Raw genomic sequence first — 72,089 nt, forward strand, 5'->3', positions numbered from 1 at the left:
CTAATCTCTTCTTGTTCATTCGAGAAAGTTTCTAGGGACCTCTGAATTTGCTGGCACACACAAGTAATTAAGTTTAATGTACTCGATAGAGACATACTGACCTAAGTCCTATGTCAAATCTATAGTGTATATTATTCCAATGCGCAGAGCCTATCAGGGATATAGGAACTACACTACACTAAGATCCTACCTAATCACATAACTTCCTGGATCATTGATTGAGTTCACCTATTGCAACCTGGTTTCATCCACCGTCACTACACTACCACAACCATGCATACTAAGTTAGCAGTATCCATCTTTGATGTTGCTTTGGAGCAGAGACGTGATGCTGGAGTCCTCCTGTTTCATGCTGAAAAGGCATTCAACAGGCCTGGCCTTTCATCTGGCATGCTCTGAGTAATATTAGCTTTGACTCTAAAGTGGTCAGTTGGTTTCAAGCTCTATAAGCATATCTTACATCCAAAGTCACCTGTGTGGACACAATTTCACGAAGCTTTCCCACTGCGAGAGGTACCCATCAGTGGGGTCCTCTTCTATCTCAATTGCTTATATTATATATGGAGCCATATTTCTACCATTTATGTAGATGCTAGGAGAGTGCTCATCCGACCCTGAACAGTACGTACACCTCACGCTGATGAGGTAACTGTTAGGCATCAGGCTTCCTGCCTAGTCTCTTTGAATCACGGCGAGAGCTGAGTGCTTGCTTTATGGTAGATACGCTCTTTTGAGCAGGTCCCTTGCTGTTCTGGCGGAAGTGGAGTTTGTTGACACTCCCTTCCTTTAAATACTTTGAACTGCCGAGGAGTCGGCGCTTGGCTTCCTATTCCCTGAATCCACGCCCCTTCTTCCTGTTACCAGCGGTTTTGCCTTTCCCTGTTGTAGTAACGGAGATTCCTGCCCTTCCTGCCTCTCCTGCAAGTTCTCCTTCCTATTTCTTCCCTCCTAGTCTATTCAGGTCTTTGTTTTTGCCCGCTTCATTTCCGAGGCTGCTTTCCTGGTACCTTCCGTCGCAGCCGCGTAACGAACACCCGCGGTGTCATTTCTTCCCGCTACAGGGGTCGCGCCTTTTTTTTTATGTTAGACGCGGACGCGTTTAAGCCCCATGAGTTACACTGTTGCATTCCGTGTGTAGCCCTATTCGTGTAAATTCGGCTTTGTTATAGTATTACACGCGGATCGCGTTTCTCCTTCCTTTATTTATGACTAGTGCAGCGGTGCATTTTTTTAAACGCGCAGTGCGCAAAAGTTTGCCTTCTTGCTGCCTTCAAGCCTGAAAGGTCTGGCACCAGTCTTTTATTGTTGAGCGCATGAAACCCCTTCAATATTTCCCCTTCAAGTGTTGGAGTTAAGCACTTGATATTTATTTAACTCTGGTTAGGAGTTGGTTACAGAGTTTGACTTTCCTCATTTTTGCTGGTATTGTTATACCATTCAGGTATTCTTTTGGTGTAATTAACCCTTTCTGTCTACCTTGACTAAACAACATAATTTTGTTTCTGCACTGCTGATCATTCAGACGTTCCTTTTTTGCCGCCACCAGGAGATGTCCAGTGGGTAAGGGACCGTGTGTTTTCCATAAAGCTTGCACCAAACTGACTTATTACTTTTGTGGGTATCAGGAGGGGGAGGTTATGTCCTAATGTCATCTTTCTTGTTTCCCCTGTAGGTTCACCTCTCCTCTCCTCTGGTCATTCTAAGGGAATCCGCTGGGGGATTTGAGACATATTGTTCCTGTTTCTGGTCCCCACATCTCCGAGGGTCAGTCTGGGGGTGTGAGTATTCTGATTCCTCTCACCCATATGCAGGCTTTAGGAGTGTGGGGAAATTCTCGTCGCTCCTGTGGATTGGGCCTGGGGATATACCACAGGTTAGTGTCATCGGCAACAGTAGCTGTGTTCACTTCAAACCCATCTGTTCTACTTCCATCTATGGAGTGTAAAGGTATAAGGTTTGATGAAGTCAATGGATTTTCTCAAAATACAAACAAGCCCCACATTCTTTACAACTGGCAAAATCTAAATTTTTCTAATCAATATATTTATTCTTCTATGTACTTGGGGGGGTTAAAATTTTAACCAATAATAAGGATAGTGAATAGTTTAATTTACTATTCCAACTCCAGTCCCCGTGGATAGTAGGGAAGGTGTTGGATAGTAAATTAAACTATCCCCTATCCTAGAGCGCCCTCCAGCGAAAGTCGTTGTAACGACTTTCATCAAAATCCTGCGTTGTAACGGTACTGCGTTGTAACGGTTCCGTTGTAAAGGATGTTTCCCATTTGTAGAGCATCTTGAAGAGGCTCTTATAGGGGAACAGAACTATCAAAAAACAAAGTGGCCCCTTGTGATCTGTAGATGGGTCTAAGGTCCTTAAAAGGCCTTATTTGATTCCTCATACTTTAAGAAAACTATATTTAAGAAACCTAAGCCCTCATTTTGATGTTGAGCAGACCACCACCAACAGCCTGTCAATGGCGGTCCACCCGACATCCAGGCCATCGATCTGACCACCAGATTACAATATCGGCAGTCAGAGCGATAATGTTGGGGGGAAAGATCGCCTCATCCGACATTCTCAAGGAGCCCGTCAGGGCAGTGGTCGGACTCTAATCCCTACAATAGAGTAGGTGCTTGCCAGGCACCACTGCAGGGATTAGGATGCCCCTTTTCAATTGCCTTTTAATGGCAGTCCCACTGTTACAGAAAGGCAGCCGGAAACGTACTTTGGGGGGCCTAAGCTGGGCCCCCATCCCCCATGGCCACTGCTAAATGGCTGAGTGGGCACATTGGTACCCCCCATATGTCCATGCCCCGTGTGCCAGGATTGGGGCCTGGCACATGGGGCATGAATGTTTAGTATGTACCTTTCTCTACTGCAGCTTCTGCTGCACCCCTTTTCCGGCCGCAGCAGAAGCCACAGTAGAAAAAGAAATGTTATGACTGCCTGCACAGCGGTTGTATCATAATAGGACGGGCCTACCCGTGGCAATGGCAGTTGGATGCTTGTCCGACAGTTACTGCAATCAGGCCCTTAGTTTCTACTCTGAGAAACATGCATCCATTGAAGAAAAATGATACATCTCAAGGTATACTCGTTATGCCACTTTATGGCGCAAGTCATATATACCGGGCTTCTCGCATGATTTTCACAATAACCTGGCCATACATAAACTTGCAAACACTGAGGCAGCTGTTTGATGAATGCCCTTTTATTTCTTCCTGTACACTTTCCTCCGATTTTGGCACTCAAAATCTAGATTTTTAAAATATTCATAGATTTGGAACTATGCAATGATAATCCCTAGCTCCGACTTACAATTGCATGGATTTCAATAGAATTTTTGTTATACAGTAAATGGAAAGGGATAATAGGATTCAGCTTATCAATTATTGGGGGAAACACAGCCAAACTATTTACAACTAGTAGCCGATAGATTGAAATAGAAACTTAGGGAATCTATAACTACTATTAAAATAGAGAAGAATATTATCAAGAGTCATAAAATCTTGAATGTATCTTGCCTTAAAATTCATCATTATATATTAATATAGTCCATATATTTCACACCTGCAAAGCTGTAGAAATGCTCACATTTTCTTTTGCACTTTAATGCAGACTTAATACAAAAAGCTTTTTTAGAATTAAGTATGGTTCTGGGTGTAAACATACTTCCCTCTAAGAAGCTGCTATTGCTAGTTTTTTCTGATCGCTAAAGAATATACAGACATTGTATTTGCAGCAATTATAATGGCTCAACTTTTGATTGCTCAATTTTGGTTAAATACAAATCCACTTACAAGAAGAGAAAAGTGGAAGGCGTTCATGGATTTGTATGGTTTAGAGATGGCAGTGATACAAAATAGTCATAATCAATCATATCTAAGAACATTCTGGTACTCAATAACTTAATATGTAGAATCACTGTTGATATCAAATTTTTCTTCTTTATGCCAATGCTCTTTTTAATATGTTATCTATTACATTCTTTACTCATGTATGGATTTTCCGAGTTAATTATGGTATCTGTATTGGCCCTTAAACAAATTAATTAACTTACTGATCATATTTACATGGATTGTAATGTTTTTGATACATGTTTTGGAATTATTTTAAACATTTCTCCATTTTATTGTGTCATAATCTCTCCATTTAAACATTTTTTTACGAAAAAATAACATTTTAAAAATTATTACGTTTCATTTTTAGGGAACATTTTTCAAGTTTATAGTGATAATATATATATTTATTTCCATATATATTTTTGTTGATTCTTCCATCCGCCTTTATGTGCATTTACATATACATGCATATTGATGTTAACAATTTTATCCGAATGCTTATACATTTTACATTTTTTATTTGATTTTGTACACAATAAAATACTTAAAGTAAATTGTCTTTCCTTTATTTGAGAGCAATTTATATTACTTTTACATTTTTATAGGGCATTTTCTAAAACAGTTTTAAAATATATACATATATTTTGTACATTTTGCAGATTTTTTTAGAAAATATATTAATTATTTGCATTTATTTATAAAATTTCCATTATTCCACCATTTTTTAACGCTTGCTTTATTATGTTTTTGGGCCCTGGTGAATCTGAAGATTAGGTGTTCCTTGTTGCTGATCTACGTTAAAGGTTTCATTTTAATCTATTTTCTAGAAGTACAATGTTTGGGGGAAGGTGGTAGCAGTGGCAGTGGGTCCTTAAGGGCAGAGGGGCTATGTCTTAGCAACATTTGGACTAAAAGAGTGAGTGTCAGGCTGAGCAAAGGTCAGCCTGTCAGACACTCTTTATTTTCAGGTCAGTCAGCCATGAGCTAGACCAGTGCTAAATGTGCAGGATACTGGCTGCCTGAGCGAAAGTTTGCTGAGCTGAGGATGTCACAGCTCCTGTGGGCGTGACCTCTTCAGCTGAGCAAAGTACCTTAAAACCCCCCTATCATGATGAGTGGGAGCATCAGTGAAGTCTCATACTTGGGTACTTCAGGTTTAAGCCCTAAAGTGACCAGGGCTGAGTGTCTATCACTGAAAACTGTCACAGAGTGGTTGGGGTCAGCAGTCTCTTTGATCCCATCCTACTCTGTGTGGAGGTAGGGACTGCTGTCTTCCCTCATTGGTTGACCTAAGTCAATGAGGAGAGGCAGCAGTCCCAACCCTCCAGGCAGTTCCGAGGCTTTTCTTCCTGACAGCTGCTGCAGGTAAGTGTTGTGTTTTTATTGACCTTTCGATGTGTACCTGTATGTTTGAATGTATGTGTATTTGTGAGTGAGTGCTGTAAATGGGTGTGTGTGCTTGTCTGCACGTGAACGCAGAGGTGTAAGTGAGTGTGCAAATGTGTGTGTGGGTCCTCCACCTCTCTAAGTTGTACTTACTGGCTGCCACTGGGTGGTAGATTGCTATGAAGGATAGAATGTGTATGTTAATGTGTATTATAGGTTCGTCTGGTGCTTTGTAGTGGTTGCTTGAGCCACAAGCAGAAGACCTAATTCTGTTTATTGCGTAGGTATTTTTAGTGAAAGAAAGTACATTATATTTTTAGCTATTATAGGAATTCTGACTTATCTGTTGGTACTTACTTGGGGTATGTTTGGTTTCAGTATGAGTTTTCTGTGCTTTCTTTTACAGATGTTTTTCTTCAAGTTGAACTTCGATTGTTGGATATTGGATGTGTTCATGTTTTTTTGCAAGGAAAAATAGCTGGGATTTTTTTTATTTTCCTTGTGGCTTGTGGTGTATAATAGCTTCTTTTGTCTTTTTATGTGTAATTCAGGTTTGGATGGCCTCTATGGATTTTATTTGGTTGTACTGGATGAATTATTATTTTTATATGTTGTTTTGCTTTTTTTGGACTAAATTTTTTACCTTTACTGTATAGAGTATTTTGTTTGATGCCGTACTGCCTACAGAGTATGTCAGCTACAACATTGTGAGTATTGATATTTGTTCTATTACTTATTTGTTTGGTGAGAATTATTTTAGTTTATCGTGTTTGGAATTATTATGCTTTTTTTATTATGTGTAATCTTATTGTGTTACATAGTGTGCCTATTTTCATCTACATGTGTTTAATTGTATTGCATTTTGGTTGTTTTATTTAGAGAAAGTATTTTTTTAAATAATAATTTCAATTTTGTTTATAATTTTGAAATAATATTTCAGTTTATTTTTCATTCATTTTTTCTATATCATGCTTTCTCAAAAAAAGGTAAGATAAGCTTCTTTTAGTATTATAGTTATCTAACTATAATACTAAAAGAAGCTTATCTTACCTTTTTTTTCTTTCTAAAGCCACGCGTGTGGGGTTGAAATATTTGAAGCAGTCCGCCCCATTTTTTTTCTCCCAGTAACACCAGTGGGATTATAAGCGAGTAACACTATAACCAGCAGCAACAACGGACGTATATAAAGTCCAATAGCATTAGGTATGTGACAGAAAGAATGTGTGAACGCATGAGAAAGCATGATATAGAAGAAATGGGACAAGTAAAAGAACCATGTATTGGGTACGATTTCAGGGTTTTATAAGAAGTTTACACACACTACTGAATGTTTTAGAGCTATGATAAAATATGTTTGTCAATGTGCTTTCTTAGAATGTACCTTTGAATATTGGTGATGATATATTGTTCACATAGTATTTTTTATCATGTTAACAACAGACAGTAGTACAGGTCTAGATAGGATGTGATGTAACAGCACGCTTACGTTGGGTTTAGTTTGAGAATGTTATAGACATTAGAGAACCTGAACAGTTTTTTAAAAAGAAAAAAGTTTGCAGATGTAAAGTGTTGGTATTCTGATTTTTAAATTCATTGTTTTGTTTTGTTTAGATAATTTTGTTGAATATTATTGCAAGTACGAGAGAGACAAAAAATTGTGGTCTTGAAAAAGGCGTTTTTATGAAATTACACACCGAAACGTGTCGACGCACTTGTTACATATGTCAAATTCAAGGAACTAAGTCTCAGAATTGATCAATTGGATTGTAGACATTTTGTGATTCCCTTGAATCGATACACCAATGATTATTGACAAAAATCACGGAATTTGGTGTCTCTTTCTGTTTTTTTATTTTATTTTATTATATTTCTGTCATAATATTGTTTATGCATTGATGTGATTGTAATATTTTTAATGGTTTGTAATGAAATTTTGATACCAATAAACGTACAGACTGTAATATTGCACTGTTCAGGCGCCTTTATAAGTCCTAAGATAGGGGTATTTGGAACCAAGTACCACATATGTACTGAGACAATAGAGTAGCACTATCCAAGTGAGAGGTGAATGTATGGATGTATGAATGAAATGTAATTTTGAGTTTTGATCCCAAGGGATATTTTATTTTACTTAAGTATTGGATTGCTGGGCCATTCCCTTTTATTTTCCACACAGAATAAAGACTAGAGCAAACTTTGATTTAAGATACAGAGTGTAAGTGACTGTATAATGGTCTGTGAGAAATGTTAGGAACGTTTTGACAAGTGAGGGGATATAGATGATTGTAAAACATAAGTACATATAATTAAAGATATTGAAAGTGGTTATTAGGTCTGCTTGACAGCACAGCTGTTTCCAGACATTATGTGATTATCATATAAAAGGGCTTTAAGATGTGCTACGAGGGCCTGTAATATTCATAGTGTGCACTTTCCCTATTTGGGCAACATTGCACTTTTCAAAAAGTGTGTCTTATGCGCCCAATTACAATGAATGCGCTGCCCACAGTGCAGCCACAAACTCATGCTTCCCCCAGGGCAGCGCATTCAGTGAAATACAGAGTGGCTTCTTCCAAATCGTTCTGTGTTTCTCTGTGCAGGTGGCAACCCACTCGCATCTTAAAGAGGGTAGAAAGAGCCCCTGAAAGTAGGTAATGTAAGGGACTGCACCTGCCTGCATTGGGATGTCTGGTGGGCCCATTTTCTCCCCTTTCTCCCTCCAGGGGGCTGTCCTCACAGTGTGCTATTTTTGTGTTGTTCACTGTCAGTGTGCCTCTTTAGGTCATGTTTACCTCTATACCTGCATCAGTAATACAACGCAGAGGCAAAGTAATTCCCTCCTTTGCATGGAGCCACTCCCCATGCAAATTAGAGAGTGCCGTCTCACAACAGTTCTGACATTACATGTTTGCCAGTGGTATCAACATTACAGAAGGAGCCTCCAAGTGTCTGAGGTCCCTTAAGTAAAACCAAAGTGCCAGTGCGGGCAGAAAGCAGGTACACATGACCATTTCGCCCGCAGGACAGTTTGGGTAATATGGCCAAGTGAGAGGGGCTTTGGCTCAGCCCAGATGTTGGTACACAGGAGTACCAGTTTTGATTGGTCAGATATTGTGTTTTTCGACAAAAAGTTATTGCTGTCCACACAGCCGTGATCATTTTGTTTATTTATCCAGCTTCCTGAGCTTAAACGTTCAGGGGGCAAATGGATGACACTGTAATGCTATTAAAGTGTCTTAGATTACTAGATAACTTACGGTGTGTGTTTTGCTTTGGCAGCAGCACAGATTGGATGGCAGACATCAACTTTAGACTTCAGAGTGCAGTTTTGTGTTTAGCACCCAGGGCAACACTTATCTACGTAGTTTTTAAGGTCTAGCTGGCATGTGCATCTGTTGTGTGACCATATGTGATAAACAAAAAAGAGCTTTTAGAAATCTTACTAAGATAGAGTCTCTCTCACATGTTGCTTCCCCTGAGTAAAGGATTTGATTGGGCCAAATGTGTGTGCTTCCACTAAAAAAGCTACTTGTATTGCACTTTTAGGATTATGACCAAGTTTATACTCAACAAACCAAAACTAAGTTGATTATGGTGGCAAGCCAGTGATATTGGCTATAGGCCTGATCTGTTTACAATAAAATGTCATGATAAAGGCACTAGACCTCACATATTTATTGTGAAAAGAATTTGTTAAAGTAAATAGGCATTTGTGTGGGCTGGTATTACACTAGGTTAAAGCCTACAGATATGTATTTTGATGCACTGAATCTCTCATATAACCGTAGTAGACAATGGTTTTTAGGTCTCGCCTAGACGAAAGCAAAAGCGAAGCTTTTGCTGTCGTCTATGCGAGACAACTTATGTTGCCGCTTTTCTGGGAATATTGTGGACATCAGACTGTTACGAGCTTTTTCTGCTGTAGTCAGGCTGTCACGAGCTTCTCCTTTGGAGATTTGACCTCGTGAGCGCGCCTTGGCAGCCTGCACTTTCAAAGTGAAATGAAACAATGTGTCTGGTTTTTCAACGTGGCCCGGGCGCTTGCTTCAGTCAGTTTCGTTTAATTTGCAGGCTGAATGCGTTATACGGGGTCAATGCGTATACGTAGGCAGCCACAGTATGTTTATAGTGTTGGGGACGCGGTATATTTGTTTATTCACTCTTGCGGTCTGAATGCGTTTATTAGAAGTGGTGTGGAAGCCCCGCCTATATTTTCCATTGACTGGCGTCATCGTCCATGGTAAACGCTGGCTTCTGATTGACAAAGAGGTTTCTTAGTCCCGCCTTGTTATCGCCCTGTGTCCTTTTGAGACCGCCCATCAGGACTGGATCATTTACTTGCAGCGTTACACTATCAACGTAATTGTAGTCGGTGAGCTCTATATTCTTTCAGGCGCACACTGCACCGGGGAGCAGTAAAGGGTGACGCAGAGGATATGTGGCCACTTCACTGTGCAGCCAAAGCGGGTCTCCTCGACTTCCTCCTCCGGCTTCACCATGGACTCTCCTGTGACCCCCATGGAAGCTGGTAGGGAGCTGCTTGCAAGCTGTCCCCGCTCGGGCCCCTCTGCATCTGCAAGGGAGTGTGGCTGGCTGGAGAGGGCTTGTCTTAGGCTTCGAAGATCATTTGTGAGTGACAGCATTAGAGTTATATTAATACTGTTTCAAGAGGCTTTATGGTAAATTGGCAAGACATTAAGAATTTTTCTTTTTTTGTATTGGACTTTAGTGTTCTCTATCCTCATTTAAGCCGTTTCTTGATTTTTGTGGGCAGGGCTTGTTTTGCATTTTCTTTTGGTAGGGCGTGCACTTGTTTTGGTATGCGAGAGCGCGCCCCTTCTGGTCGCTGGACTTGCAGCACAGAGCTGCTCAGAGACGTGTCCTACCCGCGGCTCCTCTCTTTGTAACATCGTCAGAGATGACAGGTGAAGCCCCCCAGCGATGTCCTGTCACTTATAGTATTTTTCTGTACGTTAAGAAGGGAATCTCCGGTAACTTTACCCCCCTGAAGTTTATCACAATGCAAAATAGAACCACAATCCTTTGCAAACCGCACCCGTGGAATCACCGAACCCCATGTCCCTCCAGTGTTTACTAGTCCCTCATTAAGGCACACACATCTCCCCCCATCTCCTTGCATCTAGCCATTCTCCAGTACACGATGTAGTAGTTCATTTACCCTGTCGCTGCCGCACCAAAAATGTAGTCTCCCCCTAAGTGGGTGTGAATTGCACAAACTTAGCATCTGCCCCAAGGTCCAGCAGTTGTTGTACCGGAGAACAAGGTGTCCCAACAGGCACCGGGCACAAAGAGCAGTAGAAGTGTAGCTGTGCTTCCATCATATTGCACACCCCCCTTTCTAGACACCCTCGCAGTCTTTATGTGCACCCCTTTGAGTTTCAGGCTGTAAATGATACGCATTATTTCGCACGTTCTATGAAACTTTCTGTGCACGACCCGGGCGCCGGTACTCACGGGCGGCAAGCACTGTTCCATGTCCTCGGGCCCTGCCAGAGCGATGGGCACTTTCTCTGAACTCTCTGCCATGGCTGCAGCTCCGGGTCTGAACCTGGGCCTGCTCTGCCAGCAGGGCACAGAGCTGCGACCGCTCACTCAGTCCACCCCCTTAAGGCCCCCTCAGCGCCTGTCCGACAAAGACCTACTTCCTACCCCCTCCAATGCACCCCCTGCTAGCCGTACACCTCTTGTCTTCCATGATTCCAGACGACCCACTGCCAGGCTTGCCACCGTTTCGAGAGAAACAGGCATTTGCAATGCAATATGTCTCGCATTTATGCGAGTTTAAGCTATTGGCATTGTAAATGACAGTGCCTTTTATTTATGATTTAAAAACAAAAATGAAAGGCATAGTTATTTGCAAATGTCACTAGCTCAAACTTGCGTAAATGCGAGACCTATTGCATTGCAAATGCTTGTTTGGATTTGGTCAGCCAGTGTGACAAACTATGGATATCAAATCTTTGCTCTGTGAGTATACTTGCTAGGACATCTTAGGAGAGATAGTATTTTTAGATTGGTGTGGTAGGCAAGGATTTTGGTGTTGGTGGCCTAAGTGATACATGGGAATAGATGATTTGCACTAATGTAATCTTTATTAGGCTCTATTTATATGGATTGTACATTTTTTTGATAACTCTGTTTTGTACGTGTTTATAATTTTATTACAGTATTCCTGATGATGTCCTAGTGAGAAGGCTTATGATCCAACACAGTAGGTCTGAGTTGGTTATGGTAGTATGCAAATGATAACAGTTATAGGCCTGAATTTGTATAATGAAAAGTTATTATAAAGGCAGTAGCCCTAACATTCATTGTGAAAATAATATGTTAAAGTCAACAGGGTCAATAGGCATTTGGTGTTAGATTGTTATTACTCTGTATTAATGCCTACATATAGGTATTTTGTTACAGGACATCTCACAGATTACCATTGTTGGCAACCATGTTTGTGCTGGTTACCACCTCTGATAAACCATAGGTGCAGAAAATTAGCTCTGTCAGAACTGTTATTAGGCCCTCTTAGAATAGATAGTATTGTGCTTTTCCAACTGCAATATTTGATAGTATGTAATTTTATGACTGTATAGCGGATTGTTCACTTGTGGGAAAGTTTACAAGAGGCCTTAATTGGTTATGGCAATAAGCCGATTTTTGGACTTTGGGTTACTGGTTGAGTGGGGAGAAGCCCTACTCAAGCAGGAACCACAATCTTTGTCAGGTTGAAACACAAGCAACACCAAATTAACCTGGGCTTAGCCCTCTCGTAGCTTGGCACAAAAGCTCTTAGACTTAACTTAGAGGCAATGTGTAAAGTATTTATCCAGCACATCAAAGAGCAATAAACTGAAAACATAACACAAGCAATATCCTACACCAATCAATTCAGAAAAACGGAGTAAAATGTAATACATTATTTGAAACCTAAATGACAAAAATCTAATCAGTAGAACCGGGGATATGCAATTTTAAAGTTGATAGTGAACAGTGTCTAAAAACACAAAGAGCTGACTGTGCCTATCTAGCCACACTGGACTGGGAGAAAATCGTAAGTTCAGGTCAGATGCGGAGTACAGGCCAGATAGAGGGACCATGTTAGGCCAGCTGAACCAGAGTACCTTAAACCTTGGTTGCAGAGTGTTGCGAGGTCCTGTTTTGAAGATGCGTCACACAGCTAAGGCGATGCAAGTTCCTGGTGTGGAGATGCCTCAAGCAGCGGCATTCCCAGGACACTGCGAGGCAGCGATGCAAGGTCCTGCTTTAAAGATGCCATGCGCACCAGATGGTTCGTAAGAATTTGCAGTGCTTGAAATGCAGAGTCCTGCGTCATCATCTAGGATGCTGTCAATGAAGGGCTTGTGATGGTAGACCTGTACTAAGGGTACATTGCCCGGTGGCAGTTTTAAGGAGGCTGTGATGCAAAATTCTTTATCTGGGAGGCGTAGGGCAGCAATTCCAATGCTAACTTTTTGTGAAGCAGTGCGTCTTGCTACGGTTCCAATGTGGTGTTTTGGGAGGTGCTACGCTGCATTTGTTCTGCTTGGACCAGAGCTGGGCAGGCAGAACACTTTCAGGTCTACTTCCAAGGGTGCAGGACTAGGATGGCACCTCTTGGGAAACAAAACTCACAGCAGACTGGGTTCAGGTGCTGTGATGAAGATGGTTGAAGCCTGTTTAGTCCCTGAGACTTCTGATCAGAAGGCCAGCCAACTGACTCTTGGAGTCACTTTGGTAGTCCTAGGTTTAAGATGCAGGTGCAGTTTTTAACTCAGACAGCACGGTAGTAGGGCAGCTGGGCAGCAGGGAAACAGAGTAGGAGTCCTTCTTGCAGAGCAGCACCGCAGTACTTCTGAGTCTACCACAGGTCCAGAGTTATACTGAAGAGTTGGATCTAAGGAACCAATATTTATAACTGGTGCTAGTTTTGAAGTAGGAGAAGGTTCTGGAGGTTTATATCCCCAGTGGAGTTTGTTATTTCCTGCCTCCCTGCCAGCATGTCTGGGTTAAAAAAAACTGTGTCAACCCCCTTCATGAGAGTGCTCAGGCTGAGCCTGTGTAATGTGTAAGTGTGGTATTCAACAGGTCCTCCCCCTCATCAAGACATAGATGGCCCATTGCGTCGCTCACACATAAATTATTTAGAACATGGGGAAATACACGTGACAAACCTAAAACTTCCAGTTTACTCTAGACATTATTAACACACGGTTAGGGTAAGAGGACATTCAGAACACTGCATAACTCCTTACGACCAGCTATTGCATTCCTCTTAGAACCACTCAGATAACATTGGGATGCAGCACTATCAACCACACTAACTGATAAATAATGGGCGCAGTGCATAGGATACCCCAAGATGATATCCACAAATGCCAGAATTAAATATACTCAATTAGCTCCACCACACATACCTCTCTCCAAAAAGGCTGGCACAAATGTAAGAGAACTCCCTAGATATCTGCCCCTGTTGCTACAACCACGAAGCTACGTTTATACACATGGTATGGGAATGCCTCCAGCGAACAACATATTGGAAGAAGGTGGCGGCTACTTTCTCTGACGCCACAGATACAAACAATGGTAATAGTAGAAGACATTCATTTTCTGCTAGGCACAACCAAGCGCAATATGCAACCTAAAGCCATTAACAAATTTCTAGACCCAGCACTAGGTCTAGACAAATGCAGGCTCGTTACGACCTGGAAGTCCAATTCAGCACCACATATGAATGCATGGACTGCCGACCTCCATAGAGCACAAGTGGGTGAACATCAGTTGGTGCAAGGCAATACTTTCAACCACCCCACAATTACCAACCCCCCAGACTGGCAAAAGTATCTAACATTCATAGATTTGAAACTGCACTGTGCTCCGTCCGAACCGGAGTCCTCAAAGGTACAATACAAAATCCAATGGTAGTCGCCCCCACCTGACGCTTTCAATCATGTCGGCACCATCCCGCTCCTCCTTTCCTATTCACCTCCGCCGTCATCACCATCCCATCTAACCAAGACAAATGCACAACCTGGTTATCCCCATACATTCACGCAGTCATGCCATCACCTACTTCCCTCCCTCATGCGAACATAATTAGCCGGAACTCGACATCTACTAATTGTTACATTGCACTAATGTAAATATGATACCTTGTTCAGCTCCATTGCTCCGTCCAGATGCTTCATTTGGCACATGACAGTTGCAAAAGAGTTACATGTTATGTCAATATTGTGATACAGACCTGCAGTACTACATAGCGTCATCACTAACAGCTTTGTATCTGTGGCTATTGCAGTAGTTGTCATACTGTAATATGTTATTATGGAATAATATGTATACCTCACATTGCCTTGAGGCTGTGTAAACTAAAGTGAATATCAATAAACACTATTATAAAAAGTAGACAGAGATGGCCCATCCTGTAACCAACTGTTGCCCTTTGTCTTACTGTCTGGGAGCAATGCACAAAGATCAACTTTCAGCTCCATCCAGTCATTTGACCTAGGATACAGACAGCAGACACCAAATGATTAGGACAAGGTCATGGCAACTTTATAAAAGCGGCATTTTCAAAATTGTGATTCAACTTTGCCATTAAAAAGGGCATGAAAATACAATTCTTTAGACACCAATCTTGACATTCCTATTTTCTCCCAACTGAAAGTTATCACTTATTACATTTATTAAGTTAGCCCAAAGTTGTCCTACAGGAGAGGTAGGTTTCAGAGTAGTGAAAAACAAATTTTCATACCAGGACATGTAAAACGTAAAGGTATATGTCCAGCTTTTTAGATATACTGCACCTTGCCCTCTGGGCTGTGTAGGGTCGCCCCAAGGGGGACATATCAATTTAAAAGGAATGTTTGGGACTGGCAAGATGTTAATGTTGCCTAGACGCAATGGCAGTTTAAAACCACTGTTAGACCTGACATCATTGGCGTGAGTCTCCCTTCCACTTTTGACGGATTGCCTCCTCTGTTTTGATACGTTTTTGCTAGTTTTATGTTTTGGGCACTGTGCCACTGCTAATCAGTGCCACAGTGCAAGTGCTCCCTATGTTACATTGATATATTAATTGGATTCCATAATTGGGTTATTTGATTTATCTGTCAGCCCCTAGTACAGCACCATGTGTGCCCAGGGCTTGTAAATAAAATGCTGCTGGTGAGCTTGCGGTACAAAAGGTGGTGGTGATGGACGGAACATCTGAATCAATCAAACACTCACACCCAGTCAAAAGATCTGTGTTTAATCCATCACCGTTCTTTAGCCCACTCTGCCACCCCAGTTCAGACATGGCTATATGCAAACCAGTCTGACCCTGTGCCTCATGGGAACAGTCCAGCCCGAACTGCCAAGCCATTTCTTCCCTGGACCGGAAACAAGCTTCCGAGGACCGGTTTCTGGCATTCCAGCCGTCTTCAGCCCGGCTTGCTTGAATCCAGTGGCAAGGTGAGCAAGGGACTCACGTCTGAGCATACCCTGCCACACTTATGGCGGCCACCCACAGAAGCAGCTTGTAAAGTGTGTCTCAGGCCTGCCGTTGCAAGGCCTGTGTGCAGTCCAGCACTGCCATGTCGACTTGACCAAGTGCACCCACTTGTCAGTCCCTAAACCTTCCCTTTGCTTCATATTAGACACCCCTATGGTAGGCCCAAGGGCAGGGTGCATTGTAAGTAAGGACATGCTCTGATGTGTGTAGCATGTTCTAATAGTGAATTACAGCCATTTTCGTTTTTCACTATTGAAGGCTACCTGTTCTCATAGGCCAGAATGGGCAGTTAGATTATTAAATCCTTATAATCCTAACTGACTCAGGGAACATGGTAGAAATTCGAATTTAGTATGCATGAACTCAGAATAATAAAATACATATTTTAGTGAAGTTTATTTTAATATTCTGTGTTTGCAAATACCACTTATGGAAAGCAGGTATTTGCTTGCCTAACCATTTGAGCCTGCCTCTGCTGGGTTGTGTATTCCTTGTCTGGGTTTGTGAGTGTCAGGGCTGGGGGGATTCCAAGGTACAGGCTGGGGCAGCCCGGTGGTGAATAGAGAGATCTGCATTTAGATGGGAGGGAGGATTTGCACCTGGGACCTGAGTAGGGCTGGGCCTTCCCTCTACAATGCTGGCTCCACCCCCTGTGGCTTGTCTGATGTCTCTGCCCTGCATTGTGAAATGAGAGGAGGAATCATGTCAACAGAGTGCTCCAGAGCTGTATCTCTCCTCTCCTGTGCTGACTCTACCTCCTGTGGGGCGGCTGATGTCTCTGGCATGCACAGTGAAAGGAAGAAGGGAGTCATGTAAACAAAGTGCTCAGGAACTGGTTTGAACTAGGAAGAGGTCTCTCTGCCTTCAGAGAACAAAGGATTTTGGGGTATAAATATTGGGAGCCTGATCCCAAGAAATTAGATCACTTCCGGGACAAGAAACCTTTCTACCAAGGAGAAGAACAAAAGAAGCTACAGGAGTCGTACTGCCCCTCTGCCAGTGTGCTGTTTGCTGGGTTAGCCTGCAGTGGTTGCTTAATTGCCAAGGGACAGGAGAAGGAACTTTGTGAGGACTTTCATCTACAGAATATTCTCCAAGGGACTTGAACTGTGCTTGCCTCCTGCTGAAGTCTCAGGGACAAAAGACTTCACCTCCAGCTACCCCTGAATTTCCTTGCTGGGAATACTGACTCCAGACACTTGCGTGCCACTGGGAGCTGGAAGCGCGACGCATCGAGAAGAAGCCTGTCGCCGCCGAAGCTGAAATCGTCGCATCGTCGCAGAAGTGAGCCTTCACCTCATCTCCCTGGAGGCGTGTGTTCATCGAAGCTGTCTGCTGTCACATCACCGGAGAAGTGTGTCGCAGGGCCTGTCGTGGCTCCAAAGTACAGAGTCGTCGCAAGGCTGCCGGGGCGTCATCGTCATCGCATCGCCGCATCAAGGGCGCCATCTTCTCGCATCACAACCGGATCATCGCATCGCAGCAACGTGCCATTTTGCACACCGCAACGGGCCCGCAGGCCGAGAATCTACGCATCACCTCCATACCGGTAAGGCTCACGACGAGTCCCCTGCTCTGCGCAAGCATTGAGGATGGACGCAACCGTTCCCCCGGGTCACGGAACTGACGCATCTCCCCTTTTGCAAGCCTTTTGTTTACTTTGCATTACGCATCCAGGTACTTTGTTGAGAATGTTGTCGCATCTACCATCAACTTGAACTAAGCAACTTTAAACATCTTTTAAGAAAACTTAAGTATAGTATTGTGGATTTTTGTCGCTTGTGGTCTTGTGTTAAATCTATATAAAGAATACTTATTTTTATAAAAACCTGTGTTTGGTCCATCTGTAGTGTTATCACTGTATTACTGTGTATATTCACAAATGCTTAACACACTGCCTCTGAGATAAGCCTGTCTGCTTGTGGCAAGCTACCAAAGGGGGTGAGCAGGGGTTATTAAGGAGTGTAATCCAAACTAGTAATCTTTATTGATTGGTTAAAAAAAAAACATTTACAATTTGCGACATGACAAGAAAAAATTAATAAAAATGAATGTAATAAAAATAATTTAAAACAGTTAATTTAAAATAGCTTGGGATTCAGGGGGCCATTAAGATCTAATAATGTTCTGGTACAGTACTTAAATCTGGATTACTTGTAGACTGATTCGGATATTGTGTGTGTTAACACCACCGTCTGCTATAATGGGGAGACTTTGGGTTGGAGAGTGGCTTCAAGAGATTTTATCGCTTTATGGACAAATTTTGAAAGCCCAATGTTTAGCTTGACGTTGTCAGGGTCAAGAGCGGCCATTATTGCCTGGCGACAAGATCGAACTTCCAACTGGATACATTGGCCACGCAACAGTAACCGTCTGGCTGTAAGCAGTGCAGGGCATGCACAGACGATATGTTCAATTGATTCTGAATGGTAGCCACACAATCTGCATTTCGTGCAACTACTCGGCCGCCGCCATTCCGTGAGGTTCTTCAGAAAGGGCCATTCTCCCATCCTCAGGGCTAAAAACTTGCGTTTCCAATAAAGTGGGTATGTGCTCGACAAGTAGAGCGGCAGAACACCCACTTTAAGATTGGCAATTACAGCCCAGGCATGTCTCCTCTTTGAAAGGATCGCTCTGTCAGAGTGGAAGGACCACGATCTAACGGATTTTTTGATGGCAGACTTTAGCACGGGAACAGATGGATTTATGGCCCAGAGATCTTTTGCGCCTAATAACTGTAGGCTGTAGTCCAGGAGTTGCCGATGCTTATGGCTGGTCTGTTTATGCTGTATTTCCTGCCAGAGTCGGGCCTCCAAGGAACCCTCCTCGGCACGGCGCAGTCTATGGCACAGTTTGATAAATGCACCTGCCTCCACTCCATGCTGATCTTGGAGACCCAATTCTAGTCTCACTTGGGCTGGCGAGGCAGATTTTGGCAACCCAAAGGCTCTTTTGAAGATTTTTGTTATTAACTTGTTTATTAGTGTACTGGTTGCGCCTTTGGTGATTTCGTGGCCATACGTTAGGGAGTTGATTACTTTGGTTTTCATTACTTTCAGCATGGGTATTAAGCTGGGACCTAGTAGCTGTTTTGCCAGCTTTGCAGCAACCACCTCTAACTACAGAGCTTTGATTTTTAATGCTTCTTTGTGCTTGATAAAGGAGCCTCTTCTATCAAGATAGATGCCCAGGTATTTGTAGCTGTGGGTTGAATCTAACTTTGTTTTGCTGAAATACCACCTTTCTGTTGACCTTTTTTGCTTCCCAAAAGAGATGGTTTCGGTTTTTAATAAGTTGAGCTCTAGATGGTTTCTTGTCGTATAGGGTAGCAGTTCATCCAGCAATCTCTGGAGACCCACTTTTGTGTGGCTTAGGAGCACCAGATCGTCGGCATAAAGCAAGTTAGTGATGCGAGTCCCGTCAAGTTGAGGAGGGTGGCAGTTTACACTGTCGAGAACTGGAGAGAGATCAGATATAAACAAGTTGAAGAGAAGTGGGGCCAATACGCACCCTTGTTTGACGCCGGTTTCAGTTTGGATCTTCCTGGAGACATGGCAGCCTTCGCCTAGCTTAATTCTTATCCACGTTTCCGTGTGGAGTTGAATTATTGCCTGAAGAAGGGGCTGCGGAATGCCCCACGATTTTAGTTTCTGCCATAACAGGCCCCTAGGCACACGATCAAAGGCTGCTTTGAAGTCTACAAAGCAGCAGTGCAGCGGGATATGTTGGCAGGTCGCTTTATCCAACAAGACGGTTAGCGTTAGCAGATTGGTTGTGGTACCGGTTTTAGCCACAAAGCCCGTCTGGTTGAAAGGAAGCAGTGCAGTTGATTTGGTCCAAGCCTGTAGCTCCTCCAGTAGAATATTTGCGTAGTACTTAGACTCCACATCAAGAAGCGCTACCATTCGGTAATTTTTTGGCTCATTTCTCTTCCCGCCTTTGTAGATTGGATGGATAACTGCGCCTCGCCAGGATTCTGGGACCGTGTTGTTTAAACTGCAGTAGAGAAATAAAGGGGTCAAGTATTCTGACCATAGGCTGATGTCGGATTTAAACATAGCTTGAGGGAGGCCGTTTGGTCCTGGGGCTCCATCGGCTCTGGCTTTCCTTATGCAGCTTGAGATCTTATTTTTTAAGGGAACCAGCGACACCGCGGGCTCCAGTGAAGTATCACACTGTTTCGCTGTTTCCTTGTGTGTCAGATCTTCAGATGGAATAGCTGCAGGGCAAGCCCTCCTCAAATTCTCCAGTCCCGGGAGAGATCTCGTGGGGTTGGCCGGGCCGGCAGAGTCGGTGCAAGCTTTGTTTATGTTAGTGACTCTAAAGTGCAGAGATAAAAACTTGCACCAAACTGCTTCGCTGATGTTTGCGCTACCATATCCACTTGCACAGGAGTGTAATCCCCTTATCCTGACTTAGAAGTAAGGCTCCCTATTTGGACAAAGGTGAATACCATTGCCAACTAGAGACCCCAGATCTAACAACCACACACAGGTTGCAAAGGCTTTCCTGAGACATGTTTACAGAGCTACTTAAGTGGGTGGCATAATAAGTGCTGCGGGCCCTGTAATAGCATTGAATTTACAGGCTCTGGGTATATGTAGTACCACTTTACTAGGGAGTTACAGTTAATTAAAAGTGCCAATTGGGTATACACCAATTATAGTATGTTTAAAGGTGAGAGCACAATCATTTTAGCACTGGCAAGCAGTGGTAAAGTGACCTGAGTCCTAAGGCCAACAAAAACAAGTTCAGCAAGAATGGAGAAGGAAGTCAAAAGGTTTAGAGAAAGATCACCCTAAAGCTGTCAGGTCTAACACCAACAATAACAGCTGCAGGTTCTATTGGTTTACTAGGAAATAAGGTTGATCTGTATATTATGAAGTTATGATAAAGTAGGCCTGACTTACTGATGAGAAATACATATATATATAAATCAATAGGCATTTAGGGGTGGATTGTTAGTTATCTGTATTAAAGTCCACAGATAGGTATTTAGTTACATGAAATATCACAGATTACCTTTTTAGGGAACCATTTTTGTTTTGGTTACTGTCTCTGACAAAACCAAGGGCAAGAAAATCGGCACTACAATAATTCTTGCCAGACTCTCTTACCTATCCGATTGGACCTTGTAATAAAATAATCCTAGAATAATATATACATCCATATATATAAATATATATCTTATACACCCGTGGAGGACCTTTTGTTCAGCTGTTTTCTGATATTGGTCTGTTTCTACCCAAGACAGAAGCTGTCAGTGCACTTAGCAAACTGCATAGAGTAATTGCTCAGTCCACATCAGTCACTGGCTCTCTTGTACTGTGAATGGCTGAATTTTCTGATTACATGTGTGCATCCACCTACACATATGAGTGATCCATGTCCGGGCTGGTTGGCCAGTCCTTTAGTTTTGATTTGTTTCCCTTTAGAGTTCCTCTGTGATTTCTTTGCCTATTCTCTTTCATATCAAGATGGCCAACACATTGATTTTAAATGTGGTGTTCATGTTTGAACTTTAAAACAACAATAGACTATTTACAATACCTTGGCAAAATGGACACCCACTGCTAAGTTTAGAATTGATATTGCAAGCATATGCCTGTTGTGTTTGGACGCAACATGCTTTCTTTATTCAACTTTTATTTCCTTAATTTATCTTGCATATGTTGTTAATTTTGCATGTGTTTTTATTGAGGCTGTGTCAGATGGTGAATGCAAGAATGAATCAGTGGAAGAATGAATGGATGAATGAATGTAAATGTGAATAACAGAGTGAATGTATCGTGCTTAAATCCATTAATGACACAAAAGGCACCATCATTTATAAACCAAACCTATTGCTGTTGCTAATGCTTGCCTTATTTAGAGTATCTGATTACATTTTATATTTTGTGCCAGGGGAAAGAAATGAACTGTATAATGAGTGTATTATATATACAACTTTTTACAAGGTGTTGAGTTGTGATGTACATGTAACGAACCGCAGGACAGAAGAATGGGAAGTTCCAGTATTCATTGAAGAAGCTGTAAATATCCCAAAAGGGTTATATTTATTGCTTACATATTTGGTTTGCTAAAAAAAGCATGATATGTTTTAATTTTTTAGTTTGTAAATTGTTGGTTTGTTTAGAACAATCCAATGAAGAAGAGAACGGCTCCACATGTGTAGGTATTGCACTAATGAAAGAATGATGGGAGATAGTTGTGTTTTGTATGTAAAGAGAAGCCAAGTGACAAGAATAATGAAATATATATGAGTGGGATAAAAACTGTATAAAACACTTCAGATATAAATACATGGATTGGCTTCCCTTACTAAATGTACAATAAATATATTAATAGTAGTCTAGTGGTGGTAGCACCTAATAAAGATGCAAGAAAAAAACATGTAGGCAGCATGAATATGAAATATGATTCTTAAGGTTCGTCTCATAAACATTTTTTACACTTGTACATAGTTGTAGAATGGAGCTCTGGGATTGGTTTGCACACAACAACATTGTTTACAACACATCTACTAAACCAGTAATGCAAGTTAGGCCAAGAGCTGCAAATAGCACAGCACAGAAACACAGAGACACAAACGTGGCTCCATGTTTCTATCTTAGCTGTCTAGAGCACTTGCTTCATTTGTTAATATTATCAAGTTAACATATGATCCGTAAACACTGCAATTTCATTTAAAAAAAGTTGCACACCTTCTTTCTGCGCCTGTATGCATGGGCAGGACGACTGGTGCTTGAAGGGTGCTGTGGCATCTAGTGTAAACAAGGATTAGGGATCTTGGTACCATTGTCTCGATCCAATGTCTCCAACCAGTCAATTGCAAGCTACCATTAGCTCGCAGAAACCCTCGGAGTAGCACTCAGCTTTGAGATAATTTTTAACTGAGGAACTGCAATAAATAAATGTTGCGGGTTCCTTTTAAAGTTAAGAAAAGGCTGTGTTTATTTTACATTATTATCAGGGGCTGAACACAGCAGAGCTTGATAATGAGCATTGCTCCACTCGCATTTATGATGCATTCTGGTCACCCAGGTTCAGAACTGGAGCAATGAGGTATTACATCGAAAATAAAAGTCGTTGTCATTTCTGTATTGGAGCATGAGAACAAAATTATATTTTTTAATGCTTCTAAATATAAAAAGATGAGTTAACTTAATCATAAAGTTATCTTTTCCGTTTAATTTTCTCCCATCACAAGTGTCACATTTACATACACCAAGCATCTTGCTCTCAGTGACTGGTAGACACACTGCCATATTTATAACTGAAAAATACTATTTTCTTTTGAATGGGAGAAATTTAAAGTGCAAAAACAATGCCCCATCAAGTGCATAGAAATGTCCTTTATTGTGAACATTTCTGCGGAATATTTTTCTGCACTTTAAATTTGGCTCCACTTTGGCTGCACTTAGTTCTACATGGTTGAGAAAGGTGCCAATATGGGGTTAAACATGCAACCCCAAGTGTGAATTTACAGCCCCAACATCCAACATACCCCCCTCATAGCAATTTAAAATTTGTCATATTTTGATGGCTCATGTTAGCACCCGATTCCAAGCCTTTGTCTGCCCAATTGGGCCAAGTTAATTACTCTGCTCCCCAGCAGAGAGATCAAAGGCTTTCCCACACAAAACGATCATTAATAGTGCTTGACCAAGTATGTGGTAAAGGAAGGGTTGGGGAGGAAACCTGCATCTGTTAATTAGCTTAACACACTGTACCTGGGCTGGAACAACCAGGCCCACTGGAACAAAGGAGGAGGACCAGACCTCTGGAGAAAACACCGTCTGACTCGTCTTTGAAGTTTTGGTGGGAAGGGACCAAGCAGCTGTGTCACCAAGGGACGAAGTTAAAGCTCTCAGGAGAACTCTTCCCGCAGACAACTTGAAGTTACCATACTTGATTGTTCCCGAATGCTTTGCAAAATAGTTGGGACAGGGGTGCCTGGCTTCTAGAACTTCCCACCCCCACTTGAAAGCCCCTGCACAAGGGAGAGACAGTTGAGAAGACGCTGGGCTTAGAAGCACCAATGGCAAAAAAATATGCCCATCTGGAAGGAGAAGGTACCTGATGCTCTGCAAGAATTGGACTTTGACATCATCTGACCCCCAGGAACAGGATGGGTTTCCCAAAGGCCAGGTCACTGAACCCCTTATGCCTCTGAGAAACCATTAATGGAATGGACCTGTTGGGGGGACCCTGGATGGTTCCACTGGAGATTTCCATGTGCAGGTCCCGGGCTGCACTGTCCCACAGGTGTCCTTCAATAAGTCAGGAGGCGCTAGGACCTGGTAATTGCAGGAGCGGGGGTATTTTTCTGGTTGGCTGTGGAGGGGCTACACAGGATGCCACCACCAGCAGGAGAAGAGCCCCAGGAGCCAAGAGGAGGACAAGTCTGGTGCAGAGAGCCCTTAAAAAACCCAGCACCCGGGGCAAAAGCACATTTAGAGATCAGGACTCCCTAAAGAAATTTTCCTGGTGGCTAGAACTGGCCACAGGACCAATGGACTTTGGAAGTTCGTCTTCCTAGGGGAAATAATAATAATAATAATAATAATAATAATAATAATAATAATAAAGTTTGTAAAGTGCCTGGTTACACTTAAATCAGTGCGTCCCCGCGCTGCAGATACAGACCATCAAAGAGCTTCAACAACTGTCAGGCTGGGAGCAGAAGAGGGGGCCAACCGGACCACGGGCCTAACTACTTGGGAAATAGTTGAGTCTTCAATTTCTGACGGAACCTCACCTCAGACAGTTGCATACGGAGCTCAATAGGAAGTGCGTTCCATTGTTTACTGGCTAGGTATCTAAAAGAGCGGCCGCCCATCCGTGCTTTGTAAATACGTGGAACCTGGAATTGCATACTTCCTAGGGATCTCAGTAGCCGCTTAGGATGATACATGGTCAGCATATTTTGTAAGTATATAGGTCCCTTTCCCTACGCAATGCGCTGTGCTATACACATAGTTTTGAACAGAATACGTTCCTGGATGGGAAGCCAGTGCAAGGTGGCTAAGGCACGGCTCCCAGACGACTTCCGGGGGAGATTCAATGCCAACCTAGCAGCAGCATTCTGAACGCACTGAAGTTGATGCAGCCCTTTCTTACTCAAACCGATATACAGTGAGTTCCCATAGTCCAGATGGGAGGTGACTAGGGTGTGTAAAAGCATTTTCCTCCCAGTAATAGGGAGTAGGTTCAGGGTTTTGAGAAGACTTTTCAGAATGACGTAGCATTTGCCTGCAAACCCTCTAATATGATGTTCAAAGGAGAGATTGGCATCCAATTGTACACACAGGTTTTTCACCTGCTCAGAGGGGTTGGGAGTGGGCCAGAGTTCAGGTGGCCACCAAGCTGAAGACCAAATTGATGGTGTTTTCCCCGTCACTAGAAGCTCGGTTTTGCTCCCATTGAGGAGGAGACAATTATTATTCATCCAGCCTGCTAATTCCGCTAGACAGGCGGAGAAGTTAGCCGCCGCCTCTTCTGGGAGTTGAGATAGGGTTACCACTAGCTGAGTGTTGTCCGCGTTGGACACAATCTCAACCCCGTGGGTTTCCACAATCATCGCAAGGGGTTCCATGTAGAGATTGAATAAAGCAGGGCTCATAATAGAGCCCTGCGGAACCCACTGCTTTAGGGACTGAGATTCCGATTTAAAGGGGGGACAGTAGACTTGAAACCTTCTATCCGCAAGGAACGAACACAGCCAATCATGAGCCTGCCACACAACCCCTGCCTCCCTTAGACGGGCGAGTAGTAAAGGATGTGAGACGGTATCAAATGCCACAGTGAGGTCCAGCAACAGCAAGGCAGCCGTCCGCCCTTCGTCTACTTTCCTTCGAAGCAGCTCTGTAGAAAAAAGCAGAGCCGATTCCGTGGAATGGTTGGCTCTAAAGCCTGACTGTGAGGGGTGGAGAAGTTGACATTCATCCATATATTTCACTATCTGGGCATTGGCAATTTTCTCCACCACTTTAGCACAAAAAGGTAAGAGAGAAATAGGGCGAAAATTGTCCAAATGGGACAGATTCAGATTGGCCTTTTTTTATCGGAATTACCTGAGCTATTTTCCAACCAAGTGGGACATAACTTGCCTGAAAGGATAGCTCTGCCAAACGTCTTATATGGGTTATAAGGAGTTCCAACTGGTTCCTAAGGATCTTAGGCGGAGCAGCATCCATTGGGGAGCCTGACTGGATACTCAGCACTATTTTCATCAGTTCCGATTGGACAGGGACCGCAAACTGGTTTAGGCACTTATCCTCCATCAGCCTCATTCTCCCAGCTCATCCTGCTTTTACCTCAACGCCCCCCATCGGAAAAGACAAATATATGGTCTCAACCTTCTTCCCAAAGTTGTCCGCGAGAGCCTCTCAAACCTCCTTGGAGTAGGTATCTGGAGCCAGTGTTCTGTTAAGTAAAGTGCGCTCCTTACATGTGGAGAAAAGTTCCTTAGAGGAATTCTCCGCTAGCTCAATTTTCCTATTTAAAAATTATCTTCTTATTTTCCTTATCAGACCATGGTACTCTTTCAGACTGTTCTTATATTCCAACTTAAGAGTCGTACCGTAGTTTTTGCACCAAGCGCGCTCTAAACATTTGCATGCAGACTTGGCTGCTCTTAAATCATCATTGAACCGCAGCGCTGTCTTAGTGCGTCTCGCCGGAGCACTGTTCGTCCACGGCGCCACCCTATCTAGTGCCCTGGTCAGCCAGTCCTCATACTCCTTCCAAGCTTCATCTAAGTTCCCTCTCAGCGGGGGACGACCTTGCCTGAGGGCAAGCTCCAAGGCTGGCTGATTAAGTTTCCCCCATTTCCTTCGTTTGTACGCCACCGGTCTAGTTTGTGTAGACCTTTTTGACATTCCTAATGTAGAGAACTGAATCAGATAATGATCTGACCCAGGTACCCTGATGGGGAACTGTACCATCACTCCATCCCAGTTAGCAAAAATAGGATCAAGAAGGTGGCCCGCTTGGTGGGTAGGCGTCAAAGATTGAAGTTTCAGCATGAATGACTCCAGAGTGGCAATCACCCCTAGTGCTTCCTTATTTCCTGCATCCTCCAAGTGCAAGTTAACCGCTCCTAAAATTAGGAGCCTATTGTAACGTAGAGCAGGTTGAACCACCACCTCCACCAGACTATCTAAAAATTGCGACGCCACCCCTGGTGGGCGATAGATAAGATAGCCATTTATAGTCAGGTTGGGAGAGGTTTTAATTGAAAAGAAACCTGCTTCACTATTAGTGATGCTCACTGATTCCAGGGTGCATATCACCTCCAGTTTATGCACCAATGCGATCCCCCCCCCCCTCGTTGTATACCACGATCTAATCTCAGCAGACCGTATTCATGGGGGAGTGCTTCCAGGATTTCCGGGGGACCCGGGGTCTCTGTTAAGAAGAGCACTCCGGCTGGTGATCGACTGATAGGTCAAAGATTTCTAATCTATGTCTTTTTAGGGAGCGGCAGTTCACCTGAATCATAGTTAGTGTCTAATCCTCCCTCTCAAGACCCTGGATTTCCAGTGGATTATAGAGGCAGACCTTACACCAGTGAAGCATCCATTCTGCCTGTAGTCTATGCTTACAGGCCTCCTTCATAGGTGGACATAGGCGTTCCATCTGTTCTTTAGAGTACTGGAGTCTATTTAGTCCATCTGGGGGCTTTTGGGCAGGGCTTCTAGCCCCTGGACCCGGCCGGCCGCGGACGGGCGCAGACGGGCTTGCCCAGCGCGCCCGCTGTGCGCGTCCGCTGAGCGGCAGCTGTCCTCCCCTCATTAAGTAGGGTGCAGGACGGCGAGACTAGACCGCTAGCCTCCTTCCTGCTGGCCCTGAAGTGATGGGCTCCACACCCTCCGCAACGAATGCCCACAATGGACGCGGTGGAACGGAAGTGAAATTAAGAGTTTCATTGTCAGTTCCTGAAAATCCTCCCAGGGAGGGCCTGGGCCCAGGGATGGCAGCTTTTGAAATATTGTATTTCCCATAAGAGGTTGTATATGTTGGGTCCTTTCCCTTGAGGCAATTTTCGACCCTGGGGATTCCATTCCCTGGATCCTGACAAAAGGATTTATGCCTGTGCTCTTCTGAGCAGGGGATGTAGGATGGAGCAGAAAAGAAACAACTGCTGCTGAGTGTGAGCACAAGAAAGTAGATGCTGGCTCCTGCTGATTGTGGGGAGCGACTGGGTCCCTGGAAGCTGTGGGGTTGCCCCAGAGGCCCCAACAGACTCCAAAGCCTGTGGGTGTCCCGGTCTCAAAAATGAAACCAAAATCCAAAAATTGATGTGACGCAAGGCCCTGGAAAATGTAGTGAGGACAAGCGGCTCATTACATATGTATCACTCCATGAAGGAGCACCCTGCAATCCCCATGAGACTAGTGAAGCTGACAGGGGCACCACCAATGTGTATTGAATATTGTTTGGGGCTGCAGGAGTACAGCAGCCCCCATAATAATGTACTTTTTTAAAAGCCAAACATCTTCCAGGGGATTGAATCCATGACCCGAGGAGAGAATTGCTTGGATTACAAACACTCTTGGAGCTGGAGCTTTTACTCTAACGCTCAGGAGTTTAGGGAACCCATATGGTTGGTGCTAGGACTGCAGTAGCAGCCTGAACATAGTAAAAGTAGGACTCTGAAAAACTGGTTTCAAATTGAAATGCTGTATTTGCAATGTTGATGTTGACAAGCCACTGCTTACCTTTATAATTATTGTTTTTTCACTGTGCCCAATTATTTTCACAGTGGTGCAATGTTAAAACATGACATGTGGCTTCTTTTATTGATAAGGTGATACCCTGACAAAGCAAGTAGGCCTATCCCTATTTATAATGACACCTTATATTGTGATGGTGCATCTGAAATAGATGGGATGTATTGTTGTTAGGGGTTCAGGGCCCACAAGAGGTGTAATGTGATATAAGGGTGTCACCAAAGCTATTTCCATCTACCTAAATGTATATATTTGCAATTTAATGTATATAATTTACTAGTGTGTGGATAAAACGTTCTTTTTTTAAAAGAATAAGCTCTGACTGATCCATAATTTGTTGGGTGTTGTTGTGTACCTGCGAGCTGGGGTTACTAGCCCACACCACCTCTCGTGAGAAGGCCTCGGAATGCTCTGCATCGCTGCCCTGAGAGAGTCAAGTTCTACAATGAGTTACTGGGTTCCTAATAAACAGAGAATTGCGAACTATTTACTTATGAAGGATTCACATCCTTCACAACGTATAACCCAATTTTAAACATTGGAGTTAGAGGTTAGGGGTATAGCTTGAGAAAAAAAAGGAAACAATGAGACAGAAAGCGAGAAAGAAAAACCTGATTAAATGAAAGGGGAAAATTGCTTAGAAAGGTAAAAGATGCAGCAATCGTGCGCAGAATTCCGTATCCACATTGTCTGCCTCATTCTGTGCTTTAAATCTCAGAACGATGTGATTATATTGCACTCTGATTACTGCAGTCACTGGAATCGGTATTACCACCTCATGACATTTGGGGAACTCGAGATGAGTCCCTTAAACTAGTGCCCATGATTGCGACATCTCCTTGTATAACAGAGTGTGAAAGAGTTAAGGGCCATATGTATCAAGCCAAATTGACTTCGCAAATGCCGAAATTCGCAGAATTTCTGCATTTGCGAATGCAATTTGGGCTAACTGGAATGTATCAAGGAAATCTGCTTGAAAAATAAGGAATCGCAAAATTTGCGATTCCTTATATTGCAATTGCATTTAAGGAATCGCAAATTTTGCGATTCCTTAAATGCAATGTAAGAAGCCCAAAAAAATCGCAAATAGGCTTTAAGGAATCGCAAATTACCACTAACTTCTACTTGGTGGTAAGTTGCGAATTCCTTGAAAAATGCATATTGCCATGTGACGCACATACATGCCCTTAGGGCATGTATGTCCTCCACATGTGCACCCATGCATATTTCAGGGGTGCAACAGGGTGTCCTTTGGACACCCCGGCACCCTTGAAAATATTCTCAATTTTCGATTAGCAAATTGCGAATCGCAAATTTCCCATTCATTCCTATGGGCCTCCTGGCCCATAGAAATGAATGGGAAAGTATTCCTTAATTACGAATTCGCAATTTGCGAATTCGCAATTAAGGAATATCAAGAAATCGCTAAAAAATTGCGATTTTCTTGATGCATAGCAATTAGCGATTCTGAAAGAGCGATTTCTTAAAAATCGCTATTACAGAATCGCTAATTGCTACCTTCATACATATGGCCCTAAGAGCGGTGTAAGTTTTCAGTATCATTGCGCCTGGCGGCTTCCTCAAATAGCATCAGTTCACAAAGGTTTGTATGTTCCATACACTAACTTCTGTTTCACGACAGCACAGTCTTTCAATGAACATTGAAGTGCCTTTAAGCAAAGGTATTCAACACCAAATGGCATTCTCAATGTAATTTTCAAAAGGACAAATTTAAATTCACCCCTAGTATGATTCCCTAGGTTCCAAAATCTAAATTTTTGTCAAAGTTCCTTTTTTTCTGAGACACTACTGACTGTGTAATGATTTTCACAATGTAAAAAAGGTTGAAAACATCAATTTAATAGACAGAACGTTCTTTGTAAGGCGGTGATAATTACTCGTATCATCGAATATTAGAGGTGAACACTACGTGTTAAAGGAAAAGGAAAGCATATTATTATAATCGTCTCATATGCGAACCATGGGTCTCCCAATTATAGAACCTAACAAGGCTTACAAAGCACGACCCTGTGATAGGCATGGAGGGGTTGCATTTTCTCACTCCAAAGGGCAAGTGTGCCCTTCCATCTACTGGAACCCATTGCCATTGAGCGGGATCGTTGCCACCTTACTCTTTAAAGAATAAAAATTAATGACTGAGAATGTACGAGCTAAATTATCTTTAATTATGTGACCTGTCTGCTGAAAACATTCCATTTTGTGCACTCTAATTAGATAAGGTCTTGTCATATATCAAACAGTTTCCATTTCAATTTACAGATTCCTGTATTAAAATGCAGACTGTAGAGAAACATGTGTTTTCATTATTGCTTAGGAAGAATTAGTGAAGAACGGCCCTCCCTCCTTCGCACATATCTCACATTGCTCCAGCAGTAAAACCCAATATAGTGAATATACCAGAGCCAAAGGAACGATGCACATGAAAATTGGGATTTCTAAATTGTAGAAAGTACAAATGGACAGACTTATCAAGCCCATTTGTGTTCACAAATTGCCTGATTCAAAGAATCGGGCTGTTTGCGAATGCAAAAAAGGCCTTTTGGTATGTATTAATTCCAAATTGTGATTTAGTAACATGTTACCGAACTGCAATTTGGGATTGTGAATACATACTGGTTCAGTATTTGAAAGGCGTGTTTAGGACCTCCCTTCCAAATACCAAATTGGATTGGTACATATTAATTATTTGGGCCAGAATTTAGTCAAAAACATTTAATACTTTATCGACTACAGAAGAGTAGTGGCAATGCATTCGAAAACGGGAGGAGGTCCCCAAAGGGCTGTTCCCCTTTGTGAATATAAAAAAAAAGTTTTTTCGTAAACAAACAAATAAAAAGAGCAAGAAACTTTTCTATTTAAATGTGGTCCCATTTCCTTTAAGGGAAAAAGCTCAAGTGTTCCATCATTAGAAAAGATCAGCAAGATAGCGTCCCTGGCCCAAAAAACTTACCAGCTGCCCTTTTCAAAATCAGTTCGGAATTCTGGTCGAACATTCGTATATCACCTTTCAAACAAGGTCTATTCAAACAAACTATTCCAGGGTAATGGCATGGATTCAGACTAGTGCAGAATGTATTGGCGTATAGTGTTGCAGAGTATAGAGGTGTAGAGTGCAGTTGTGAAGAGTGCAGTGGTATAGAATTCAGTGGTGCACAATGCAGCGTCGTAGAATTCAGGGGCATAGATTAGGGTGTTGTATAGTACAGTGCAATGGCATAGAGTGCAGTGGTGCAGAGTGGAGTGGTGGAGAGTGGAGTGGTGTAGAGTGCAGTGGCGTAGAGTAGAGTCGCATAGAGTAATGAAGAGTGAGATATAGTGCCTTAGAGTGCAGTGACATACAGTGCAGTGATTAGAGTAGACTGCTGCAGAGTATAGTGGTTTAGAGTGGAGTAATGCAGAGTAGAGTGGCGTAGGGTGCAATGGCATAGAGTTCATTGACATATAATGTAGTAGTGCAGAGTAGAGTGGCATAGAGAGCAGTGTTGCAGGGTAGAGTGTCCTAGAGTGCAGCGTCGTAGAGTACCATAGAGTAGAGTGGCTTTGAGTAGAGTGCAGTGGCATAGAGTGCCATGGCATAGAGTGCAATATCATACAGTAGAGTACTGCAGAGTAGAGTAGAGTGCAGGAGTGAGGAATAGAGTAGAGTGGACTAGTGTAGAGAGTTGCAGAGTATAGGGGTGTAGAGTGCAGCAGAATAGAATTCAGAGACGTACAATACAGTATCGTGAAATGCAGTGCCATAGATTATAGTTGTGCATAGTAGAGTGCAGAGTGAAGGGGTTCAGAGTAGAGCGGCATAGAGTGAAGTGGCTTAGGGCCAGATGTAGAAAGGCCTTTTGCATTTCTTTAAAAACCGAATTGCAATTCTGGCCTGTTAAGAAATGCAAAACAGCCTTTTCCTGTCAAGGTTTAACAATATTTCCGCAGGAACGTCATGAACATGAAGCTAAGTCCACAACTTCCCTAAGCCACCTATTGCGCCCAACAAAGTAAAAGTGACAATGATAAACTGGGGAAGAAAGGCAATAAAACAAGGAAAATGGGAAGACATCCCACACCGAAACTCAAATGACAACAGGACCTGTAAGGACAAGGAAAAAGGCTGTAGGCAAGAGAGAAATAAAGACAACAAGTTAGCATGTGGGAAGGTTCACCTTCTATCCCTTTATTCCTTCTACAATACTACTCCCTACCTTGAAAATTCCCTTCTTCAATATAATATAAGTAGTTGGAGTGTAGAGCGTTTGTGTCTGGTACTGGAAAAATAATTGAGGAAATGTTAAATTAAGGGCTACTCGAGAAAGGAGTTAAATCAATACCTAATGACTTATGCAGGTGCCAGAACCCACATATAAACTAGGTCTAGCTTGTGAAACTAATCCCCAAAGTTACTGTCTTCAACAGCTCAACAAAAATAAAGTCTTGTGTACAGGTAAATAATTGTCCTTTTTCTTTCCGCAAAATAGATACATCAAAGAAGGAACGGATCCCCACAGTGCCGAGAGCTCTGGATCTGGTAAGTAGTAGGAAACAGACAATATTTAAATTAAATGTCAGTGCGACAGCACTGTTACCATCTAAATCACGGTAATGCAGCTTTGCTTTGTGCCTTTTCCTTTGTCTTCTTTTGTAGGTAGCAGGAATGGTTGCCAGTAGAATGCTGAGAAGAGAGGACCCGGACCAGAGAAACGCTGCAGCGACGCAGAACCCGGACGAGAAGTTCAGTGCCCCAGAAGTGTACAGGTTAGTACTACGGATGTGAAACACAAACCCGAAGCAGGAACGCGAAGCGTCACTGCTCGAGGGAGGCTGGGTTTTGATTTGCCTGACTGGCCCCCCGCATGTGTGCCCCCAGGCGGCGTAGAGTGGTGCAAAGTGCAGTGGTAAGGAGTAGACTATTTCATAGTAGAGTGAAGTGGCATAGAGTGCAGTGGTTCAGAGAAGATTAGAGTGGTGTACAGTGGACTTGGGTAGAGAGCAGGGGCATAGGGTTGACTGTTAAAGAGTAGAGAGCACTGAAGTAGAGTGTATTTGCATAGAGTGCAGTGGTGTAGAGTGCAGGGTTGCAGAGTAGCGTAGACTAGAGTGACGTAGAGTGGATTTGAGAAGGGTAGATTGGAGTGACCTGGACTGGAGTGGTGTAGAGTGCAGAGGTGAAGGGTGCAGAGGTGTAGAGTAGAGTGGCGTAGAACAAGAGGCATAGAGTGCAGTGGGGAAGCATGCAGTGACATACAAATGCAGTGGTGCAGAGTGGAGTAGAGTGCAGTGGCATGGATTGCAATGGTGCAGAGTAGATTAGAGTGGCGTACACTGGACAGGCGTGGAGAGCAGGGGTGTGGAGTTGAGTGTTGCAGAGTACAGTGCGTTGGTGTAAAGTGTATTGGCATGAAGTCCAGTGGCATAGAGTGGAGCAGTATAGAGTGGAATTGTGCAGAGTAGATTGGAGTGGCCTAAACAGGAGTGGCATAGAATGCAGTGGCAAATAATGCCGAGTAGAGTGGCATAGAGCACATAGCTATAGAGAAGAGAGGCATAGAGTGTAGTCTCATAGCATGCAGTATCACGGGTAGTGGCATAGAGTGTAATTGTGCAGAGTAGTTTGAAGTGGCCTAGACTAGAGTGGTGTAGAGTGCAGTGGTGAAGAGTGGGAAATGCAAGGTGTGATAACACACTGCTATTAAAGACAACACAATTCCAATTGAAATAACCATTATATTTGCACAGCCATTCAGTTTTACTAATAAAAAATGTACAGCACACAAATGATAATGTGTGGAAATGGCATTTCCTAGTGTATTGCTTTGTTTTAATCATATTAAAGTATTTGTTTCAAACACACTTCAGAATTACTCAAACATTAGCTTTGTTTATGCGTTCCTAATTCTGATAGGGTTTGAAATGCTTGCACAGTTCATTTAAATGTTGTTGTGTGCTAGAAAAAACCCTTTCACAACCCCAGTATCCAGCAAGATTGTAAAATAAATCCTTTGACTTTGAAGTTAGAGAAAGAAAAGTAAACACCAAGCTTCCTTGGAAGAAAGAGCCTGACATTTGACCCGTGTCTTTGAATGCCCAACAAATGTGACAAAATAAGAACAAGATTCACAGGCCTGTTTACAGAAAGGAGCATTCATGGAAGTATACGAGGGGAGTTGGTCTGAAAAGGCTTTACTCCTTGGGAGAGATGAACTCATGCTGGACAGCCTAAAACAAATACATTCAGCAAATAGAAAGTTGAAAATGTGAGTTACAACCCACAAAGCACATGGTAAGCAATGGTCTGGATGCATTCCCTGGGAGGCTTTGACCTAAAAATGGAAACACATTTAACCTACGAATTCCCACATAATTGCTTTGCCAGATACTGAAGCTAAATATTTAGCAAATTATATTCTGCATGACCTTGAGCTGTGGGCTGTTGAATATAACTGAATTCCTTTTTCACAAACTGGATTCCTCCCAGGTCTTGACACAGACCTAAACATATTTGACCTTTCAAATCTAGCTACAAGGGCACTAACCTCTAAATCCTTACTTTACCCTTGCTTCCTTGATTTCAGATGTGCCTTTGATAAACTGTCAAGAACCTTGCTCTGGGAAATCATCATAAATGTAATATCTCTTCCCGGTTACAGAAGGCCATCCAATTGCTTTATACAAATATGTGGGTTCATGTCAAAACAGGAAAGAAGAATGCAGTTTTCTGAAAAATCTACACTGTGAATGATCTTAAAGAAAGATGTGTACTGGCTCCCATCCTGTTAGGTCTTCAGACTTAAATGACATCCTTGATAAAGTAGTAGCTAACCCACAGAGGCTAGGTCATCACCAGCTGGGGACAGTACAATATGCAGACCACATAGTTCCCATGAGTAAAAGACCCACAGTCCTCCAAAGACTTCTAAATGAGCTGGATACATATTGTGCCAAAAAGCTGTACATAAATCTAGACAAAATGAAAGATAGTTGGTGATGAAATTGAAAAGCCATGGTCCTGGGACACAAAAATAAATATATGGAAATTATGGGGTCCTATAAATATCTGGGCATCAAATTTGATCAACGTAACTCTATTCTGGATCATAAATTGTCATTCAAAGCAAAGGCTAACTTCTTGGGCCACACTTTTAAATCAGAGTTCTTATCACAATGTTGAAAATCCATAATGGCACACAAATTGTGATAAATCTTTCAACACTGATTAAAAAATAGCACTGTATTTTCCTACTCAGTTCACATCAGAACACTAGCAAGAGGAAATGTGGCATGGAGTATGGTGAAGGAGATATGGGAGAGCCTATGACTGCACCCCCATGACAATACCACTTGCAGAATCTACTTTTGGATTGGATCGAAGGCCTTAAACATCAGAAACACAACATCAGTCACTTCCTGCAAGATATCAAGTTTCTCTGAGGTCATGTCTGCAGCACCAAAGACACATAAAATAAAGGAGATCTGGGGTCACAGCAAGCCCTAGAAGTAATTTGCAGCTCTAGGTCATGCAGGATACAATTTGCTAAATATTTAGCTTCAATGTCCGTCAAAGCAATTAGATGGTAAGTTGCTGGATTAGTGTTTTTCCCTTTTCATATATTAGCTAGAGGTTGGATCCGCACCATGACTCCTGAACAGAAATTTCGGATTCAGATTCAAAAGGGACCGTGGCATCCGTGCGAGGTAATAACACTGACTTATTCCAGTTAACCTGGATACCGGAATAGCCATCAAAACGTATCACCTCCAGGACGAGCGGACTGAGGTTCTCCTGTGGATGCCGAATGTAGAGCGTGATATTGTCTGCGTACAAGGAGACTAATAAAGCCCGTGCCGAAAAGCCTATACCTCTCTGAGCATGATGCTCTTGAAGGCAAGCTGCCAGGGGCTCCAAAGCGACTGCAAAGAGCAAGGGGGAGAGCGGGCAACCCTGTTGGGTGCCACGTCCAACCAAAATGGGCTCGGAGATCTGACCGTTAATACGGAGGCGGGCGGTAGGAAGGGTGTATAACAGCAGCAACAGCAGCACCTTACGTATGAAGATCTGACTGAAACCCAGACGAGGGAGAAGGTAGAACAGGAATGGCCACTCCAAGGTGTTGAATGCCTTGGTGGCATCAAGCAGAGCCGCCACAGCTGGGAGAGCCGGGTTGATTTGATGCAAAAAAGAGAAAATGGTCCTAAGGTTATGGGAGGTGGCACGACCGGGAATGAAGGCGGATTGGTCTGGGCGGGCAATGAGTGGCATGAGAGGGAGGAGGCGAGAGGCAAGCAACCTGGCAAAGATTTCATTGTCTGTGTTGATGAGTGAAAGGGGTCGATATGAATCCCTGAACTCAAGGGGCTTGTCCGGTTTAAGAGGCAGTGTTAGGAGTGCCTCACGCAGTGATGGGGGAAATAGTCCAGACTCAAATGTCGCTGTACATGGCCGCCAGGTGTTGGACCAGTAGAGGGGCGAAGGCCTTATAGAAGGATCCAGGTAGGCCGTCGGAGTCAGGGGCCTTGTTGTTCGGGCATACTGTTTATGACAGCCAATATCTCCAGCTTGGAGAAGGGCTCGTCCAAGTACTCCCGGTGCGCATTTCCGTGCCAGAGAAGCTCAAGAGTGTCAAAATATTGATTGTGCACCTCTTGAGGTGGGACAGAGCCGGCAGTATAGTGTTGGGTATAGAAAGCACTAAATCGCACCTTGATATCCTCTGGAGAGGTGGTGCGAGATTACCCACCATTATGCAAGGCTGTTATATAAGATGCTGCGCGAGGTGGCTGGCCGGTCACCCTCACCAAAACGACGCGCCATCGCCTCCCTCCCTCGTGAGAGAACTCAGTAAGTTTCTTGCGTAACTTGCCGAGTGTGTCTGTGCTAGGGTTTTGGGCATAAGAGGCATCCAGCTGCTGTATCTCCTTTTCAAACTTGTCCAGCATGCCTCGGATGGAGCGCAAGACGCCAGCTTGCTTGGAGATACATTCCCCGTGAATGACAAATTTAAAGCCTTCCCGGAGTGTAGATGGGGAGTCAACCGACCCCTCGATGAGCTCAAAATATTTTGTGATTGCGGTCTGTATCTCATCACTAAACACTGTATCACGAAGTGCGTTAAAGGGGAGTTGCCATTGAAAGGCGTGGCAGGCGGAGTGAGGGAGCAGGAGCGACAAGCAGACGGTAGCGTAGTCAGAGAGAGTGTGTGCCATATGGTCCACCGAGGACATCCAGACCAATGCGTCAGGAGAGGCAATCACAGATCCAGCCGAGACCAGCAGCCACAGGTGCCAGTGACACATGTGCCCTCACATGTCGCAGGGTGAGCATAGCGCCATGCATCGTAGAGGGAGTGATCCAGGAGAATGGAGTTTAGGAGTGAGGCTGCAAGTGGGTGAGATAAGTGGGATCCAGAATGATCTAGAGCAGCGGGCAAGATAACATTAAAATCGCCCCCCCCCCCAACGAAGTGTAGCAGGGCTAAGAGACGATATGCGATCCCAGACAGTAGCGAAGAAATCTGGGGCGTCGAAATTGGGGCCATATATTGCCGCAAGTATCAGGGGCTGAGCCTGCAGAGTGCCGCAGAGTATTACAAAATGACCCTCAGGGTTGGTGAGTACCTGGGAGGTCTACCACGGGAGCCCCCTATGCAATAGTATGGACACCCCCAGGGAGTAGTTGGAAATGAAGGAGGAGTGTATTTCACCCCAGTGTTGGGAGAGGAGTCTTGTAGTGGTGGGTTGCATAAGATGCGTCTCTTGTAAGAAGCATATGTCCACTTTGTGTATTGCGAGATGAGCATGTACCAAGCGCGCTTTGCGAAAGTCATTCAGCCCATGGACATTCCAAGTCCAGAGTGTGGTGTCAGTCATGGAGCTGTCAGTGGAGGAAAAGTGGCGAGGTGGGCCAGAGTGAAATGGGTAAACAGTGGTCGAGGCGAGGAGACGTGTGAAATAGGAACATGTCAACAGTTATGAAAACAATTTGACACAATCTGAGCATATACATTTTGCAATCACCAATGTGCGCCAATAACACAAATAATACAGGCCCCGTAGCAGTAAAATACAGAACCTGGTAAGAAACCCTGAGTGAGGGCAGTGCAAACGCAATTGACTGTGCATGAACAAACCCCCAGTAACACCCCCAACCCCCTGCCCACACCAACCCCTCAATCAGGCTGAGGTACCTCCCAAACCCACCCCAGGAACCCCCAACTTGGAAGGGGGAAAACAGTGCCCATGATGGGAATTATCCCATGAAGGCATGGCGAAGCCCAGCAAACACCCCTGCCTGGAAGACAGGGTGGCCAAGCTGCAGGAGTAAGCAGACAGCAGGAAAAAACCTTTTAAGGGGAAACAGAACTATGAATCAGAGAATGAAAAAAACACAAGTATAGGTGCCACAGGGGGCCGAAGGGACCAGAGGCCCGAAGCCACCGTGCAGGCTATAAGAACCTGTAGACCTGGACAAGCCATCACATAGAACAAAACATAAGTCAGTCATTGTCACTGACGTTCTCAGCCGCGGCAGCCTGGGAATTCATGGGTGGAGGGCGGTGCGACTTGTCGAGCTTCTTGGCGAATGCCAGTGCCTCTCTAGGGTCTGGGAAGGTGAGGGTTTGTGTGTCCTGTTTGACACGCAATTTGGCTGGGTACGCTAACAAGTAAGGAATCTCATGCTTCTGCAGGATCCGTTTGGCCGGCAAAACTCACGCCGGGCCGCCTGCACTGCAATAGTGTAGTCCGGGTAGAATGAAAGGTTGTTGCCTTGGTGGCGAATGTTCCCTTTTTCCCTGGCAGCCCGGAGGATGGCATTGTGGTCCCTGAAATTCTGAATTTTGGCAATCATGGGATGCGCTGGCAAGCCAGGGGCCGGACGGGGGCCAAGGGAGCGGTGCGCGCGCTCAACGAAAAAGACCGGAGATAGCACGTCGCCAAAGAGCTCCCAGACCAGCTGCTCCACAAAGTCCTCCATGCGAGAGATGTTGGTAGACTCTGGCACCCCTGTAATGTGAAGGTTACTCCGGCGCGATCGCGCCTCCAAGTCCTCGTTCTTGTTGTGTATGATGGGCAGTAACTTGTCCATCTGCAGAAGTTTTTGGCGGTCCTGGATGGCAGCATCTTCGCACACCCTAGTCTCGACAGGCAAGAGTCGGGCATCGTCGGAGTCCACCCGAGCCTTCACGATGTCCAGGCGGGCAGACAGCTGGTCCAGTGTCGTCGCTATAGTGGTAACAGTATATTTAACCTCAAGCATGATTGCCTTTAGGTCATCCTCACGGGACAGCACCATGTCTGTTGTAGGCAGGGGGTCAGCGCTGTCCGTCCCGGCCCCCTCTTGGCGCACCTTGCGGCGTTGGTCAAACGCATTTTTTGGTTGTTTGGGGTCAGTTCTGCCCATGGCCCTTGATGAGAGGGAATGATGGGGCCAACAGTAGAAGCAGGGGCCACAAGGTGGTGGGCTACTCAGTAGCAGCAAAATACAGCCAGCCGGCGAGGGCCTTGATGGGGTGTGCATGAAGGGAGAGAGGCGGGGAGCCCCGCGTGGCAAGGGGATCAAGGCGGGCGCACTGCCCACCTCGCCGGTTCAGAAGGCAGGTGCCCAGGCACAAGCAAAGGAGCAACAGCACCCAGGGGATTGTGGGCAGAGCCGGCAGTACGGTGGGCACGCCCCCAGCCCCACCATGCACTGCCTTCAGGAGAACTTCAATCTAGGTTTCAGGCGGAACTGCACTGGCACAGTTCGCCGGGTATCCAGGGCGGGTCGCAGCTGATGTGGCATGAGTCATTGCACCACAGTCAGATGTCAAGGGAGGCCCCGGCCGGACCGAGGTGGTAAGCCACCCAAGCCAGTGAGGGTGAGGGGGGTGGCGGAGAACACCACAGCGCCACCGCAGCGCGAACAGCAGTAGCCGCAGTAGCCGCAGTAGGAGACTCGGGAGTCCTCCACCTCCATTGTTTGGGAGCCGCAGGTTGCAGCTAGCAGGAAGCTGAAAACAGCAGGAGGATCAAGGGGGGCGCGCCGCCTGCCCCACCAGGCCCAGTGTGGGAGGCCCTGGCCCCAAGTGCTAACAGAGAAGCAGCAGCACATGAGGGGCCGCAAGCCTTGGCCAGCGGTACGGCAAACGCGCCCCCAGCCCCACCATACAGCGCTCCTGCCCCAGATGCACCTTCCGGGCAGATGGACCGCAGAGAGGAGGAGCCGCCTCTAGGAGCCCTCAGGCCTGGATCATGCAGTCGGCTCTGGGGAGGCCAAGATGGCCAAGCACACCTCAGTGCGCCGGGCCCCGCACAGCAACAGTTCTCGGCCCAGCGGCGGCCCAGGGAGGCACGGAAGGTTTCAAAATGCGCCACGAGAGCTGGGAAACAGCGGCGATGCCAGTTCAGAAGCCAGGTGAGTCGGATGCCTGCAGGATGTTAAAGGATAATGAGCTTGGCAGGCAAAGCCCACTTAGAGTGCGGCCATTTTGCAGCTGGCCAAGCCACACCCCCAACTCCTTTCACACTATAATTTTCAAAAGTAGAGACCGGAGAAGCAGAAGTGCTGTTCACAACTTCAACAAAGATTCCTTCAATACAGAACTAGAATAAAAAGGTCTGCATCATAGGATCCTCACTGATATTAATGAATGTAGACCAGAATAGTAATCTTATCTACAAAACAACCCACAGTTTCCAGATCTAAACAGCAACAAATAAAGATGTGTCAAATACCAGCCAAGGAATCTTTTACCATAGAGTTTTTTAAGAGCAAAGTGCTATGTGTTGGACTTGCCCCTTTTTTCAGGGTTATCCCCAAACTTTTTGCTTCTTCCTCCTATTTTTTCCTGAACTGTTATTGTTGGCTCTAGGACTCTGGGCACTTTACCACTGCTAATCAGTGCTAAAGCGCATATGCTCTCTGTGTAAACTGTGAACATCATTGATTATCCATAATTGGCATATTTGATTTAATGGTAAGCCCTTAGTAAAGCGTACTGAGTGTGCCAGGGCCTGTTAATCAAATGCTACTAGTGGGCCTGGATCACTGATTGTGCCACCCACATGAGTAGCCCTGACAAGGTATCTCAGACCTGCCACTGCAGTGTCTGTGTGCAGTTTGTTACCTGCCATGTTGACCTGGCAAGTGCCACCACTTGCCAGACCTAAACTTCCCTTTTCTTACATGTGAAACACCCCTAAGTTAGGCCTGAGGTACTTCTGTGGGCAGGGTGCAGTGTATGTGAAAGGGAGGACAAGTACTGGTGTGTGTGACATGTCCTGATAGAGAAATACAGTATATGTTGTTATTCACAATTGAAAGGCTATCTGTCCAATAGGATAGAATGGGGGTTTATTTATAACATCTTGTAACTATAACTTGCCATTGAGATAAGATAGAAAGTTGGAGTTTAGTTTGCCTGAACTCAGAATATAAAAATGAATCTTTTAGTAAAGATGATTTTTCTATTGTATGTTTGAAAATACCACTTTTAAAAAGTGGGTATTTTCTTGCTTAGCCATCCTGTGTGCCTCTGCTGGTTTGTAGATTGACTATCTTTCCTTGGAATGACAGTGGCTGGGAATGTGTATTTTCTTAGACAGCACAGGGGGGATATGTGTCATGCCTTTCCTGAATGAGTCAGGGCTGGGCTGATTAGATCTGGGCTGCATTCAGAGTAGGAGGAGATTTCTTTCACACCTGAATGGGACTGGTCTGCCTTGGGTAATGATTTCTCCACCTCCTGCCCGACAGCTGCACCAGAAAATACAGAACTGGTTTTGGCTGGGCAAGGAGGTTCTCTGCCACCAGAGAACAAAGGAATTTGTGCTATAAAAAGTGGGATCCAGTCCCCAGACTTTTAAGCTACTTCTGGAATCAATAGGAACCTTTGCCAAGGAGAAGAGCTGGAGAAACTGGAGGAGTACTTCTCCTTTGATGTGTGCTGTCTGGGATTGGCCTGCAGTAGATGTTTCCACCAAAGGAAAGGACAAGGACTTTGCTGTGTGCTGCATCCCCCTTCCTGAGGAAGGCCTGCAGGGGCTTGAGTAGATTTTGCCTTCTGAAGTCTCAGGAACACAAAGACTTCACTCCCAGCTGGCCTGAACTTCCTTGCTGGGAGTTCTGAGCTGCCAAAAAGTGCCTGTGACTGTGTTGGGTCTCTGGAGGTTGTTCCTGCTGTTGGGAGCTTGAAAAGCAATGCAACTACAAGAAAATCGACGCATCACTGTTCTTGCGTCTGTTTTCCTAATGCAGCACCTCTGTGCGAGAAGAATCTCCTAGCATTGCCGCACAGCTGCTGAAACTGACACAGCGCCTGTCACCACTGCAAGAACAAACGCATCGAGGGATTGCGGGTGAAGAAACTGACACAGAGCCGCTCGACCCTGCTGCATCAATCCCCGCGCATCCTGGAAATCCATGCATCGTACCTGCGTGGCAAGTTTTCCTGATGCATCACCAGCAGACCAGAATTGTCTTGGATTCAATGCATCACTTCCCCCTACAGACTGGATATGACGCATCACTTCTTCTGCGTGCAGCAGAACTGTTGCATGGCCTCCCCATGGTGTCAGGAACTGATGCATCTCTTTGTGGTCTTAACACTTCCCATTTCTGCAGCTGTTTGACCTTCTTAATTTTGCCACAACTACAGGTACTTTGAGAGAAATCACACATTCATAGTTTTCTATGGGCAAAGTTGTTTGAAACCTTTTTAAAGTCATATTTTTATTACTTGTATGTTGGATTTTTTTCATTTTGGTCTTGTTGAGTTTAGACAAAGATACTTTATTTTTCTAAACTGTTGTGGTGTCCATATGTGATTTTATCACTGTATTACTAGTGCTAGGAGGCTCGTTACTGAAAGCAGAAGAGAAGACCAAAAAGCAACTGGGCTCCGAGGGACCTTGTCTCTCTGTGCAGATTTCCATCCTGCAACTCAGCGGGGAAATAGTAGATATTATCCCTAGCTATCAAAAGGTAACTGATTCCCAGTTTAATCTGGGGTCTTATTTTATATAAAGGGGGAAACACTTCCATATATTGAAAACATTATTTCCACATTTGAAAATCTTTATCATATTCTAACATTTTGCTTGTGTAATTTATATCCAAAATATTTTGAAGATTCTACATGTACTATGGCACTTGGGGATGAGCCAAATCTCTAGGTTGGTCTTGGCTCGATTGCAGAACCATTTTAAGAAATGGATAGAGTGGGCAATTTCCCAGGGCTCAATCTTCCGTGGGTGTGGCCCCCGTTCCCCCTTCACAAGCATGGCCAGTGGACCATTGAACCAGCAACGTTTATTCAACCACGTGACAGTGTCTCTTCTGTTTCTCTCCTCTCTGCTGAGACAAGGTATGCAAGACTTTCAGATACTCATGGCGGGACCATCTTGGTTTTCTCTTCCATATTTGTCCGTTTCTTAGCAACAACCATTTGAATCAGCTGCTGTGGATCTCTCATATGATCTCAATTTCATCCTGCTCTTCTATTCTTTTCGATTGTTAGAACAGGCTTCCAGTTCGAAGGTAAATATAGAGTCCTGGAGGAACACTTTAGGTGCTGTGAGACTTCAGACAAGTTGTGGGCACGTCACATCCCGACATTAGGTGTGAGGCTGTTGCCCACGCAATCTGCTCTGCCTCATTAAATTGTTTTAAGTGTAAATTCCACTGTAGGTTGAGGTGAGCCAGATGTTTTTGTTCAAAGTACCTAAACTAGCAGGAGGTCACTTACCTAAACGCTTCCCAAACTGTTTCCCATAGGCTTTAAGATGTTTAGAAACATAATTAAAATATTACTGTTGCTTTCTCTCCAAGAAAGATTAGATACATTTGAGTAGGACAGATGTCCTTGACACCGTGCTCAAGGGCACTTATTTACTATTGAACAAGACAAAATGTACAACATGAATGTAACTTACCTAGAGGCAATCACATAAAGAACATAGTGAATACATAGTACTATGTAGAAAATATTAAATAAATGCACTGATAAAGTGGAGAGTGTGGCCTCTCCTTGTATTTATCTGTAAAGTGGACCTTTTGTCCTAAATGTTAACCCTTTATCCTGAATTTTTGTCTTGAATTTTGACCCTTTGGCCTGCATTTTTACAGGCCTGTCCAGAATATGCCTGCATGCCAGGTGCCATATTCAGTCAAAAAGTATTATACAGGCAAACATACCTTTGTGAATGGGCAGATTTTGTAATAACTATTATGTTTTCGGACATTCCATAGCGAAAGCTGGTATGCCTGTACCTAATAGACCACTGGATATGTATCACTTCTCTCCCATTATTTTCCAGAGTACTTGCATTAGAGCAAGAGAGCCCCTCTCACTAGGACTTCGAAGCATCAAAACTTTCCTTTCAAAGGCTGCCATTTATAAAAAAAAAAAATGGAACAAAGCCTTTCATTGTTCCTAATCTCACTATGTATTTATCTTTTCAGCAGATACAAACAGAAAGCCCAGCCTTCATCTCATATACGATTTGAAATCAGCTGTTTCTGCCTAATCAAAAAACCTGAGTAGCAATCAGGGCCTGCAAGTCGATGTCTTCTTTACATAAAAGATTTTCTGCATCACAGCAGGGGGTTCTCCTTGTCTGATGTGTCTGGAAGGAGAGGGAGGTTCGTCGCAGACACTGGCAGCTGCTCTCGGTGTGATTGAATCACCCCCATTAGACAATTGCAATCAATGACAAGCCTTTTTCGTCCACACACAGCTCTTCTTGTTTTTATGTTGGCTCACAAAAATACTAGAACTCGGACTACAAGGGAATCAAATGTACAAAATGCTCTTTTTGTCGCATCAGAATATCTATTCCGGGCTGTGCCTTACCACGATGCGTGATTTGACAAGCTATGCTCCCAAAAGAACGTTATTTTAATTTATAAAAAAAAAAGCTTTTTGTGTCTTGGTTTTCATCTCCAAGTGCTTAGTGAATGAAAAACATTAACAAATTGTAAAGATGTTCGGACTGAAAAACTTTAGTTCATTCTAGAATAGAACGCTGATGAGGCACTTGATGAAATATATGTGATTGTCCAATGAGGGTGTTTCCGTCTGTTTGTCGATCACTGCCATGACCTGGGTGTGTGTGAAGTCATAATGCCAAATGAAATCAAATGCCAGCAACGGGCAATCAGCATATTGCTTGAAATTCCCACAAGCAAAAATTAAACATTTTACACAGCTTAGATTTGTGTGTCACTGTGGAGAAATTGGCACTGAAGCATGCACCTCAAGTAGAAATATCACATAAGAGTTTGCTGAATCGCCTCTAACGCATGACACAATTGTGACCTTACTAATGCATTAAAATTTTATTTTTTGTGTAGTCGCGTCTGGCATTGTGCAATTTTCTTTCCCTTCGTGCAACTCAGTGCTGCAGATTCTCATGCAGGATTGCGCTGCTGGACTTTTAGGGGCATATTTATTGAAGAGTTGTGTTGCCCTTGTGCCACGCGAGAGCGACGCAACTCTAGGTTAGATTTATCAAGCCATGCAAGGCCACATTGCTGGCCTTGCAGGGCTTGATACGTCTTGAGTAACGCAAAGCAGCACAAATCCCTGCATTACTCTGCACCAGAGGGGTGTTCCATGGGTGGAGCATGGGTGTTCCCCCGCATCCACCCATGGATTTTGGTGCTTTCCCAGATTTGCAATTACTGGTAGACCTGGGAATGCGTCAAAATGCTATGCCTCCCCAGGTGAGGGGGTAACAAGGAGAAATATCTTTATTTCTCCTAGTAATTTCCTCTTTCTATGCGTGCTGCAACACATAGAAAGAGGAAAATGCCTCAGAGGATTGTTTTTGTGCAGGAAGGTGTCCATTCCTGCACAAAAACGATCCTGCTTACAAAGCATGCACCCTTTCACCATGGTTCAAGGGTGCCTGCGTTGACACTGGGAAGCACATTGTGTGCTGGTGCAAGGAAAGAGACAGGAATCACCGGTATTATATTAAATATGGCACGTTCCTGCCCTTTTCCTATCACACAGTGCAGCAAGGTGACTTGCTGCACTGCACTGCGGGATTTTTTCATAAAAATGCCCCTCAGTAAACCAAGACTTCAGTAGTGTAGCGTACACCAATGACGCATAGAGAAAGGTGTACTTAAGATAGTGTTTATTATCAACAAGGACCCGCGGTAGCGGGATAACATCTAGCATTAACAGGTATCAGCTGTCATCTGTCACCGCGTATGTGTGACGTCACTTATATATACAACAGGTTGCTATGGTGATGTGGTGACGCTGTATAATAAACAAAGAAAACATACTAATGAGTACAACATCTCCCTTCCTCCATGAACATTTAAACAGAAACTATTCCAGAATGTAGTCTTTAAACTTGGCGGGCAATCTGATCACTCTGCCCGTTCTAGAAAGTTGCCTTCCACTTGTGATGCCCTCAACCTCGTTCATCCTTGAGGCATCACTCTCATCGTCTTCCCCACTGTTGTCTCTCATTGTTTCATTCCTTTCCCAAGTTTTGTCCACAGGATCAGAGAATCTAGAGTAACCTTCTTCTGAAATATCAGATGCCCCTTGACTGACTCTGGTAAAGGACACATCTTGATTACCAGATGTATCATCCCACTCTAGAACACTGTCATTCAATTCTCCTTCTCCTGTTCCTGCATTTCTCAATATGATCTGTTCTTGGCCATGCTTCAGTTTGACCACGTCATCTTTACTGCGCCATCCCTCACCTTCAACTAGCACAGCTCCTCCAGTTGCTTTGTCAACTCTCCTAGGTCTGCTAAGCTTTGACTCTCCCTTGGCAACCAAACCAGGCTTCCTTACTAGCACCCAATCTCCAGGTGCTATGACTTTATCTTTAGCTCTATTCACATTGTCAGAGTAGACCTTATTCTTCATTTGCTTACACAGAATATTCTCTCTCACATTGAAATCTTTCTCACATACTTGTCTTGTTTCTATGGCTGTTTCTTTCCATTCACCTATTTTCGGTGTTATGACACAGTTGCATACTCTTCCTCTCATAAGGAAAAACGGTGTAAACCCTGTTGCTTCCTTGGGAGTATTATTATATGCATTTATTTTTGTTTTGATAAATTCTTTGACATTCATGTCGTTCGCAATTGCCATTTGTATTCCTTCTTTAAAGAATCTGTTGATTCTCTCAACTTGACCGTTGCTCTTAGGACTGTACAGGGGCGTTTTCTCCTGCACTATTCCACGTTTCTCCAAGAAATCTACCATTACGTGTGATACAAGTTGTGACCCATTATCAGATACTATGATTTTTGGTTGCCCTTCTCTCTCAAAAATTTTCTCCAAAAATTTTATAACTACTTCAGTAGTGACCATCTTTACAAACTTGTAACACACCCACTTAGTGTAGTAATCTGTCAAAACTATAAGATATTTGCATTCATCTTGTAGCAGATGGAAGGGTCCGGCAAAATCTATTGCAACTTTTGCCCATGGTCCATCCGGGATTTGTACAATTTGCAGCTCATTCTTTTCCATCCTCCAATGTTTGTCTGACTTCAAACACTGCTCACATTTATCCACAAGGTTCCTGACATCTCTATCTACTCCAGGCCACCAATAATACATTCTCAGAATATTTCTAGTGGCGGTAATGCCAGGATGCCCTCTATGAGCCATTTGGATTATCTTTTGTCTGAGGCCTTGCGGCGGCACGAACATTTCACCTCTTTTCAGGAAACCATTTTCTAGAGTCAATTCATCGCTTACCTGTTGATAACTTTTTAGCTCCATTGGTAAATTCCTCACATGTGGCCAATTGGACTGCACATACTCCTTTACTTTGGCCAGGACATTGTCATTTTTTGTACTTTCTTCCCATTCCGCATCTTTTATGGATCCTTCACATATAACAGTTGCGTCAATGAGTGCCACCACACATTCGTTGTCTTCCAGTACCTCATCAGTGTTTTCCTTTACCGGTAACCTGGATAGACAATCCGCCCTACTGTTCTTTCCTCCTTTTATGTGTTCCATTCTGAAGTTATACTCCTGAAGCTTTGACATGAGTCTGATCAGCCTTGAACTAGCATTGCCATTGCCACGCCCCTTGCCATCCATCATGTACACAAGGGGCTTGTGGTCTGTTACAAGCGTGAAACTCTTGCCCCACAAGTAGTCTTTAAGTTTGTGTACAGCCCAGACACAGGCTAGAGTCTCGCGTTCAATAGTACTGTAATGGATCTCAGTGTCATTTAACCTCCTAGAAATAAATGCAATTGTATTTTCTTCATTACCTTTCCTTTGGCAAAACACAGCACCTATTCCCTCATTGCTGGCATCTACAGTTACGATGTTTTCTAGCTGCGGATCATATGGTTTTAGTGCTGGCGCCTTAGCTATTTCCATTTTGACAGTATTGAATGCATCACTTTGTTCCATCTCCCACTCATATTTCACATTTTTCTTTAACAGTCTCCTAAGAGGTTCCACCTTCTCTGCATATTTATTGATAAATTTAGCGTAATATTCACTGAGACCAAGGAATGACTTGAGGGCCTCTTTGTTTTTTGGTTCAGGGGCCTCCCTTATTGCGTGGACCAAATCATCTTTTGGCAATATGCCCTCTGCAGACAGAACGTGTCCTAAATAGTCAATTTCCTTTGCCATGAATTTGCATTTGTCCTTTGCAACTGTCATGCCTCTATTTTCCAACACACTCAGAACTGTATCAATCAACTGTATGTGCTCACTTTCCGTGTTGGAGTGCAGCAAAATGTCATCCTGAAAGGCTTCCACCCCCTTCATTTTCCCAAACAATACATCCATGAGTTTTTGGAAAACTCCTGACGATGATGCTAGACCAAAAGGAAGTCTCACATATCTAAATGCTCCAAATGGCGTAATGAAAGTTGTTAATTGTTTGGACTTTTCTGACAAGCACACTTGATGGTACGCTGACCTTAAGTCTATAAGAGAAAAATACTTTGATCCAGATGTTGACTGAAGAATGTCCTTAATTTTTGGCAAGGGGTGACAATTAATTACAATATTTCTATTAAGCGACCTCAGGTCGACACATAGCCTAATTTCCCCCGTCACCTTCTTCTTAGATACAACTATGGCAGAAATCCATTCGGATTCTTCTGCCTCTTCAATCACACCTTCCCTCTTTAGTTTTTCAAGCACTTCTCTTAATTCATTTTTTACTGACAAAGGCACTGATCTTACCTTGTGCTTACATGGAATAGCACCTGCTTTAAGCTTTATGTCATGACTGAACCCTTTTACACATCCAATTACATTTTTAAATACATTTTCATGCTTTTCCAAAATTTCACCCAAAGTACTCTCTTCTCTTCCTACACAAATGCTGTTCACCCATTCCTCTCTTAAAATCACAGGGTCTTTAGCTCCTGGAACCAATACCACCCCCAGCTGGGCCAAATCTCTCCATCCTACCAGTATCCTTCCCTTTTCTGCCACGTAGACCTTGGTTTCAATTACTCTCCCTTTAAATGTTACAGTGTCAATGAAATATCCCAACATATTAATATCCTTCTCTCCGAAGGCTTTTGGGTTCATATCAGATTCATTCAACTGCACGCCTTTCCACCTTTCTTCAAAAAGGGTGTCAGAAATTGTGGTTATTGGGGCACCAGAATCAGCAGTGAACTTTAACTCAACCTCCCCAATTTTTACATCACTAATGGGACCTTTTATTTTCCCATCCTCCATTTCTATGTACAACATAATATTTGCGCACATTTCTTCATCAAAATTTCCAACTGTGTTTATGCTCGCACTATTGTTTATTCTTTTAGTTTTACATAAAGTAGAATAATGTCCATACCTTTTGCATTTTATACATTTTTTACCTACTGCTGGACAGTTCTTAAAGTCAGCCAAATGTTCACTAGAACCACATCTAAAACAGCATAACTGCTTACCTCCCACCTTTCTTTCACTCATATTTCTTTCGTTAGTCTTACCATCCCCTCTTTTCTTCTCCTGCAAGTAAAATACATTAGCATTATTTCCGGTAGATGACAATTCTTTTGTAGAAGTTAAGGATCTTTCGATACCCCTAGCGATATCGATAACTTCTTGCAAACTTGGCCTTTTGCAAGCTAATAATCTCTCCTGGACCTTCCTCGTGTAGCAGTAAAACACTATTTGGTCTCTGATGTATATATCAGTCATTTCTTCATATTCGCACTCTACCGCTAAAACTCTTAAGCATGCAACATAGTCTTCGACAGACTCCCCCTCTTGTTGCTTCCTTTGAGCAAATTTATGCCTGGCAACCATTATATTATTTTCTTCGTCGAATTGCCTTTCCAATCTTTTTAGCGCTTCCTGATACTCATTCAGTGGTATGAATGTTCCTGGTGGACTCTCATACTCAGGTAAACTGTCAAAGATGTCTTGCCCTGCTTTACCCAGTAGTCCAAACAGTAAGGAACATTTTCTTTCGGCATCAAAGCCTTTTCCATCAATAGAAATGATGTAATTTTCAAATGCCCTCACCCACTTCTTCCACTTCATGGTGGGTTTCCCTGGTTCATCCAGGAAACGAGGAGGAGCACAGATATTATTGCACTCTGCCATGCTTAACTTATTTATTTCTTGCTTACACTCGAAAAGTTCCTTTTTTTTTTTTCCTTTTAATTCAAAACACAGATCGATGGTTCTATTTTTATTGCGATATGTTTCAGTGGCTTACTTGTACTTTTGCTGATTACTCCTCTTTGATTATCACCAATGCTCTTTTAATTCTCCTCACAGCGCGCTTCGTTCCTTAAGCGCTCGATTCCCTGACAGAGAAACTTCAAAGATGGCCGCACGTTGTTTACGTTGGTGACGTGCATGTCCATCTACCAATCACGTTCCGCTACCGGCATGCTTCACGCGACTCAGCTGAGGTAATTGACTGACGCCTCAGCTGGTTGTCACGAAGCGCCGGTTTCCAAAAGCTTTCCTCAGCTAGTTTCTCAACGCAGCCGCCAGGGTTTAAACAGTTCAGATGCTCCACAAGCACTTAACGCCGCACCTTTCACCGCTCTCACAGAGAATTAAAATTCCAAATCTCTTCAATTACATGCGGTGCCGAGCAATATTGTTCCCTCAGATTATTTCCGATGACATCAATCACTCTTCCGTAAATTATTTCTTAATAGGCAGCGCTTGCTTCATTAATGTACTCACACCGTCATGCCTTAACTTCTCTCCCGCATCTCCTCATCGAAACGATCACGATCATCAATCATCGCTGATCTCAAAACTCCACTGGCCCTTGTTGAAAGAACCCTCGTCGCCAATTGTAGCGTACACCAATGACGCATAGAGAAAGGTGTACTTAAGATAGTGTTTATTATCAACAAGGACCCGCGGTAGCGGGATAACATCTAGCATTAACAGGTATCAGCTGTCATCTGTCACCGCGTATGTGTGACGTCACTTATATATACAACAGGTTGCTATGGTGATGTGGTGACGCTGTATAATAAACAAAGAAAACATACTAATGTGTACAACAAGTAGATATGCTTGAACGCTCCTTTTCTGCATATAAACATATCACTTTTAGGCTGCCTGCAAGTTGCAATACGGCGCTGGTGATATGAGAGATGGGTTTCATAGAGGCATGCTGCTGCAGTGGAATGAAGTTCCTGACTCTTTAAGGCCTTGTCAGTGGAAGAAAAGAACACAAATATAGAAAAGTGGCTTACTTACTTTTCTACGACTGCACTTAAAAGTGCCCTAAATTTTGTAGAAACGTTTATGTTAGGAAATGACTGGTAGAAAAAGTAAATGCATAATATTTAGAACCGCAGTAAAATAAACGGTGAAAATACCTTGACTAAATGCATGTATTTTAATGCGTGTTTCAGAGAAAATGTTTGCACTAAGCAACCATCTTTTAATGTGTATATTAACCAGGCCCAAAGGTTTTCTCATCCGACGCTTGCTCGCAGTTACATGAATCAAATATTTAGAAAACTGCATAGCAGTAGTGACATCTTTCAGAAATGTGCTTACTATAACACTGTGTTCATCCAGCTCCTCACCCCATATTAGATCATGTGTTAGAATAAAAATGAGATGACTATAGACAGGAAGCCAACACCCTACAAGGTAAACTCCTTGACAGAGGATACCCCACCCAATTGATACGAGACTCAAATAAGCGAGCCCTCAATAATCATAGGGAGGCACTTCTTGATGTACATCAAAAAGAACAGGACAACCTGATAACATGCGTCACCAGTTTCACTAGGAACTCTAATTTCATTAAGAAAACAGTGAATAAACACTGGGGCATCCTCAACTCAGGGGGGACTGATTTACCCAAGCCAAGGTTTGCATTTAAACGGACAACGGACCTTAAAGACTCCCTGATACACACACGCCCCAAGAAATCAGCTGGTACTGGACAACGGACACTATGGGACCTCCCACCCGTTGTTGGACACTACCCTTGTGGAGGCTGTGCTGTCTGTCCTCAATCTTTACAGTGCAAAGAAATTACGTTAACAGACTCTTTCACTTGGAAACTGAATAAGCATACCAACTGTAATAGCTCCAAGTGTGTCTATCTCCTTATCTGCCCTTGTGGAAAATTCTATGCAGGTATGACTATGAGACAGGTTAAATTGAGAATAACGGAGCATAAAAGTAACATACGGTGCTCCAAGACTCACACGAGACTCTATGAACACTACCAACAATATAATCACCCTGCTGACAGCATCCAATGGTTAGTGCTTGAGTCCCAACCAGCCATGTCCAGACAAGCTTTGTTCAGGCTTGAACAAAGATGGGTTCACCGTCTCCAGCTAGACACAATAGGGCTAAATGACGCTATTCCCTGGGCGAGTGTCTCTAGATAAAGACCACTCTACTACCCCTATACCCCACCTGCCCTAGTAACACACTCAAGGTACTTCTGTCATGTCATACACCCCTGACCAGTAGTGTAGTACAACTAGTAAACCAGCTTTGTACTGTCACTTTCATCTTAAAGCACCCTGGACCCTCTTTACAGAGGACCTTCAGTTTAACACCCCATGGTCCCACAGGGGTTAGCCGCGTTGTCCTGGCGGCTCACAGTCAATAGAGGTACAGACTGACACGATGTGTATATTAACACACAAGATGCACCAATACCCGCACCTTTAGTTAATCTTGGTTACATTATGTCCATTAATCCACACACTCTTTCCCGTATTGCCGTCCCGGGGCACATTACACCCACATGTCAGAGATATCCCTCCCCCTACAACCTTTGTTACACAGCGGACCCACGGGGATTCTGCTACATTGCCCCGGTGGTCCACAGTCGATGCAGGCACAGATTGACACCCTCCTTCTACCGTCACGCAATTTACGTAAATAACCGCACCTTCTCATACCTTGGGGCCAATTGAGTGCTGTATAGATGCACTCCTTTCTAAGCCGCCGGCTCGGTTTTGTTTGACACCTGACTGTCTATGTCATGACTCTCGGTGTATGCAAGAACCCCCTGACTGCCGATTTTTAGTGCCACTCCCAACATGGCCACAATTCAGCGCCGCTCTGGTCTACAATCCTTCCCACTTGTTTAGATAGGGTGCTGCGCATGCGCGTGACGTACAGCAGTCGCGCCACCGCCAGACCAGCACTGACGTCAGCGGCCAACTCCTTACAAGACGGCGGACTCTAGCAGAATACCTCCACCAGCTGCTCCGCACCCTGACCAGGTGCCGCGAGCGTGAGGGGTAGGTGTTCCGCCGTGCCAGTGTTCCCTTCGAGGTAAGCCCCGAACATGACCATCATGTCTTCGGTTTTTAGTTGTCAGGAGCGTAGCTGTCGCTCACATTATCGGGCGAAAGTTTCCTGTTTGTTGATTACCTTTTTGCACGGTAGCCTTCCATGAGGTTCCGCTTGTCATATTACACACACGATATTTTACCCTACTTGGCTACTCACTCGCCCTGTCCTCTGCACGCCTGGTCTTTCACTGCATGTAGACTGGGCAGCTCCTTGATAGACCCTTAGCCTGCCTGGGGCCCCGCTACTCGTATCTTTCATACGAGATATATGAATTTATGACCCACCGGGCCATGTACTCACCTGGCTTACATCCCGCCCGACCTTTCTCTGAAGGTAACTAGGGCAGCACTCCGCCTTCCCGTGCGCCCCCTATGATATGAGATTGGACGATGATTAGACCTATCACTGGATTTATACCACATGAGGCCATATCTAGTCGGGAGCCCCCCGCCCACAGTCTCTCCTTGCCTGCATTGATTGTGATTTGCTGCCGTGACAATACAACACTTGACGCTCCACTTGGGGCCTATATTGCAGCCGCTTAGGGCATCATTATTGGCGTGTACTTGACATGTTTGGGTTATCAGTCATCAATTCCTTACATCCTATAGGTGAACTGTACCTTATAACGCTGGCCTCACGGGAGCATGCTGCGAGGCCCCATTTTAATCCATTTAGGGTAAGAACATGACTATTGTTGCGTGCTGCTTCTGTTCCCTAGGTATTGGGTATGACCTTTTTAAGCTTTGGCGCAATACCACAGTTTTGTCCTAGACACACAATGGCAACCCTCCAAGTGTGATATTCGGGTGGTGTGTGTCATAGAAGGGACGTTGCATCCACACTTCTGGTTCAATGGTTTTTTTCCCTTCCACACTACCCCCTGCACTCCTTACAGTGTGGAGTTTGTGTCACCAGAGTCACGCTGCACGAATTGAGCATTGAGTCACTATGTTGTAACTGACTTGAACTGTTCTTTCTGTTTTATTATTTTTTCCTCCTACCTCTAGGTCGCCTAAATAGAGCAGGACCCCTTGGCCCTCTTCTCCTCCGACCCAGTGAGGTTGTATTCTCTTTCTTCATAGAGATTGAGTATTGAGTTCACATTTTGTTTTTGTTTTTGTTCTTGTGTAGTACTTCTTTTGAGGTCCTGACGAATCGCCTCTTGGCAAGAAACATGTTGACCATACTAGGGGGTTGAGTTATTGTTCTGTATATCTTTACGGTCTCTAAACTCCCCTCCCACCCCTTTTAACTAAGGAATCAGCCACGTTATTAAAGTTGAAAGTGGACTGCTTACCTTTTTTATTACTTTCACTCACTATTACACTGACTACACCCTTCTTCATCCTCACCTACACCAACCATCGGCAAGGAACAAAAGAACCCCGCCAAAAGAGTACCTTCGGGGACTCCGTCAGACATTGCAGCGCCGGTCTGACGAGGGGCAGTGAGTCGATGATGACACCGGACACCCTCTAGTAAGGGTGTGTTTCACGCCTATTACTTTGGGTGTGTGAGGCTCTCTAAGTTCCGACAAGGGAACCCTTTAGTGATATCCACGGTATTGTCAATACCTACTCCTTGCTCCACACTGTTACACGCTCCCTGGGGAACTTTGTACTCTGCTGTTAGAATAAAAATGATGACTTAGAGACTATATGAATTATGTTTCCGAATAACATTGATAGATGCTTTCATGTTACTGACTATTTATTGTTATTATCGAGCTCCTAGAACATCTTTTAGCTCAGGTAAAAGGGTTCTCATGAGAACTTTCCCTCATGTAACAAGTATTGAATACATTGTATCGACTAATGGCAATGAGGGTACAGACTGTGGGAATCGGAAGAAAGAGCATTGTGTGGCTGACGACACCACCTCGTGAACTACTCCTTATGGATATCGACAGATGACGCCTACTGAAATGTTACGAAAGTATGAATCTATATTAATGAGTGTTCCTAGGTAGTCTGACCTAGACTCATACTTTGAATTCCAGTGTTCCTGCTGCTGGATCTTTCCTTATCTTGAATCTCTTCTTTCTGAAGAGTTGATTTCTTTTGTTATTCCTGTAAGGTGACTACATCTAGATTCTTGATGATCAATGCTACTGCAAGGAGGGAAACAACGCAACTGACACAACAAGGTACTTTACAATGTGGTCGTTACAACAAACGTGTTGTTACCACACATGTCATTACAATGCAAGTTGTTTCAATGACTTGCTGTAGGGGGCGTGCAACACCAGGGAATGTGTTGGAATTTAAATCCAACACCTTCCCTGCTGTTGCGACAACTGGACTAGAAATAGTAATTAATACTATTTCTAAGTCCAGGGCGCCCCCTAGAGCAAGTCGTTGAAACGACTTGCGATCTAATAACACACCTGGTAACAATGCGGTCGTTGTAATTCCTGCAAGGATTGCAATCTCATATACAGTTGTTACTGCAGCTGTAGGGAACTCAGCTGAGTTTTCAGAACTACTCATAATGACAAGTTTATTTGTCATTTGCTCTTTTCCAGGCGAACTAACTCTTCATGGGTTCTTTTAAAATAGGTCATTTTAGCTTGTTTACGGGGGTTCTCTTTGGAACACTGTGTATATTTTTAACCAATTCTATTTTATATTTATATAAACGTACTAATCTAAATAAAGAGATAGATATTCTAACCTCATGATAAATAAAGGTTTTGAAACTTTTACAAACCACTCATCATTGACTGATCGCAAAATGCCATTGATATTTCAAATTGACTGGAGGTTCTTCGATTTTGGATTTCGTCCCGTATCTAGCCGCCATTTTGTGTTGCCCTCACTCAGGCAGCACGGCAAACGATGTGCTTTTGCTTCTCCAGCTGCTACGTGTCCTTTCAGTTAAAAAGTAACTTCATTGCCCTTGTCTACGAAACCCGATGTCAGGGTGTGGCTGAGTTCGTTAATCCATGTCTGGCTCAATTGATCCCTGTCTCGGCCGACTATTTGCCCTCTCCTATTCTTTCCTTATACTATCTTATCCGACTGGCCTTCGCTATTCTCTCCTTGTATACTCCTATTACACAACCATCCTTTGAGGCACACAATTGCGTCCTGCCACCTGCAAGAGGGGATTGTGGACGCCATCACTGATTAATTTGTTGGGGTACCACATGGGGTCTGAGAGAGGGGCGTATTTGAGACACCTGATAGCTTGCTTTTCAACTTTTCCTATTGGTCTGTTTTGTATGTGTAAGGAGTGAGATGCTGTAAATATGTTCCTATAAAAGACTGTGCACCACGGATTGAAGTGGCAGTCTCCTTAGAATCCACCTCCAGTGTAACTTCTAGGACAACTGTGCTTAGCTACAGCTAATAAACCTGGCTTCCACTCTCAACGGAGTGTCTCGTGTCTCTGTTTTTTACAAGGCAGGTGAACTCAGGGATTAAGGCATGCCCTGCGCCGCCTGACCCACAAGGCCCGATTCTCCAACTGGCGCCCAACGTGGGGCGGTTTCAGTGGTAGCGCTTCAGCCTGAGGGTCGTGAGGAGTCCCACAAGAAAATTCCGGAGGATTCGCGAGCCACGTCAAGCGACTCCTGTATGTCGAAGTGGACCGAAGGTCTTTTGCAGTGCGGCTACTCCTTTCCGACGGCTGCTGATGACTGCTGCCCTGACTACCGCCCTGCCTTGGACCCTCTGGTGATGATTGGTATCGCGAGACGTTAGACGGACCTCTGTTGGCGTGAGAAGACCATTTAGTTAAGTATTCGTGGGTGGTGCCCACTTCTTTGTTTTGTTTTTGATTTTTGTTATTCGTCTATTGCAATAGTCGAAGTCGAGGGGTGAGTACCTTTGTACTGTGTTCTTTGCTTTCACTCCTTGAAGTTAGTAAACGGATCAGTGTGCTTAAAATGCCTGGTCTGAGCGGATGTAGGAAATTTTGTTGTTTTTGTTGTACTAGGGATTCCCGGCTTGAGGATTCATGTCCGATTCCTCCGGTTGGAACTCCCACTAATGAGCTCTATTCCAAACATGGTGTTGGTCCCATTGCCTTTAATGAGGCATTGATCCGATACACGAAGAAAGATGGTGTTTTGCGGTGGCCAAAAAATGGTAGCTTTGAGCCTGACATATTAGATTATTTGGAAGCCATTTTGTTCAAAAGGAAAGCCCGGCCGGCAATGTTGACTCTTTCCGCCTTTGGCGTAAGGAAGCCAAACAGAGAGAAATTAAACAAGCAAAAAGAGATAGGAAAATGAAAGATATGACGGTTATACAGGCTGCTCAGCAATTTAAAGACGATGAGACTGATTGTGCGATTGAGGTCTCAGATAGACAGCATCGGATGGCAATTGATAGGTGCTATCCCGTGTTACCTCCACAGCGCAAAGATCTTGATGAAGATCCTTTAATGTCCCATTTGTTGAAATTACCTCCGCCTTATGCGCCAGGTGCTAATGCACCTGTATTATTGCCACCTGTGCAGCAACCTGTTGTTCAGCCAGGAGCTCCGGCTCCCACGCAATTGCCTCTTCCCGTATTGCTGCCTGCACCTCCTTTGCCACCAACTTCTGTACCTCAGTCTCCTTCACCTTCTGTTTCTCTTGTAATGACTAGTTCTTCTCTTCCTTTGCTTAATACTGCGTCTCCATTTTTACTCCCTACTTCTTCTCCGATTCGTAATTGGCTAGTTGATACTGTCTCTGGTCTTTTCTCCCGCCTCTTTGGGCCATTTAATAGGACACCTGCTTTTTCCCGAAGGCAATCCCGTAGCCAAATTCCAGATTCTGAGGAACGAGTTGTATTTGACTCTCTCGTTCATAAATGGATGATGAATGGTCCACTGTATAGTGTACCAGACATATTGAGTACCTTTCTTCAGTGGAATGTGTCTACGCAGAGATACGTTTTTAATGTCATGTGTGACACACTTGTTAAAGGATGGGAGGATATGGAGTTGGATCTAAGTCCTCATGGTTTATTGGATATACAGGACAGGTTTGATAAAGGACTTATTGTGGGTCCTGACGTTGAGGGTGCTATAAAGACACTTGTTACTTTTAGGTCCTTATATTCTTCCTAGACTATTCCTGAACCTGATCCTTCAGTTAGACAGAGGACGAAGAATTATCCTATAAGAGAAGTTCCTCCAGTATGGAGGGAAGCAGTTCCGCAAGCGGGCGCTGTTCCAGGTGTCCCTGCTCATTTTCAGCGTATATGGGTACATGTCCCTTGGAAACGAGCTGAAGTTTTAGCACTTAAGCAGTCTTTGTCTGGACCCTCGTAAAAATCCTGCTGGTTACTATAAAGAGCTGTCCCAGACTGTTGATGCATGTATTATGAATTTGGCTGATATTGATATGCTGATGAGGAATGTAGTTCCACAGGCATTATGGGTTCGAATTCGTAGAGAGGATCATGACCAAGCTTTAGGTGGTTGTTGGGCTGATATATCTGCCGCAGATGCAGCACAAGTGGGTGGTGCTAAGCCAGATGATTTGATTACACAGTTGCCTGGTAAGGATCATTACTTTAATGAAGACGATGATGCCTGCCTTACGTGTTAACTGGGATAAGTTAGCTGTGTGTAAGCAGAAGAAAGATGAGAGTGTCTCTGATTTCTTTACTTGGTTTGAGGAGACATTTATCGATCATAGTGGTCAGGATTTAAGTACTGAAGGCGGACAGCGATTATTTGTGGATACATTTGTATTTAATATGCCCCCTGAATTGTCCCATAAGTTGAAAGATTCGGAAAGCTCTTGAGCTGTTTCTTCGTCTGCCCAAATATTAGCCACTGCTCAGTATTATGAGAATAGGGACAAAGAAGAAAAAGATAAGGCTGAGAAGAAGACTATGGATTTAAAGATGAAGGTTCTTCTTCAGCAGGCTTATCCTCCTCGTTCTGGCCAGCGCCAGTTTCAGCAACCTACTCAGCCTCAGAGGTTGCTACAGAAACCTGAATCTTTGGTTCCGCGACCTTTGCTTGGTCCTAATTAGTGTGCCTATTGTAAAGAAGAAGGCCATTTTAAGAATAGCTGTCCAGTTTTATTGCAGTGTAATGGTGGATTTCACTGGCCGCGAGGCCGTGGTGGTTTTCAATCGGCACCTAGGGGTAGAGGGCGAGGTGCGTTGCCTCAAGGACAGCGTTCCTTTCCCCCTCAGAACTCTTTGAATTATTTTGATCAGCAGAATATTCAGTCTGCACAATATTACAATGATGATTATTGTGTTGAAGGTGAGGGTCAGGATTTTCATTCTAGTTAGGACAGCCATGGACAAAGTAAGGGAGTCGTATCAGTTCCAGTGGATCAGAATGGACCTTATGTTGAGGTAGTTGCCTTGGGTGTTGCAGAGCCATTTCCTTTGGATACTGGTGCAATGAGAAGTTCTATGATTCATTCCAAACTCCCTGGGGCACCTTTGTCTGGCTTAACAAACGTTTCTGAAGGATTTTCTGGCGCCCCAGTTGCTAACCCAGTTTCTTATCCTTTGCCTCTTTCGATTGGTCCTTACGATTTGGAAGCTCCACTTATTTTAACGACTGGTTGCGGACAGAATTTTTTGGGTTTGGTTCTGTTGAAACGTCTTCATGCAATGTTGTATTGTTCCCCCTCTGGTGTGCGTCTTACCTGGGGTGAGAAATTGGTTTCTCCTATATATCTATCGAAAGATAGCTTTCCGCCTGAGTTGCAATCTCTTCCTGCTACACTTTGGGCTACAGGTCCGAACAATGTTGGTTTGTTGCAGATTCCTCCTTATGAGGTTACTATTAAGTCTGATGTTAAGTCACCACATATTCCACAGTACAAGATGTCTAATGATTGAACGACCTTTGATGGCTATTATCTATGATCTGGTTCAGAAGGGTGTGGTTGAAGAAACGAGAGGTAATGTTTGTAACAGTCCTGTTCTCTCTGTTCTTAAACGCAGCAATCCTTCTCAACCTCGCTTTGTGATTGATCTTCGGGAGGTCAAAAAGATTGTTGTTCCCCAGTTTCCTGTTGTCCAGATATCACTGCTTTGCTTACTATGATACCCGCTTCAGCGGCATGGTTTTCTGTTATCGATCTAAAGAAGGCTTTCTTTAGTATTCCTATTGCTGTGGAAAGTAAAGATATTTTTGGCTTCTCTCTCGGAGGCCAAAGTTTTCGGTTCAAGCGTGCTCCTCAAGGTTATTGTGAAAGTCCCTCCATTTACAGTCAGGCTTTGAAATCTCAGCTTGAACCTTTCATTCTGCCTCCAGGTGCCACTTTGATTCAATACGTTGACGATTTGCTGATTGCTGCTGATTCGGAGGATATTTGTAAGGATGTGACGGTTTCTTTGCTGCGTTATTTGTCTGACCTGCATCATAAAGTGTCCCCTTCTAAGTTGCAATATTGCCGCCAAGAGGTTACCTACTTAGGTCATCTCTTGTCGAAGGAGGGAAGACGCTTGACCCCAGAACGAATTCAAGCGATTGATTGCACAATTATCTGAGCCAACCACACAAAGAGAGGTACGTGCTTTTCTGGGCATTACCTCATATTGTAGACAATGGATTCTGAATTTTTTCTTTGTTAGGTTTTATACACTTTCAGAACATGAACAGATTAGGCGAACCGAATATTTCAACAATTCCTTTATTCAGCTATTGCATCTACATCAACTGGTGATGAATACTACTGATTGTTGGGTTTGTAGGCTCATGCCTCATAATACAGAGAGAGGTATGCCGAATTTAGTCTTTCCATTCTCCTATGAAGGTTCTGCCTGGGCTTATTTGGCTATGTTCTCTAACATTCATCAGAATCAGCTACGGTATCCTCCTGGTAGTCAATATGGTGGTGGAGCAGACTTCAGTCACAGTTCCTTGATTAAGGGAATTGTGACTATGGCTAAAATTGCTCGGATTAACAAGATTCCCATAGATGAGAATGGAGCATATGATGGATGGAATATAACACAATATGTTACTAGCTTCACAGAGAAGGCTAAACGAAGAAGCTCTCCGCCAATTTGGACTGTACCTCATCGAGGTAATTTCTGTTTACAAATTAATGGCCAGAATGTTAAAAATCAACAGGAGAAGAATGTCTGTTCTCATACTTATGTTTATACACCTCAGATTCCCTCACCGCTAGTGCCATCACAAGGCACATATTTTATCTGTCACGACAGAGCCTATACATGGCTTCCTACTTATTTCTCAGGAACTTGTTATGTGGCTTTTCTTCTTCCCCCAACGTATACTGCTCCTTCAGGTCAGTTCAGGAAAAGACATGGCAGGGGAGTTATTAATCAGAAAGATACAGCAGGACAGGAGGGAGGTGACTTTATTAAAGGGTTGCTTCCTTTCTGGGGCCCAATGGCCAATAGCAGAGACATCAGACAATTGGTTCTTGTTGTTGAGGCTACCATAAATGAAACTTCTGGAGCCTTGAGTAATATGACAGCCGAACTTCAGGCGGATCGTCTTATGACGTTGCAAAATCGGATAGTTTTAGAGATTATCCTTGCAGATCGTGGAGGAGTCTGTAAATTGATCGGGTCTAGTTGCTGTGTTAACATTCCTGATAATGCCCCTACAGTATACCAAGCTATCTCCAAGTTACATATCATCTCTGAGTCTATACACCAGGACACGGGAGATTGGCCTGTGATGGGATGGTTTTGGGGACTACTGTCCACATGGGGATGGAAGATACTAACATTCCTTGGAATGATCTTGGCCATCATTTTCTCTTGTTGTCTCTGTGTACAGTGCGGACCTGCAATATGTGGTCTTTGTGCCACTATGTGTGTCCCGAAGCCCGCGTCACAGAAAACAGAGAATATTAGAATGATGCTACAGCAACAGCTCAATGACCTCATGGCCATTGACATTGACTCAGATTGACTTGAGTCAATGGTGTTTTTTGCCTGAGTATTGGCAAAAGGAGGGTCTGAGGTTCTTCGATTTTGGATTTCGTCCCGTATCTAGCCGCCATTTTGTGTCCTGCTGCCATTTTGTGTTGCCCTCACTCAGGCAGCACGGCGAACGATGTGCTTTTGCTTTTCCAGCTGCTACGTGTCCTTTCAGTTAAAAAGTAACTTCATTGCCCTTGTCTACGAAACCCGATGTCAGGGTCTGGCTGAGTTCGTTAATCCATGTCTGGCTCAATTGATCCCTGTCTTGGCCGACTATTTGCCCTCTCCTATTCTTTCCTTATACTATCTTATCCGACTGGCCTTCGCTATTCTCTCCTTGTATACTCCTATTACACAACCATCCTTTGAGGCACACAATTGCGTCCTGCCACCTACAAGAGGGGATTGTGGATGCCATCACTGATTAATTTGTTGGGAGGGGTAGCACACGGGGTCTGAGAGAGGGGCGTATTTGAGAAACCTGATAGCTTGTTTTTCAACTTTTCCTATTGGTCTGTTTTGTATGTGTAAGGAGTGAGATGCTGTAAATATGTTCCTATAAAAGACTGTGCGCCACGGATTGAAGTGGCAGTCTCCTTAGAATCCACCTCCAGTGTAACTTCTAGGACAACTGTGCTTAGCTGCAGCTAATAAACCTGGCTTCCACGCTCAACGGAGTGTCTCGTGTCTCTGTTTTTTGCAAGGCAGGTGAACTCGGGGATTAAGGCGTGCCCTGCACCGCCCGGACCATAAGGCCCGGTTCTCCAGACTTGCAAGCTCTAATTTGCCTGTGGTGGAAAAGTTCCATGGACCTCTCCAGAGCCCCAAGGATTCTCTACGGTGAGACATTAACAGGCACATGCATCATTGTTGGCTTTTGCGATTTCTTAATTGCGATTTTTAAGGAATCGCAAATAAGAAATCACAAATGCCTATGCATGAAGAAATCGTAAAAAAAATTGCGATTTCTTAAAATTCCTTAATTGCGACTCGCAAATTGCGAATCGCAATTAAGGAATACCTCCCCATTCATTCCTATGGGCCTAGAGGCCCATAGGAATAAATGGGAAGACATTCTCAATTTGCGATTAGCAATTAGCGAATCGCAAATTGAGAATGCGATTTCAAGGGTGCAGGGGTGTCCAAAGGACACCCTGTTGCACCCCTGAAATCAATCTGTGCATATATGTTGTGCACACACATGCCCTTAGGGCATGTGTGTGCACAACATGAAACTTTGAAAAGTGCACAAAAGTGCATTTTTCAAAGTTTTCGCAAATTACCATGAGGTTCAACCTCATGGTAATTTGCTCCCCCTAATTGCGAATTAGTATTTTTTTTAAGTTTCATGCATTGCATTTAAGGAATCGCAAAATGCGATTCCTTAAATGCAATCGCAATTTGAGAATTCTCAAATATTTGCGAATTCTCAAATTGCGAGGGCCCTTCACCCTTCATGCATTCCAAAAGCAGATTTTGCGATCGCAAACGGCCGATTTTTGCGATTCGCACCGTTTATGATCGCAAAATCCTTTGATGCATGTACCTGTAAGATAGAACCGTCCTGGTGAGTCCTTGGGCTCCCAAATCAGCAACTGGTTAGTGTTAGGTATGCTATCTCTTGGGTCTCTTTTTCTATTTCTCCCATTTCATCATTTCATTCGTAGTCAATACCTATCCTTTTTTTCTGAATATTCTTTAAACTCTGGTTTTCAATCCTCATTTTAAAACAATGCTATTAATGTTGCGGCTCTCTAATAGTATATAAAGTTCGGCTTTGGTTGTTCTTCATTCAGATGAGATTTGAGGAAGACCTCTTTTGAAACTACCTTGTTTTTTGGGTTCATTCTCGTCTGAATGTGATTGTCGGACTCAGTCCAGATATCTGAACCCAGGAGAACAAGTTGTCCTCCATTGTCTGGAGATATTATTGTTATACCAGATTTCTTATCCAGTAAAATCATTGCTTTCGGCCTTCTTTTTACAGATTCTATTTTAGTTTATGAAGTCTTGCTTTCCTCTCATTCAGGAGGCTTTGTCATATGACTGTTTTAAAGACTATGCCATACTGACCTACATCTTTCCCAAGTAGATGACATTTTGATTGGTGGCTGACCCAGGTGATATCCTCTAATAAGCAGCTTCACCTATTTTCAATGAACCTTCTGAGCCTCACTTTCATAAGTAACTTAAAATATATTCAAGCCCACTAGTGAGTGGAAAGCAGCCAAAAAACACTTGACAAGAAAGCCAAGCGAAAGACAGTCGAGCAACTCTTGAGCACTCGATTTCTCTGGCTATATAGTTGCACAAACACCAAATATATTTACTGACTATGCTACTGTCAGAAAGTCCACACGCTACATATTTTTTCTCTCCAGTAAAAAAATAAAACAGTGTTAAAGAAATTGCAATATAACCACTCTGTATTAAACCAATGCGTTGTGGGAAGCTGGACTGCCAATATAGCCCCAGGGAACAAAACAAAGTTGAAGGCAGCTTAAGAGGAAAGTAACACATTGCTATAATTGACTGTTTAAATTAGAATCTCAGTACGATTGTTAAAGTTACGGGCATTTCTGAAGCAGGTGGCATATCGTTTCTGAACCTTGTTAAGGTGGGACTATTCAATAAGCCTAAAGAGGAACTTCCAAAACAAGATAAAGAAGGGTCTTTTACCAAATCAAGCATTTTGGTGGCAGAGAGATTTGATGAGTTTCTGATTGTGTGAGGGTCTTTATTAGTTGTAGCATAAAAAGATTTTCATGTGCATAGAAGAGTAGGTAAATGAGAACCAAAGCATGTGTTGTCTTTCAAGGCCTGGAAAATTATTTTGTTTATAAACAAAATATAGCAATAGAGGACTTAAATAATGATGAACGGGAGAGCATTTGTTTCTGTCCAAAAATAAGTATTGACTATTCTGTGACAGATTAGGATGCAGTAAAGACCTACAAACAGAAGTAGCTGAAATTTGATTTTAAAAAACTAGGTAATGTATCATCTGACATCTACTACAGGAACAGTAGCATAAGTCTGCTAAAAGTGTTCCGGCAGGTTCTCTGAATAACCTATCCTTGTGAATGTTGGTGGCTTTCTTAGATACATTGGAAAGTTGATGGTTTTGAAGGAGAAGATACTGAATTCTAGAGTGCAAATAACATCAGAGAATTAGTTGTAGTCTCCATTGTGTATGGGATGGTTCTCCAGAAAGAAGAGAACAGATAGTGAGTAGTTAATGAAGATGTGATAGAGAGGGATAAAAAAGTGTGCGAGACAGATAAATAAGCCAACAACTTTTCTTTCTCAGAGTGCATATGAGGAGGAGTTTATAAGCATTGTAATCATGGTGATCTATGTAATGTTGACACTCTCTTAATGTGATCAAATAATGCATTTACCTGCTTTCCTACTTCATTGGAGAAAATGTACAGGAATATTATTAAGCTTCAGGTTTGGAAGAGGGCGAGAAACAGGAGGCAAATAAAACCATGTTGTCAATTTCTGGTAAAATAAGAATTGGTCCTATTGGGACTGGAAATGAAGAGGCAGATTAACGCGCTCCTTGCGTCACTTATTGTGACTCAGCAGCAGTAAAAACAATGCACACGTTGCGGCCCATTTACAACGTGACGCATCTAGCATCACATTATATATGATTCAGGTATAATGTATGCAGGGTAGGCGTTCCCACGCAGGAAAGCCTTGTAGAAGTGATGCAGTGAAATCTACAAGATTTCACTGCACCACTTCTAGGATGCCAGTACGTCAAAACCTTATGCCTACTTGGAGCAGGCGTAAGGAGTGACGCAGCACAATAAGTATAGGCCTCCCCATGCATTGCTGGAGTTGCATCGCGCTTGCAACACAACTCCAGCAATGCGTGACTTTTGCACCACAGATGCATCAGAATTTCTGACGCATCTGTCAATCCTTGCACCATGGTGCCCCGTAATGTAAATACGCCCCATCCATTGTGGCGCAAGTGTTTTGCACGCAGGCGCAGGGAAACTGACTCATCACTGCTCTAACGCAGGGATGCTTCAGTTTCTTGTATATCTGCCCGTAGATGTTTATTGTACTTGATATTCTTTGGGAGAACTCTTTATCGATTTATTTAGGGTATTTGTTAAGAACTGCAAACCACCAAGGAAGCCTCAGAGTGCTTAGGTTTAGAATCAATAAGTGGTGTGTCGTCAAAAATGTAGGGTGATGGTTGACTTACACTAGGAGAAGACAAAGCAATGGGCAAGTAGAAATTACAACTTTAAAAAAGAAAAAAAACTCATGTGACAAATAAAATGGTGAGGTTGGTATTAAGCATGTAACCAGCCTGAATAAAGCTCAGGAGGGGCAACAGGGAGGTTAACCAATTCCTCTTTGAATAGGTGAGTTTTTTTGTATTGTGTGATTGGATAGACAAAGGGTTTTGTATGGCTAATCACAGACAACTGGATGGGAGATATGGAAGGAACAATTTCAACAGGTAATCTGGTGATCTGCATACAATGCTTTGTGGATGAAACTAGAGATTTAAGTTTTTCCCTTGACTGCAGCCTTCAAAAAGATTTATAATGGTAACCTAAGACAATAACACAATTATGCTGTGATGCCACCACCTACAGATAGCATAGTGTCCTATGACATAGCAGAAATTAAATTGGCTTATCTATATATATAAAAACGAAAGTATGACTGTCTGTGTGTTTGTCCTTTATGCATTACTACACCATTCATCGGATCGCCATGAAACTTTGGGAAGTTGTTGAGTACACTCCCGCGAAGGTTTCAGTCAATTTGTTTTTTAAATAGGCCCCCCAGGGCCCTCATAATCCTTCGAATACTGAAATAGACAGCAAATTTGCAAGCATCGTCGACAGTTATGACCCCCAAACGGAAATCGATTGGTCAATCTACATCAGAAGCACAAAACAAAAAGGCATTACGAGCTTCAGAAACAGACGAGCAACGGGAAGCAAGATTAGAAGCTGTTCTAATACAAACTGCTCAAGCCCGTAAAACGAACGAGCAACGAGAATCAAGATTCGAAGCCGATCGAGTAAGCACTGCTCAAGCCCGTTCTTCTCAAACGAACAAGCAACGAGAATCAAGATTGGAAACAGATCGATTACGCACTGCTCAAGCCTGCTCGAATGAAACAGGAGAGCAACGAGAATTACGAATGGAAAACGATCAATTACGCACTGCTCAAGCCCGCTCGAATGAAACAGGAAAGCAACCAGAATCAAGATTGGAAGCTAATCGAGGATGCACTGCTCAAGCCACACTTAGAAATGTTTTGAAAAATAAAATGAATACGTTTCAATAACAATGACGCAATGTAAATTTAATGCTATCATTACGAGTTTCCTTGAATTTCCTTTCTTCTCAGATGATCGCAGCCAAGCGCGACGGGGAAGCTAGTGATATATATTTTGAAAAGGCTTATAAAGGCACCTTTGTATGCCAGCCCTCTACAGTGCAGGTATTGATGGATGGTAGGCAAACTGATGAAAAAAGCATGGGCTAACATAGGATGAATCTTAAAGCAAGAGGCACTCCGTTTATTCACTACATAGTACAAGGTAATAGGGGTATTGCCATTTTTGAACGGTCAGCCAAAGCTTCAACATCTAAAACTTAGCACTATCATAAGCTGCCCAGGCACGCTAAAAAGAAGTGGCCCACATTTGTATATTGCCTTTCCTCAAAACACTGCTTTGGCGAAGTTTTATAAACACCTAAGAACAAGTGATGCCACTTCTGCTAAGGCCCCGCTCAGTATGCACAGATTACTTGGCCGGTCAAGCAATAGAAGGGGAGTGACACCTCTGCCCCTTGATAAAAGGGAGGTAATGGACGCCCACCTGCCTCCAGAAAGGCCACTCAGGGCCCCACTGTGCCACTGGCAACATTTGAACACACCAGACACAGCCCAAATCGTGGAGTGCATGGGACTCACGTCTGAGCACACCCATCCCACTTCTGGGTGACAAATGCAAAAATGCAAAAACCACAGGTGATGGACAGAATACAGAACAATGTCATACATTTGTCTGAACTGGGGTGGTGTGGAGTGGTGTGGAGTGCAAAAAAACGATGGATTTAGGCCCAGATCTCTGTACTGGGGTGAATGTATGACAGTGTTCTGCATTCTGTCCATCAACTGTGGTTTTTGCATTTGTCACCCCGAGTGGGATGGGTATGCTCAGACATGAGTCCCATGCACTCCACACCACTGGATTCAAGCAAGCCGGGCTGAAGACGGCTGGAATGCCAGAAACCGGTCCTCTGAAGCTTGTTTCAGGTCCATGGAAGTCATGGCTTGGCAGTTCGGGCTGGACTGTTCTCATGAGGCACAGGGTCAGACTGATTTGCATATGGCCATGTCTGAACTGGGGTGGTGTGGAGTGCAAAAAAACAATGGATTCAGGCCCAGATCTCTGTACTGGGGTGAATGTATGACATTGTTCTGCATTCTGTCCATCAACTTTTGCATGCAAACATATTGTGTCAGGAATATCAGGATGTCAAAAATATCATTGACAGGTATATCAAAGGTAAGAATATTGTTTTACGTGTTGTTTTTAATATCATTATAACAAATCTCTAATTAAAAAATGTTGTCTGTAATATCATTTGTAAGTGTTATTTTGTATGCAATTTTTTATAGCATGTTTTGATTATTTGTTTTTATTTGTGTTTTTGTAAGATAGTTTATTACTTATAACATTATTGAAATATGTCTTTTTAGTTGTATTAATGTCTAAAAATAATGGATTGACAGTTTTTTTGGCAGCTGTATATTGAGTGTATTGTAAATATTTAAAAACATGTAAATTTAACATATACAACATAAAAAAATGTAATTAAAAGTAAGTAAAATAGTTTACAAATATTTATTTTTTTAAACTTTCATTTAATCATTTTGGTTATATTTGTGTTATCAAAATTCAAATATTTTCAAAGTTTCTTTATATTGACAATTATAATGTCATTGTAAAAATATATTTTCATAAATCTTAATTTATTTATATTTACATTTATTTGAAACTTTTCTGAATTGTTGTGTAAGTAAATTATGCACCTATAATATAGATGGATGATTTATGATGTAGAAATTTATATTTATGTTATTGAATTATTAATGAAAGAAATTGGTAACAAATAATGAGGGCCTGATTGTGATGTCTGTGGGACATCCTCCGACAGTCCATCAGTGGAGGTCCCACCTACAGCCAGCCGAGAGGTTCAACTGCTGCAATATAATGCAGTCCGTCGGACAGCATCAGTCGGAAGGGCCAATTAACACTTCCAAAGGACTCAAGGAGCCCGTCAGACCACTGGTCAGATCATTGTCCCTACAATAGGGACAGTGCCTACCATGCCTACAATGTCCCTTTCAGACAGCCTTTCAATGGAGGTCCAAACACCTTAGAAAGGCTGTTAGAATGGAACTTTGGGGGCCTCTTTCAGGGCCCACTTCGCCCCTGGGCCAACGAAGGACAAATCCCTTTATTCAGTAGCCGCCGATGGAGTAAGGACGTCGATCAAATCATCTCCAGTCGTATAAATTACGCTGTGCCCCGGTTTGCCTGATTCATTCAGCCAACTCTTGCCACACATACGGGCCTTAATATTACGTTTCATGGATGGTCTGAGCAACACCGTCATGGTTTATATCTACTGAATAACAGGATTTGTCCTTTGTTGGCCATTGCAACTTTACGGGCACTGGTGTAACCAGGTTTTGGACTCCAATAGAGCATTGAAAGATTGATGAGGGTCACTTCACCTGTCCCCTTGTACTGAGGAATATCTGCATGGCTGAGGTATTAAAGTCCCTTGGTTGCTGATAAGCCGGATTGAAACGTCAACCCTACCCCTAACGCACCTGGACCAATTTCCCCTTCCCCATTACCCCTGTTTACAGCCTTAAGGAAACTCTCCTAACAACTTTAGAAAATATAATTCAAATGAATAATTTGCATGTGGCCAGGTTGCATCTAACTGTTTATTGGATATCCATTCTGTACAGTCTTGTAAATATATGGCCTTTACTTTTCTAAACACTTTGAGCTCTCTTGACTCCTATATATGCACTTTAGCACTTTTTCTTACACGCTCCCTAGAACATTCTTCTACCTTCTTGACCCTCTAATGATTGTTCCTTTATATGACTAAATAAATATATTGTAATAATACGTAGTGGTTTTTCTGCACATATGTTTGTTGTAATCATTTTCACGATTTACAGACGTTTGTGAGCTGATTAATGTAAGCTCAAATAAGTTGAAAATCCTGTTAATCTAACTCTTCCTTGAATAATTGGTCCAGGACCATTGTTTCTTTATAATAACCGTTACCCAGGTCCAGGGACCATTTGGGAATACCCCATTGTTTATAATGACTACCCTTTAGTATCCAGCACCTTCACCAAGTTGGTATAGATTGCAGTGGAAATAGTAAATGTAACACTTTTAGGGCTTGATTAGGATCGTGGTCTTCCCGCATCCTCCGGGCCGGCGGAAGCCACCGCCGGCCCGGAGGATGCGGGAAAACCGCTGCGGAGGCACAGAAGACCCACTGCCAAATTAGGATGGCGGTGGGTCTCAAAATCTGTCCGCTGCTTTTCCGCCGCGGTCACCTTCCGACCGCGGCGGAAAAGCTCTAACATGGCTGGCGGTGTCTGTCAGACACCGCCAGCCATATTAGGATAGCGGAAAACATATGCTTTTCCATGGCGGCTTTTCCGCCGTGGAAAAGCATACGGAGATTGCCTTCAGGGGCCCGTTGCGGGCCCCCTTGGGGACAGGGGGTGGGGGGTGCACATGGGGGGTACCTATGGTACCCCCTGCATTTGCGTGGACAAAGCGGCGGGCACCGCGCGGTGCCTGCTGCTTTGTGGACACAAATGCCGTGCATGCTTTTTTAACATTGCGGCGGGTGCAGCTTGAAGCTGCACCCGC

This window comes from Lissotriton vulgaris, chromosome 6 (assembly GCF_964263255.1).
Source record: "Lissotriton vulgaris chromosome 6, aLisVul1.2, whole genome shotgun sequence".
In the NCBI taxonomy this organism is placed as follows: Eukaryota; Metazoa; Chordata; class Amphibia; order Caudata; family Salamandridae; genus Lissotriton; species Lissotriton vulgaris.